The following is a 72089-nucleotide window of genomic DNA, read 5'->3' on the forward strand; positions in this document are numbered from 1 at the left end:
ATTAGCAAAAAAGGTATCAAGTGCAATATCTCAAATTTAAATTATAGAAATTATTCCTTTACAATGATTGTAAGAAAAATCTTAATTTTCCTTTTTGTGGTGCAGATCTTCTGTGAAAAAGCAGGAACGAAAAGAAATTTAAACTTTCAAGTGCTGCATTCCTAGGAGAGTTTTGCTTTCTTCACATTTCTGAACTAGAAATGCTAGACTCCTGTATCTGTCCACACTTCTGAAGGTATTGCAGGAATGCAATATTAATAGAACTGGAAGTCTCCAGATAAAGCAAAAAAAAGTTTCAAGAGCAGAAGTCTTGAAAACTTTATTGTCCTGACTTTGGGAAGAATTACCCTCCAATGAGCACTGCCTGGCTCAAAATGTGCTCTTGCATCTATAACATGGTTTTACCCGTGCAAGTGCACACCATTCTTCTCTCTTCTTTTCTGCAGCCTAATCAGGGTGGCATCCACCTGATCATTAGGAATAACAAGTACCTCACCTAGAAGGGCACATTTCATTTCTCATTCTTTTAAGCATAGTACTTTGTTCCTGTATCAAATAGAATAATGAATTCTGGAACTCATGTAAAAGATCTTGCTATTTCTTGTAAAATGAAAAATCTCATTCTATCTTGCCTGTGTACATAATTATCTTATTGCCTCATCAACCCAGACCCAGTAGCAGGAATTTGACTACAATTCTTAGCATCAGAAAGGACGGGTGAGCCTTGGAAGAACTTGCTGCACTGGTTTGAGGCATGACAATGCCTAAATATTTCATTCAGTATCTTCTCTTTAAGTTACTGCCTTCTAGCCCTCCAGCAAAAATGGCAGGGGGCTGGCCATGATTCATATTCTTCCAGTCATTGTTTAGCATCAGCACTAAGGGTGAGTTTGCACCGTGCCACCAGACTGGGAAACAAAGGGGCCAGGCTGTGAGCATACAAGAGCAAGGTGACCTTGCTCTGCACCAGGAAAAGGCTGCATCACATCACTTTGGTGCTGTGATTTAAAGTTTTATTTAGGAGATATGCAAAAAACACCTGTATGTTATAGATTCTGATTCTGAGCCTAAAGGTATGAGCTTCTGGAGAACAAGAACATTTTTTTTTTTTTTTTTAAGCATGGAGCTACTGGTTTGTGGTATCCTGACTCTAGCTCAGGAGAGAAAATTTGAGGAGGGTGGTGCTTTGGTAGCTATTAACACAATTAATTGGCCATAAATCAGGAAGGTTATTAGAAGCTGGTGGACAGAGAAGGGTCTTGCAGTCTTTTTCTGACAAAAGTTCAAAGAGCTCTCCATATTTCTTTCACTCTTTCCAAAATACTGGCCGCTGTCCGAAAGTAGATAAGGAGCTGGATGGACACTGGCATTAAACAGTTTGACAGCACTGTGGCTGCACTCCTTTGTTATCTTTATCACGCCTGTCCTGGCATCATTAGGCTAATATGAATATGTACAAAAGAGTGTGGGGTTTGGGGCTTTTTTTTCAGCTGAAGTGTTTGCAGTGATCTGTGGCAGTGAAGACATATGATCTTACACCATAGCAAAATATAATTCAGTCATAGCAAAGATCAGAAATGCCTAATAGTACTCTAGAGGCATAAAAACCCTCAGCAGACTCAAACCCTTTGAATCACAGAATGGTTTGGGTTGGAAGGCACCCTAAAGGTCACCTGGTTCAAACCCTCTGCCATGGGCAGGGACACTTTCCACTAGACAAGGTTACTCAGAGCCCCATCCTGCCCTGACCTTGGACACGTCTAGGAATGGGACATTGAAACCTCTCTAGGCAACCTGTTTCTGTCCCTCAGCATCCTCACAGGAAAGAATTCACTCTCTCTTCTCCAAAGCCAGGAAAAAGCATAAGCTTTTCTAGGACCAATGTCATTTTAATTCTGTTCCAGCAATTAGGAAACAGGACAACAAGTTTCCCATGTAACTGTCAGATAAAATTGAAAATAAAGTGCTTATTGGGGCATATCTGGTTTGAAATCTAGTGTTTCTGATGAGTGAAAATATCCTAAAAATCTTTTTTCCATAAAGTATTGTTTCAAGGCAAGCTCTAAATAGAATTGTAAAAGATGAGATTAAAAAAAATCTGTATATGAGCAATGAACATGCTCATTTATTACTCAAGAACTTAAGGTATTTATTTTCTTGAGGTAAATGTGAGCACAAAGTTGATGGTACAAAAGTTCTTTCTCAACATAGGGAAATAAAAGGTTCCAAACCAAACATGGCTGATTTGCCATAGCTTGGTGATTATTCTGCTTTATGCTTACCATAAAAACTGAGCCATTAAATCTCTAAACCTCCTGAATACAGACTGGATAGAGCAGTGCAAAGACCGTGGTTGTGCTGATGGGTTTGTGCTGGCAATCTTCTGTGCCTACACAGAGACCCGGCAACAGAGCTCATGAAGAAAAATTTGCAGAGTAAAATTTTTTCTCTTTCACTAACATACTTTTTTAAAGAATTAAGATTAAAATACAACTTAACCATATAATGAGTGCTCTTTACAAGATCTTTAATTCTTTTGAAAGCCTAAAAAGCCCATGCTGTTGGGGCATCTGTCTAAGGTTGTGCACTTTCAGAAACTTCTTTTAATATAGCTGGCAGTCACAATTTCTTATGCGTTCCCTCTTTTATACATTTATCTAAACCAATGTGGCATCTTGGTATAAAAATACACATAAAAGCATTTAAAGCTGTGTTTGGATGAGGGCAATGCCATATATATTTAGTTAGGAAAAGGCATTTAGAAAAATCATGTTTTCAGTAATGTAAAATGTGCTGTGTTAGTAAATAAATAGATAAAAGTCTTCTTTTGGTATTTTATTGTGGCTACAGTAGATGCTATTATGCAAAACAATGATTCCTCCAGCCATCATTAACATTTTCTTTTTCAAGTGAAAATAATTAAGTTCCTTGTAGTTATTAATATTTCAACATTATAAATGTGTATTAAAACAATCAAAAACTGTGTTGTCTGCTGTTGAAAGAAATGCAGACCAAATTAGTCCTGGGTAAACAGTGTAAAACCATTTCTAAGATTAATTTGCTCTCACAATGCTCATAATCGTGAACCTTTCTGTGTTTGACTTTTACAGCAAACATCCTTTTGGCAGAAATATATAAAGCACTGAACTTTAAGTGACCACTGGAGAATATTTGTGGAAAACAAACTGAATTTATAAACATAAATATTCCATTCCCATCCTCAGTTAATCAGGATATGAAGCTTCCCATCTGATCTGAATACACATTTTAAATCAACCAACACAGCACAAATTTCAGCTTTTGAATGCCCATGATAAACTGCCTCTGCATGGTTTATGGATCAAGAAATACTAATGAAAATTGTTAAGCTACCTAAAGTATATATATTTTGGGTTGTTTTGGCACTGACTGTGTTACCAGTAGTAGAGCACAAAAGAAGAGTCGTTCAGGATGAAACCATGGGTGCTGAGAACCCAATGCCCCTGTCACATTATTAATGAAGTTCAAGGTGGTCCCCTGATGGATGAATGAATGAATGATGAATAATCAATAGTGGATATAGGACGTCAGACAAAATCCTGGATCTCTTCTTTAAGGTTTTTTCCATTAGAAAGGAATCTAATTCCTAACTCTGAGAGCGTTCCAAGGTGCGGAGTAAAGCACAGAACGAAGGAATAGCTGGAATTGCATATGTGATCCGAAACACAACCAGGGCTGCAGGTGTGTCTTGTGTGTCCAGTGCTTGTTGTCAGAATTTATACTGCAAGGTGTGTCCGTGCAACGTGGAAAAAATCACTCAGTGTTTCTATTCAGTATTTATATTTCAGAAGCAGTCCTAAGTATTATTGTAGGAGTCTAAAATGCTTGCACATAGACATAAAATACTACACACACATGGCTGTTTCAAGGAGCACAACCACGTCTATGTATTACTTCGGGTCACAGTCTTCAAACATAACACATACTTTTACGAAATACATTTAAATTACTTTGTGATAAAGATTTTTTTTCCTCCAATCAATCCAGAGCACAGACTAGCTTCCTTTTATAAGAAATGATGTGTTGCTTTAATTTCACAGTACGTACTTTTCTGACATGGAAGAGAGATAATATAATAAACTTTCATCTATGATGATCTTTAAAGTCAATACCTAAATCACCAGGGTTATATATTTGAAACAATGAAAGCCTTGAATTACGTCACACAGTGAGACAGGACTGGCTAAACCTTTAGAGTTAGCAGTATGGTAAATTAGTTTTCTAGCTTTTCACCTCTGCAGAAGCAGCCTCACATTCTGATGACAATTTAGCTCAGAAATAAAATGAGTTTGCAATTTCCCTGCTTATACCCAGTGGTTAGTCCCAAAGAACTGGTGCCTGGCTCTGGATGATTACTAGGTCTAGTTTAATAGAAACTTATCACTGTCATAGCAGGGGGAATGCCATATTAATGACACACCAAATATCAGTGCTCCTCGTCCCTTGGTCTCAAAAACAGTGTGCTGGAGATTAACCTCAGAATGGCCAGTTTCCAATGAGTCGTGCCCAGTCAAGAATTAGCGTGCAGATGAAATTTCCTGCTTCTCCAGCAGAACAAATTTGAATCACCCGCTGGGAAAGCCATAAGAAAATTTGCTGCCTTGGTGTACATAACCTGTAGATAAACAGCAGTTTTAGTGTTTCACAAAGATTAAAAAAAAAAAATAAAAAGTACAAAAAGGTATAAATTTATCTTTGGAAGAAATAAGTAAAAGTCTGTGATTTATGTTTATTTCAATGAAAAAACAGATGAACACAGCTCCATTTTCTGGGTTTAATCCAGACATAATAGATGATAGACACAGATTTCCATGTAAGCCCTTCATGAACAAAAACTTAAGTGTTCATGGAACACTTGTGTGTGTACAAAAGTTGTGGGCTTATGTTACTAAGTATTAACTCAAAAAGCACCCATTTTATAAACTACAGATACATAACCTAAGTTTAGATACTTGCGTGGAAAACAAACCAACACAAAACCCAAAAGAAATACAACTTTTCTTTCTATTTCTTGAGCAAACTGGAGCTCTTATGTAGCAAATAAAAAAATCAAAACTTTTCATGCCTTAAATTTGTTACATTTACTTGTTACTTGTTGCATAGCCTTGTAGAAGTCTTGTAAGTGACACAGGTTGATTGTTTTCTTTAATTCTATTTAAAATAAATTTAATTTGAATCTATATTTTTCTTTATGAAAGTCAACATAATCAAATTATTTTGTCGAGATTTATACATCACTGCTATTTTTATAATGGTCTCATAGCTGCATTCATTAAAGTTATACTGGTATAAAAGCTAAATAAAGCTAGTGAGGAATCAGGGCCCTTTTCTTCTTGTATACAGAGCAGTTTCTGCTGGAAACAAAACCTGTATGTTTTCAACTTTGCATATTTTAAATTATCTGTACCAAAAAAGGGGATGATGTCTATTGCCAAGACCTATACACACTATTCATTATACCCAGAAAGAGAGGACAGGCTTAGTTCATTACAGAGTTGTTAAATTTTTTATTATACCCTGGCTAGTTAATCCATTAAATGGAACAAACTGCTTTTTCTCCAAGTTTAATAGCTTGCTTACATCACGCTGTGAAACACATAAGAATGTGCACAAGAGACAGCTCAAGTTTTGAAAAGTTTTCTCTTTTCACAGAGTTGCTTATCATATGAAACAGATGTAAATATATAGTAGCCTTGTTTAAGACACAGGAGAGTTTTTAATGACTACTTTGCATTATGTTTAGTGTCTCTTATACATCATTTTGATCTATGATTTGTTCTGAGTGCCCTCTACTGAAAAGTAAGATGAAGTGATTAATTATTTAGTACCCAAAGATATAATGCTAACAAAAACCAGTAGAGTTTTACATTCTTAAAAGACATATGTATTGATACATGAAAGGTTTAGTGCAAATTTACTGCTTCAGATATAACTGCATTATGTGAATGTGATTATATGTGTATTAAAATATGGTGTATTTGTGCCTCCTGCTTTCAACTCTCCAAACACCTTTTTTTCATTATTATCTAAGATTATATAACAGCAGAAATACAATGCATTTGTTGAGTAACAGGCATCTCTTGAGAGTTTGCTCCAAAACCCCTGGAACATAACAAGAATCTCCTCATTAGTTCAAGTGGCTCTGGATTGGCCCTGAGTAGATATTGTATAATAATAATCAGTTACACAGACAACTTCAGGACCGTTCTGCTGCTGTAGGACAATAATAAATTAGAGGAAACAAAAGCAGCAGGTGGCTGAAATTTGGACATGAACAAACCAGCTTTTGATGCATTTATATATAGATATAGATACACCTTATGCATATACATGTATATAAATATCCAAATCTCTTTCTCTCTAAACAACTAAAATTAAATGTTCATCTTGAATTCTAATTGAATCCTGACTGTTCAACAAGCTACCCATACACCATGAACTATCATGATTTCACTCAACAGAGATTGGACAAAACTCATACTTTAAAGTGCTGCATTATTATATTTTTTTAGGTTTTTATAGCATATTGGCATATATATTTTTAAAGTCATCTTTGAATTCTCCCAGCCAAAGGACATACAGATTATTTTATTGGTTGAAGTTTAAAAAAAAATAAAAATTTGATAATTTTCTGGTTGATAAAACCAACGAAGTATGATGTTTCCTCAGCATATTGGTTACTAAATGTTGGTAAGGGATTGCTATCTGGTGCTGCCAATCCAAGTGTATCAGCTAGAGATCCCCTGCCAATAGAGCTCTCTCCATCCCACTGTAATAAATATGATGTGTCACCTGCTCCTGAATCACAGCTCAGTGCTTCTGAACTTTATTGGCCACCTTCACCAATTCTCTCTGGACACAATGCACTGTTCACTAATGTTTGGGTGTCAGTCTCACCTCCTGCTCTAGCCTGCTTTTATTTTTCAGTTCCTCTCTTACCTTTTAAGCAAAGTTTTAAGAAGAAAATTGCTTATTTGGGGAGATTTCTTGCTAGTCAGAGCAGGCATAACTTTAAACATTCATTAATTTTTTTATTTCCCTGGTTTATCTACATTTTCTTTGATTTTAGCTTCTCCAGTATATTTCCTTAGTTCCTAACTTCTTATTAATTCTCACTACTCGAGTAGCTGACTACAACTTGTATCAGATCAGCCTATTTTCTATTTTAGACTCTATCTTCCTTAGGTTTGTTCACTAAATATCATATAAATATTGTGCACTGCAATTTTCTCTAAATATTTTAAATGCATCACTTAAATATCAGTCTCCATTGAGTCCTCGTGATCCTTCTTCCACAAAAAATCACTTTCACCATCACTGTCAATCAATATCAAAAATATTGATTTAAAATGGTTAGTTCACTCGCTCCCAATCTTACTGTTCTCTCTAAGGAGCTCAGATTACCTTCAGATTTAGAGATTACAGAATTTTATCTTGATGATGTAGAAAAATTGCTACAAATACAGTTTTATTTAGGTTTGTTCCTGATACAAAGTATGTATAACATATACACAAGTGCATTTGCAAGTGGGCAGACACACACATTTACTTTATTCTTTTATTAAGGATGTTCCAGTCCAGTTTATTTGATTTCATTATTTGAATAGATTTACCACTTTATAGAGGGCACACCTGTATTAATTGTAAGCAATTCCACATACCCACATAGCAATATCAGCTGGATCTGTGGATGTTTTCTGAGCCATATTCTCATGCAGAAGATCACTGGAAGGGTTCTGGCTTCCCTGAAGATGAGCTGAAGGAGAAGGTTCTACAAGGAAACTCCAAACGCATTTTGGACTATGGCTTCCATCACAGATGATGTTCATCATGGAAAAAAAAAGAAAACAAACGAAAAACTCCCATGAGATCAGTCTGTGTGAGAACTGGAAGGCTAGTGAAAGGGGAATCACTTTCCCCAGGACTCTGACTTCCACAGTTTCATGGAATTTTGCAACACCTTGATGCTTTCTGTGGTTGCCATCCATCATCTTAGAAGACTGAAATTCTAAATCTCAGAGTTGGACTTATTCTCCTGCACTGCAAATAACTGTCCTGTTAGAGCTGGCATCCCTCCACAGTCAGTGGAGAATAGGTATGCTAAAAGAAACATCTCATCTTAAGGCAACAAGTAAGAGGGCTCAGATAATTCACAGTGCAATACCCACTTCTGTCCATAAGCTGTGAACAGATGACAGATAACACATTTACACTGTAGGTAGTTAAATGCAGGTAAGACAAATGAATTCTTCTGCACTCTTCTTTTATAGGCTAAAGCCTTCAGAACTTGAGGCCTCTGATTTCTAGCTGATTTTAAACCAATGGACAGGCACAATGGATTCACTATCTATTAGTGTATATATTAAAAAGAACGTTTAGGCTGCTCTGAAATAAAGCAAAATATCACATCTTCTATGAATATAGTACCAGTCTCACAGCTAGACCTACAAGTGGCTTCTTTGCGAGCTTCTTTCCATTAAATCAAATGACAATTTGATATGGAGAAGACTGCAGCCATATACTTACCCTTTTTGGGCAGAAGAAACTGCTGTCTACAGTGCCTGACTCAGAATTTATGCAAAAGCTTTTAAGTTTACAAAAAAAAGATTGCTTTTATTTTTCTTTCCACTTTTGCTTTTAAACCTGCATTTTTAAAATTCATCTCCAAGTTTTCTCTCTAAGTGCATCATTCACAGTTAGGAATGCGAAACACTCCATGTTCACAGTTATTTGGCAGTGATTCTCCCTTAAAACTGCATCTTCATTTCTGAATTTTACAGTAAATGGAAGATGCTGTAATTGCAGTACTCCAGAACTTTGCTCTCACTCAGGTAATATAGGACTGATTCAAAGCTTCATTATATTATTTTATCATTATATTTGCTGCTTTTGACTATATGCATTGAAACCATTTGGGGAAAACACTTTTAATAGAAAAAGTATTTGTGAGAACTAATTATGAAAAACAAATGTAGCAATGCACTTTGCAGGTATAGGTTTTCTTTTTAAATGGTAGAGCATCCTCTACAGTGCTATCATGTTCCTTCTCAGATAGTTATTTCTGGACATTAAAAACACCACAACACCTCCCTGTAAGGACACAGAGACCAGATATCAGAACAAACTTCCCATGAAAGTCAGTGAATCACATGTTTTAGAAACTCAGATGTCCTGCCAAGAATAATTGAAACTGCTCCCGCTCCTTTCACTTTGTGCCTCACCAGAATTTATTTATTTAAATACTGTTTATATGTATACACACCATAATTATATGACAAGTTAGAGATCCATGATATGAAATCTTGATGAAAACATTCATGATTCAGCCACATTTGAGACATGATTTTTACTTGTTTGGGTTGTGGGTATACTTCCCTATATCCTTATCTTTTTCAATACCCACATATGCATCCCAGGACTCTCATCAATGTGGTGGGGCAATCTGACAGCATATTCAAACAAGCTGGAAAATATTTTCTCTCCGTAAACATTTTTTTAGGTGTACTTTAAATAAAATAGCCCTAATACAGCCTTCAGAGTTATTAGTTGCTGTGACCTTTAGGCAGGTTCTGCTGCTGTCAATCTCCCCAGTGTTCACACATCAGATCAGGAAATTTGCAAATATTGTACTTTGTGATATGATCACTAACTCAAGATGAGTCTCCACCAGGAAATCTCACTTCCTCGAGGCTGAGGGCAGAAATTTGCAGCCCACTTTTGCCAGTGTGGCACTCTTGCCTATTTCGTCAGCCTGTGCTGGAAAAAAACCTGATGCCATGGCCCTGTGTGCTCCTTCCCTTCTGGGAAACTTTGCACACTGCCAGCCCCCACCCCTTCCAAAGACTCCAGCCAGGAGCAACCACATTCTGCTGATGGAAAACCCCATAAACAGCTCTCTGCATGCTACTAATATATTGTCTTTGAATATTGTGTCTGACTTATTCCCCTGACTGCAAACAAAAGTGAGAGCAGCAATTCAGGGCTAGGAAGAAATCCCTGAACTGAGCGATTATACAAATCAGAGCTGTGTTAATTAGAATTACCAGGGATTAGTTCCTTTCTCTCACTGAAAAAAAAAATTAAATTACAAATTATTAGAGAATGGAAAACATAGTTTTAAACCTAACAGAATTCATTTACCATGATGCAGGTGGGAAACCAGAAAACGAGATATCACCGTATGACTGGGCGTATTGCTAAAGTTCCATGACCCAGCCAAAATATCATGCAGCAGGAGTTATAAGCGCGAAATGCACAGCAGAGAGAATCTGATTAGTTCTCAATTACCCAAGAGAACTTCTCTGGTTGAGGATGGTCAAGGAGTACTGTGTTCTTGCTGTCGCTATCAGACTTTCCAAGAACACCTCTCACTGTGTAAGTAGCAGACCTGGCTTGCAGGATAAGGCAGACACGACTCAGCAGCTCTGCCTGTCCCCCAGCAGAATGTGGGGCAGGGGACAGGGACGGGAGGAAGGGAGCAGAGTGAGACCCATCCACAGATGTGTGAGTGACTTCTCCTCATTCTAAAAGTTAGTTTTCTGTGTTTATTTTCCAGCACCTGTTGTGAACAAGGAAACTGAACCATGAGCCACTGTTTAAGAGCTGAGAATTAAGCATAGTGCTGACACAAATGAACATAATTTCTATTGTGAGCAAATTACACTGTACCCACTTAAGTCAAAGCTGAATTTGGCCAGTAACATATGCCAAGCTCCAAACTAGTGATGACAGAGCTAATTAAGAAATAATGACAGTGGAATAGAACAATGTCACAGGATAAAGGTCTCCTGCGCTCAACAAATGCTGAAATGAGGGTCATTTATCATGAATGCATGTCGAGGCAGAGCTGCTATTTCTAAAAGCATGGAGCTTTACTCTTTTGACAATGCTGAGTAGTACTTATTTGTTTCCTTTTCTGTGGAACTTAATGATTTATATGGATGTAATAATTTTTTTATCTACATGTACATCTCTACAGTGGCTATTGATAGTGTAGGTATTTCATAATAGTTGATCTATTTTATTCTAATTATCTTACTATATGAATTACATGTATTGCAGCAGAAGTGTTGCTCTTCAAAGCAAAGGTTTTTGCTGTATCTTCACTACCACAAATGATTTCAGTGAGTTCTGTGCTGTTCCATTAGGACCTAATCATACATTCATTAAATAGTGTTGCTGTGAGAGCAGGATACAACCAAATGGGCCACAATATCCTTAATTTACAATATTTTTAATTAAATATTTTTAAGCAGAATAAATTTGGGGCTGTTATAGGAAGCACTCTACCATGGAAATCAACTACAGAGGAACAAAACCAGAACAAAAATTATATTCGCCAAACAAACTCCTTGTGTCTGCATTTAGGTTGATAATAGAGCTTGAAAATCATTAAGGAGCATGCTCACAGCCATCTCACTAGAAGGCACACAGAGACAGAAATTCATTAGGTGCAGAGGAATAGCTCAAATTAATCAGCAAAACCTGACTGCATTGAACAATTCTAGTAGCAAAAAATCCCTTATCTCACCAAAGCCTAGGATTGGCTTCTATTACCAGAGAGTATTTTACAAAAGTTGGCTTTCAGGAAAAACTTCGAAAAGTATGCTAAGATAAGAAAAGTGTTTTTTCCATTATTCTGTTGGTTCTTCAAACCAACCAACTTTGCAAATCATTAAATTATTTCAGTATGATATCTTGTCCTGTAGCTGAAGAAAGCTTGCTAACGACAGTCACAACGTCATTCCTCAGTAAGTGCAACTAAGAGAAAGAAGGGAAGGTAAGAGGAAGAAAAATGGCAACGGAGATTGCTAATATGCTATAATTCAATAGAATATGTCCTTTTAAGGCATCATGTCACACATACATTATTGAACATGTTGCTTCTCTTCTTGCTTTTCTTCTGCTTCAAAAATTTGGTGAAAATGAAAAAAAAAAAAAAAAAAAAAAAAAAAAAAAAAAAAAAACAAAAACCACAAAACAAAAAAAAAACCCTATCAGAGGAGGAAACTGTCCTTAATCTAATTCTGACCAGCTATATCCATTGCCCCCATCAGCTAGGATGAGCTCCAGGAATCTATCTGCTGGCTTCCCAGTTGATTGTTCTGCCATTCCTTCTGCTCAAACAGCCATAAAAACCACCATATCCCATGCTTAGGATTTTGCAGTGAAAAAAAAAAAAAAGGATTTTATGCAATTACCTGCTATTAGCAAAAAAAGGAATCAACAACTCACAGTGGATGCAGGGCTCCAAGACACCAAACATTTTTCAAGACCATGTACCATTTACAAAGCACCATTTGAAATAAAATAGAGTAGTAATCACTTTGTCTTCTGTCCCTAACCAATTATTCTGCAGGACTTATCTTAAGTCTTCATAAATTATTCCATGCCAGACATCTTTTAAAAAATGTTTTCATAAAACTGCCAACATTGTTAGCTGCTGGCTCTCAGAAATGGCTTCATCTCTTTGTGCAGGTCCTAAAGGACTGTCTTTGCTCGAATTTGTCGCCTTAAGTACCAACTGCACCAAATCAAGTGGAAAAAAAATAAAGTAACAGTTGCTCAGCATTTCTGAAAATTGAAGAAGCATCTGTTTGGACAAAATATGGGGAGCTTTCTTTATGATTGTGAGTTTTATTCACAGTGAGTTAGAAGTTGGAAAAAGCAACCCAGAGGAGGACTCTGTAGTGACAGATATTATGAAAGTGTGGAAGTAAGAACAAAAAATTATAGGAATGGTAAAAAAAAAATTTAAAACTTTGAATTTTCATTAGATTACTACTCAAACTAAGTTAGAGTCCTTGTTCATATGTGCTCATGGCAGTCTTTCATTCTAATTCATAGGTTAGGAACATTCAGATTTGACTGGCTCCAGGATTGCTGTATGCTGCTTTTTTTTTTTTTCCTCCACTACTTACTCAGAAGTAGAGGGTTTTGTAGATAGAGTAAACCAACTTTAATCTTTCAGTGTTTGTTTTGCTGTTTACAAGGAATTTACAGAGACGTTATCAGGGAAAAAATTGTATTTTTAACTGTTGCAAAGGCAAACTGCGATTGTAACCTATGGTTTTGATCTTTTCTTCTACTCATAGCTTCTTCTTAAAATCTGAATATCAAAAAGTCTCTTTTCCCTAGCCCCAATCCCCAATGCTTTTTTTTTTTTTTTTTTTAAATCCCTATTTGATTCCAAATCATAAGACCAAGGCAAAAACTTTTATCTGCCTTTATATACAAGCTACCTATATTGCCTAAACTTCAAAACCCCCAACACAGTCCTCATTTAAGGACTCTTCTGACAAAAGCGAACATTTTTGCCAATTTTTGCCTGTCCAGAGCCTTGTATCCTTACCTCTGGTTGGCTACTTCATGGACCACATGAAGATCTGAATACAGTGCAATTAATTTGAGAAAAGAGACATTTTCCCCCTTAGTCACCAGGAAGCTGTCAAGGCAGTATGAAGCTGGTAATGATCAGCAGTCAGTACAGCAAGAGTTGGTGTGGTCTGGTCTGGTGGCACCGACTGGAACTCATGAGGCAAGAGGTTCCTGTGTCCTAAAACACCGTGTGAGACCACTCCCAAAGGGAAAATTAATGGTCTTTGTGGATACCAGGGCACACGATGCAGCTGCCTATTAATTTAAAAATTGCCAGGCTATTGAAAATCAAAGCAAGTGGGAGTTGTAGCCTGAAAACAAGCTGTTATGTCCTTCCACATGCAGAAAAAGTAGTTTTTCTCTGAAAGAACATATTGGAGAAAAATGCTGTGATTGGTAATCTGAATTTACATTTAGGACTAAAATCCTCAATAGAAAAGTGAAGCATCTTCTCCATCAATAACTTGACTCCAACAATAGAAGTTGTTTCTGGAACTGGTTTAGAACTGGTTAGTCAGCATATCTCAACTGAAGAATCATTAATCTCCTAGTGAAACTAATCTCATAGTTCTTAGACTGAGAAGAAAAAGCATTTTATTGATTATTTTAAGTTTATATCCATGCTACTTACTGAAGATCAGGATTTAGATACTTTAGGTGCCTCTGATAAATGTATAGTAATACTAGTTAGTATTTGCTTTATACATAAAGGCATTTTTGTTAAATATTTAGGACATCTAAGAGAGATGACTTGGGTATCCACTTCCAGATACCTACCTGAAAATCTTCAATAGCATGGGCATTTGTTTTGTTTTTTAATTTACTCTAGAATACACCCATTTGTGCATCTATGTATATATCAATAACATCAATAACATGATGGTGGTGTGATTTTCACTGAAATTAAGTTCTTGTGTGCAAAGACAAGCAGTATAGAAATTCACCAAAGACTCACTACATAAATAAACAAGCAGGATAGCAAACTGGTCTATGTGTGGAACTTTACTACAATCAGTGGCAAAGCTGCCATCCACTTCAGAGACAGAAAATTTCATTCATGGTCTGTGTGATACATCCACGGGCACAGTCTATAGAAAAGTTCAGAAGTGGAGGACCTCAGGTCTCAGCCTTTGAATTCAGTCCTTTACTGAAACAAATTTCTGATTAAGACCTTTTCTATGTATATGTACGTCCTGTTAGCTTTTGCAAGAGTTCTGGGTATGTCTCAAAGATAAACAGACTGCTTAATTATTAGTTGGTGATGCATGACAGGATTTTGGGAACAGGACTGTAAATGTCACACAGACAGTAAATATGTTCATATTTTGAAGTTTGCATGTAGGCAGCAGTTGCCTTCACTGTAATGAAAATATCTACACACTTTTTTATTGCTAGCAAGACTATTTTAATGATTATACAAATTTAGGTCCCTATGAGGGTGAAAGGAGTCTTCAAATAGACCTCCACAGTTCTGTGCTCTGACTGGTTACTGTCAAAACATTCTAAGATTTGACAGAACATTTTGCAGCATTAACACAGGGTTTTGACAGTGCTAGTCTCAGGAAGGGTGTTGAATGGAGAACCGTTTCTTTAGTAGTGTCTGATATTTCTGAAATATGTGTTATATCTGTGGGAAAAAAAAGCTCTGCAGAACAGATTTTGTGTTGATGTTACAGTTTGTGTACAACTTGGTCCATCACTTTCCTAAGATTTTGAAAACTGTATATATATGAATTCATCTGTATAAATGCATGCTCCTTCAAAACACCAAAAGGCTGAGGTTTAGAAGTATCTTCTCGTGTTTTTAACAGGTATCTATGCTATACAAAGTACAGAATTTCAGAATTAAAACTGGAATAATAATTCACTTAATTATTCCGTAATTCATCTAAGGAGGGATGGTTATAAAGTTTTCAACTGTTAAACTTGACAGTTTGCTAGAAACATTTATTTACAGGTAACAGATAAAACCTCCTAAATCCAGAGGGAAAAGAAAGCACAGCAGCACAGAAGTTAACTTCTCGTGCCCATGAACCCAAGACACCCAAGCAGCAGACTACAGTCAGTGCTGCTGAGTAAAATGCTAGCAGACGTCCTTCCAGCTCTGCCTAGCTAGAATTAAGCATTGCAAGACGTATGTATGCCATCGAACTACGGGAATTTCCCCTCACAAACATAAAATTGTGTCAGAACATCAGTAAGTAGATGAACAAATTAGCTGATAAAGTCTTGTTCAGCGCCAGAGCCAATAACTGCAACAACTCCTAGTGGTATATGCTGCACTGATTTCCAGAAGTGTATTCAAACACACGCTGTACCTCCAACTTTTTTATCTATAAAATAACCCAACTTTACAGAATTTGTTGAGGAAACAGACCAGACAACCGTGAGTTCCTCTAACTCCTTAAGAAGTTAAAGAAATAGACCAAGCCAGCCGTCCCGCTGCCTCCTCTGCGGAGAAGCGGAGCGGCGATGCTGCTTTGCTCAGTGAAGTTATCGGACGCGGCTCGCTGGCTGTCGCTGAAGATCCCCGTGCCGAGGTCACCTCGGAATGAGTAAGAACGGGAAAACGAGCGGAGCGCTGGCGAACCAGCTCCGCTCCGAGGAGCTGTGCCGGGAGCGCCCCGCTGGCTGCCCCCGGGGCCGGGAGGGGCCGGCGCTCCGCCCCAGCTGCCCGCACCGCACCGCACCGCACCGCACCGCCCGAGCGGGGCCGCGGGGCGGGGGAAGGAAAAGTTTCCCGGGGGATGCGAGGGCCCCCCGCCCCCCGCGCCGGGCTGCCATTGGCCGAGCCGCCTGCCGGAGCACGGAGCCACACAAAAGGCGTTGCTAAGTGGATGTTTATTTTTTTTTCCCCTTCTTTTTATTTTTTTCCTTCCTCCTCCTCCCCCCCCCCTTTTTTTTTTTATTCTTTTTTTTCTTTTTTTTTTTTTTTGCCTCCCCCCGCTCCTTCACTACTTCTTCGGTTCACTCGCGCCGCTCCCGCCGCCGCCGCAGCTCCGCCCCGCTCCGCTCCCCGCGGGAGGCAGCGCGGGTCGGGCGCGGAGCCGTCCCGCGCCGGCCATGGCCTAGCGGCGGCGGCCGGGGCACAAAGATGAGTTTCCCGGCGGAGGACGGCGTGGGCAGCCTCTGCCACAAGGCGCTGCAGATCATCTCGGAACTGTGCCTGGGCGGGCAGGTGGAGCGGGAGAAGTGCGCAGGCATCTTCCCCCTGGAGAGCGCCCGGCAGGGCATCGGCGGCACAGGTACCGACAGCGGCCCCGCCGCCGCCGGGCTCGTCCTGCCGCCGCCGCGGGGCGGACAGCGAGGCGTGGGCGGCCGGAGAGCGCAACTTTTTCCTTCGCTTTCCCTGCGTGCGGAGGGGGCGGAGGGGGGGGCAGGCACGCAGCCCGCTTTAAAATCGCTCCGTCTCTCAGCCCGCCGAGGCTGCCGAGGAGCGCCGAGCGGAGCGCCGGGACCGCCGGAGCGGGGACCAGCGCTGCAGGGCAAACCTAGGGGCAGCAGGCGAGGGTGCGGGCGTGGGGCCGGGGAGCACGGACAGGTACCGAAGGGACAGAAATCGCCGCCGGAGACCAGGCAGCTCGCTGGTTTGCCGGCCGCAGCTCTGCTTCGGCAAGGTTTTCCCCGGGACCGGAGTTTGTCCGTATGGAAAGGCGGCCTCGGGCCGCTGCTGCTGCGTGCGCGGGGCCGTGCGGGCGGGCAGCGGGGCAGAGCGCTGCCTTCGATGCCTTTGTCACGGGCGGGCAGCGGGGCAGAGCGCTGCCTTCCATGCCCTTGTCACGGGCGGGCAGCGGGGCAGAGCGCTGCCTTCGATCCCCTTGTCACGGGCGGGCAGCGGGGCAGAGCGCTGCCTTCCATGCCCTTGTCACGGGCGGGCAGCGGGGCAGAGCGCTGCCTTCCATGTCCTTGTCACGGGCGGGCAGCGGGGCAGAGCGCTGCCTTCGATGCCCTTGTCACGGGCGGGCAGCGGGGCAGAGCGCCGGGCGCGGCACGTGTGGGCTGCACCCTCTCGCCCTCTCCTGTCCCCGGCTGTCCCTCTGCGTTTAGCCCGGGCAACAGGTAGGGAGCTGGGAGCGCGGGCAGCCGGCACGGCTCGGGGCGCAGCCGGGGCTCGGGGCGCGGCTCGGCTCGTCCCGCCTCGCAGTCTCCGCTTTCTGAGCCGGGCTGGAGTGGTTTGCATCCTCTGCGCTCATCGCTGGGGGAGGCAGGAGAGCCGTCTGATAGGCAATGGGAACCTGTGGAGTCAGGGCAGAACTTCGGTCCGGGCCAGGACACTTGCCCAGGAAATTTGGGTAGGGTGGAAGGAGAAAGTCCGGGTTAGTTTAAACATTCCAAATTCACGAAAATTTTTATATTGAAACGAAGATTTTGAGTCCTAATAGTAGTGTCTTTGGCTCCTGATATCTGAATTCTCTGCACCTTTTGGAACTGACCCTTCATTTTTACCTTATCCCGTGTGGTGCTCTCTGGACACCTTGTTTTCCCTGGAACTGATTTTTCGGACAGGGCTTGAAATTTGCTCAAAGTTCTGGGTTTAATTGCTGCTAGACGGGATTGATAACCTCTACTGTCTGTCCACAAATGCAAATGAACAGCTTGCATTATGGCCAGCAAATGCCAAGTGTTACAGTGCAAATTAAATAAATTAACACCGGGTCATGTAAAGCAGCAGGTTCTCAGTGTGTGCCCCAGCTGCGTTGTCACTGCCACCACAGCTGATGGGCTCTTTGTTGTTGTTTTCTTTTCATCGAATACACACAGATTTTTACCATAAATCTCGGGTTATTTGTAGTATCTCAGAACAAAATCACTGTTTCCTGACCAAGCTTTACTCAGCCCAGCCGGACCTAGCTGCCAGGCAGGGCAGCAAGGCAAGGAGGGGTGAGGGGGCTGCAGCCTTTCCCCCAGCACGGATCATGAATATTCTGATCATGCTCTGTGTTAATCTTCATAGTCTGAGAGGTAGAAGGTGGAATGAAAATAGCAGTACCCTATGGAGCCTGGAAATTTTGACCCTGCAAAGTTGGTGTGTAAACAGGTGGGATATGAAGGACACAAAACATTCCACAAGGTAAACCAAGATCTGCTGTTTAGAGAATGTGAATCTTCAACACTTGGTTCTATATCACACTGTGTATAACAAGAGGAGCTTCTTTTTAAACATTTCTTGAAAGTCAGCAATCTTCTTGGGTTTCCATTTGTAAACCCTAACTACCTTGCAACTGTTGGATTAGGGAAAAAATAGTTAACATCTCAGCTGAATTCCTCAATCTCACTTTTTCCCACTTAAGAGGAAACCAGTATTAGATGATGGGTGTCAACTCTATTGAGATGCATAGTATATTGGGCATTATCCCATTAAGAACACTGCTAATGAACATAGTCTGTCTCCAGAGGAGGAACAGATACACAGTCATTGTTGATAATTAACAATATTTTAATATGTAAACGCTTGGATAGACAAGATATAAATATAACTTGTATCAATTTTATATATATATATATAAAGTTATAAATATAACTTTGCATCAAAATTACGAGCAGAAATACTGTAAATACAGTTTCAGCTGAGAGAAGTGATGTCATTGAAAGGTGAGCTGTGCCATATCTCCTCTTCAAATGCACTTAGAGTTCCTTGTCATCTCTATGGATAAAGCTAATGTTGTCCAGAGCATTGAACAACCGTAAGTCCTCTTCATTAAAGTGTTCATTAAAGGGTTAAGTTTATTCAGTTTTCCTCATCTCAAAAAGATACCTAAAAGTGTCACAAAGGTAAAATAGGCAAAAATCACTAATGAGATGTCACTAAAGGAGAGAAGTCTAAAGAGTGTGAAGCCTGACAGAGCTCAAGAAGCATTTGGACAGTGCTTCCAGGCACATGGTGTGATTCTTGGGGATGGTGCTGTGCAGGGCCAGGAGCTGGACTAGGTGATCCTTGTGGGTCCTCTCCAACTCAGAATATTCTGTGATTCTGTAAATCATGAGGAGACACATATTTGGAAAGGAAAGAATAGCAACCTTTCAGAAAGTAAAAGAGTAGATGGTAAAAAAGAAAGCAGACTGTTTCTACTTAATACAAGGATGAAAACAGGATCTGGAAGTTGAAAACTCTGTGAAATGCGACTAGAATTGCATTGATATGGTTATGTTAGTGAGTGTGGTGATAGCTCTCTGTTCAGCTAGACCATGAAAAGCAGCCAAGCTTCTCAGAGGAATCAGCTACTTGAGGCAGAAGATGCATCACCCAATCATAGGCTCAAAGCAAAATGTGAGACAATATTGACCCAATGACCCGAGAAATTTCAGAGGGAAGCAGAGATGCTGGGCAGTGATTTTTTTTTTGATAGTGTGTATGCCTAGATGGGAGAAAAGAAGCATAAAAAAGATAACACAAACAAACAAAGAAGAGGAAGCTGGAGACACAGTCAGAAGAAAAAATGGTGAGTATGGCCCTGGGAAGGCAGAGTAGAAAAGAATGAAACAACAAAGCAGAAAGGGATATTCAGGTTTCCTGCCAATAACGGAACAGACAGGATTACAGTGAAGAAATTACTGATTATTCAACAGCTTTTTTCCTCTCTGTCAGCACTAACACCTCAGGACCCTCAATTACTGCTCACTACTTGGGTCAAGAAGGGGTAATCATATTTAGTGTAATGAACAATCAATCTACAGAACTCATAGCAAATTATCTTCATGAGATAGAAAATTTTGTAAATTTCTAAGAGCATTAGACAAGTGAATATAGACATCTGTTGTTATATTTTCTGCCCCAGTAATTACAAGAACTATTAATTTGCTCATCTTAGGGAAATGCTCAAGTGAAAAGATGAGGAAGCCGTTTAGGTTTATGGTACTTTTATATGAATAGCTTTCCTCTGAAAGCTATAGCATCTTTGGCAAAATGCTCAATTAGATGTGCAGATGTTTTGTTTTTATTTTACACCTCCAATACAGTTGGGCAAAATAATTAAGTCGTCAATTAGAACAGTTAAGGTGGAAAATAAATGGGAGTTTGATATGCAGGATTTCACATAATACAATTTATCTCTAAACTTAGTAAACTATTAATTTTCTATAACTGTCCCAAGCTCATATATGCAGTGTGGTTATACTGGTATCTTGACTCATATTATCTCATTAATAAAGGACTCTAATTAATTTTTCCAGCTGAGCATCCCTCCTCATTTTCAATGGAACCAAGCACATCAAAGGTCCCAGTTGTGAGCATTTCTGAAGATTAAGGCAATTGCATGCAGCATAATGAGAGGAGTTTGGACATTCTGCTCTAGGGACACATGTTTAAAATTCATTTTATGTCCTCTGCAAATGGTGGGTACTTTGTGCTCTTTGCCTTTTTTTAGGCCTGCTGGTCATGCAAAACTTTACTCTCTCATTATTATTTCCCATGGGTGACCAATGTTTATTGCAGAGCTGGCAAACCAGCTCTGTTACAAACATTGAGGGCATATTTTGGCCCACTAGAGTGGGTAGTGAATATCTTGAGAGTGATGTTCGCTCTTGCTCCTTTGCTTGTCAAACAATTGATTTTCGAAAGTTGACCATGCAAAGAGCATCAGCTTCTGGGGGATCATTTGTTATTCATGTAAATATTCTACTGACAGTTATCCAGTTAACATAACAGTCTAATCCACCAAGTTTTTAACCCTACCCCTGACTGACAGTTTGCTAAAAATTACAGAAGAGTGCTGGAGCATCCTGCACACGGCCAGTCTGTTGTGTCCTCCTGCTGTGGCTGGCATGAGCCTCCTGTTGGCTGTCAGAAGCTTCTCTGACAGCTCTCCACCTGCTGGATGGCAGCTGATGGTTTACTTTTAGTCCTGGTTCCTTTGAACATGCTGTGCTCAGGCACACAGCGCACACACATCCACGAAGTTTGCTATGCTTGGATGTATTTAGGGGAGGGGAAAGAACGGATTTACCCCATAGAGTGCTTGCAAATTCTCCTCAACTGTACCAAAGTAAGCATGAAGGCGACGAGACACGGCTTGGACAAATGTGAAGGCTACTGTGATCAGTGTAGGACCGTCATACAAGAAAGGAGCATTTTTCTTTGTGATAAAGTAACTTGTGTGAAACAAGTGAGCGTTCTGTTACAGAGAAATGAAACAGTGTCTCTGCCACAGGGGAATGTGAGAAAATCAAATAATAAACATTTTAGCAGCTAACAGACTGACCAAATTATTTACCATACAGTTCATCACCTGGTTAGATCAATATTATTATCAGAGAAAGGCTTGGTGGGAAAGAAGTGCAGGGTTACTGAAAAACATAACTTACAAGATCAGTGTTAACAAGGTGTGAAAGTCAGAAATCTATCTAATTCAGCAGCATAAAGGCAAAACAGGGGGGTAAAAGTACCACTGAGACCAGATTTATTTACAGCAAACGTGAAGGCAGTCACAACAATGCAGACAGCAGTAAAACACAGTAAAACCAAGAGGTTTACAAGAGAATCTTCCTCTACAACACATTTCATAAAGAAATACGGGGGGGAAATACAGAAAGGTTCATACCATCTGGAGGACAAATCTGCAAAAACGATGAAGAGACATAGTTTTTTCCTGGGTCCTGTCATATGTCTGAGATGTTTGTTATATAATACTGGGTAAGGATAAACATAACCATGACAATTCAAAGATGACACTTGAGCTGCATGAACCTCCCTTTATACTTGTGGTGAACAAGTGAGCAGCCCAGTGAGCTTATATGTTCTAATTTACTTGTCTCATCTGAAAGAGGATAATGAGGGCTTCTTGTTGACACAAAGAGATTCTCAAAAGTGTGGGAACTGCACAGAACCAAGCCTAAGGCTGGGATTTTTTTTCATTTAATGGAAAATTAAATGGGCTGGTGGGGGTCCAGCAGAGAGTCCCTCCTGTTGAGATTGAGAGTCAACAGGAAGAAAACCATGTAGACCAGAAAGAGCCTTGAGAGTGAAGACCAATAACTTACAGACCAAGCCAGGCAAAAGTGAGAACTATCATCTCTAATATAGCTTACATAAATTGATTTTGACAAGAGATTAATAATTCTGCGTGCTGTGATCATGTAATAAATCACGGTGATCCCTGAATTCATTTGTTTCCTCTCCTGTCAGGAAAAAAGCTACCACAGAATTCTGCTAGCATTAAGAAGTGATCTACCATCCAGAAGATGGTAATTCATACAGCCATCACCAGAATGAATTAATAAACACCAGAATGAATTAACAGGGAGGGAACGCATTCACAATAAGGTCAGAGTAAAAATACGAGGAAGATCTTCTAAGGACACTTCTCCATGAGAATGGGAGAGGAGGTCACATCTACTCTTTTAAGTGAAAGGCTTTTTTTGCCATTTGATATCTAAGTTAGGTGTTTTGACAGATTCAGATTGAGAGAAAAAATACAAGACTTTGCACCTGCCACTTTCTGAGGCATGCTATGGCATCATGTCCCCATCAGAAGGGATTTAGATGAGACAGAGGTCATTGTGGAAGATCTGCTAATACCAGCAAGTTTTGATGTGCTTAAAATTTCCCCGAGGAAAACCAAACAGCAGAAATGATGGGTTGGACCAACAAGTTCATCTGTGTGGGGATAGGGGAGATTTACTGGTCCCAGACATTCTACAATTTATAAGGGCCCTGCTTCCTTTCAAATCCTAGAAAATCAGAGACATTAATTTATCTGAGTGATGTGACTCCTGGTATTACATACACAAGAGCTCCTTTATTACAGAAAGGATAAAGTTCCTTATGGCTTGTTGAACAAGAGAACGAATTCAAAGTTAAAGAAAAATATCTTTGAACACACATTACAGACATTGCATTTTAAATATTTAAGAGAACCAAGATCAGATATAGACAAAGAAATGGGCCAGAAGAGACTAGAACCCTGCCTTTCCCCAAGTGTTCCTTTCACCCCTGCTCCTTTTCTGGGATGAATGCATTCTCTGTAGTGTGGTCTACATCAGATGTGTCTGGCCTTCATACACCTGGGCATCTACATAGCACTGTGTGGTGCTTCTGTCTCAAATCAAGATCATGGATTTGTGGAGTATGTTTTTCCAAATTCAGCCTCATGAGGCAGATGTTGCCAAAAATGTAAGTGATCTTAATTTCATTTTGAAATGGAAGTCTGCCAATGTGTATCTTTGCAAACAGATCCATGGGCAGAACTTTTCTGAGGCAAGTTCCAAAAAATTTTTTTTGGAATCCATAGTACTGAACCCAATGCTCGAAACATTACCTAGCACCCAGGAAAAAAAAAAAAAAAAAAAAAAAAAAAAAAAAAAAAAAAAAAAAAAACCACCAGCAACAAATGGGGATGTTTCTGAAGTTCTTGCCTGATATGAAAAACTGGCTATCAAGGAGATTTTTATGGTAGAAATGTATCAGAGGATATTTATAAAAATCCAGAGAATTTTTGAGGGTTCTCGATAGAGGTGCTTTCTTAAATGAGAGATATAAAATTGTCCAGAATTCTGTATCTTGAAAAAAGTAGTTTTAAATACAGAACTATGAGGAAACAGGATGCTTTCAGTTATGAAATTTTATCAAGGCTAGAAATATGACATTTAGCAGTGAAATTAAGTAATTGGAAGATCTCTCACTGACCAGAAGGGGATGGTGTGAGAAAAAAAATCTTGACATTCCTGAGTATACCAACAAGAATGGGAAATGCATAATTCTGTAATATTTTTGAATTTTTAGAGGGATGTCCTGTTCTATACAGATCTAAATCATTGCAGACAAGCTGCAACTACCAGTTCAGAAAAAGTTGTTCAAGTTGGTTTTTGTTTTCTTTTGGACCAGAGACCAGTGAGAACATTATTCACAATGTTAACAATTAATGCTGTCCCAGCAGTGTCTATATCTCCTTCTGCCCTTAAAAGTTAGGCAGTCTTTGAATTCCTTGAATGTCACCAGTTCTTTATACATAAATAATATTTATGTATGTGAAGTGCAACCCTGGTCTGATGACAAATCCATCCTTCATTTTTCTTGCCAACCAGGATTCTTTGGCAGGGATGTGAAGAAGCTCCAAGTCTATGGAACTTTCTCTTAACATTTTATATTCTTCAACAAAACTTCCTATAAAAACTTAATATAAGAGACATATCCAGGCTAACACACAAAGGGTTTGATTGCTCTTCAGATGGTTTCAATCTTCACATAACAACAAATCTTTCATAATTGCTCAGTTGAGTGACTGACAGAAGGACATGAAATAATATTCTTCTTATGTCAATTTTTTATTTTATGGCATAGCAATTGCTTTTTAGTAATTGTGGCAATGAATGTAATTAAGTAGTTTTTCATAATGAATTACTTTTTTGCCGATTTTTTTGGCAATTCAAATATTTCTTGTAATTGTTGCACTCTGAAATGCAATGTGTGAGGTTGTTAAACTCATTTAAAAAATAGCAAAAAAATTGAGGCTACAACTGGTTATAGAATTAGTCCCTTATCTCTGCTCGTGAGACTTTAGATGTTTCATGGGATTATTTTATGTATATAAAAAATATATTTTCTGTAAAGATTTCAGGAGTTCTTTCAACTTTGAAGTAGTTTAATGGAAATAGAAAAAAACAGCTTAGAGAAAGTTGAAGTACAGGAGTAGGTGTTGAAAGGAGACAACAAGTTATTTGAAGGCTTGAAAAATGTCTTGCAGTGAAAAACTTAAATTAGAATTGGCTAGAAATGCTTTGATGCAATGTTTTTCAGCTGATAGTATCTCTTCATCAAATTGAAGCTCCGCTGGAAGGGATCAATTTTCATATTTCTGGTTTTGAAATGTTTCCAGCAGTTTCAAAGTTGTTAAAACATCCTCCTTCAACATTTTCCAAATGGGGAAAAAACCTACAATTTTCAGTTCTAAAATCTTCCTCTCAAAATATAACCTAATTATGCCAACCATCCTTAAACTGAGCTGGAAATATTGCAAATCACCCAAAATTTAATTTATTTTTGCTTTCCTTTTTTTTTTTTTTTTTTTTTTTTTTTCACCTTAATTTTTATTTATTTCTGGTAGACCATCAACATTTTCAAGAGTTTTAACTTTGACAACAAAAAAAAAAAATCTGGCCAGGTTGCCTGACAATTCGTCTGGTTCAGTCTATGAAAGAGGGCTCTTTCAGCCAGGCCTACCTCTGTATGAATATATTAAATTAGTTTTTGACTGTGTATTGGGTTTTCCTGGCCAGATTTTGGTGGCAAGAGGGGTTTCTGTGAGAAGCTGCTGGAAACTTCCCCCATGCCCAGCAGAGCCAAGGCCAGCTGGCTCCAGGATGGCCAAAGCCGAGCCCCCCAGGCACGGGGGTTGCAGGAAAACATTTTTAAGAAAGGGAAAAAAAAAATCTGCTGTGCATCAGCAGCTGGAAGAGGGGAGTCAGAATTTGTGAGGAACAACTCTGCAGACAGCAAGGTCTGTGAAGAAGGAGGGGAAGAGGAGCTCTAGGTGCAAGAGTGAGTTTCCTCCCTCTGCAGGTCTTCACTGCTGCAGTCCATGGAGCACCCAATCCCAAAGCAGATGAATTCCCAAAGGCCATGACCCTGCGAGGAGCCCACCCTGCAGAAGGCTCCTGGCAGGATCTGTGGACCTGTGGAAAGATAGAGGATCCCTCACCGGAGCAGGTTTGCTGGCAAGACTCATGACCCTGGACTGGGCTCATGGTGGAGCAGTCTCCTCCCAGAGTTCTGCCCCCAGCAGAAGGGACACACTGGAGCAGTGCATGAGAAGGACTCACACTGGAGTTTGTGCAGGACTGTCTGCTGTGGCAGGGACCACACACTGGAGGAAAGCAGCAGGGGAAGAGTGTGAGGAGTCCTGAAGAGAAGGGAGCAGCAGAGACACCGTGTGATGGACCAATGCAGCCTCACTGCCAATCCCCCTGTGCTGCTGGAGGAGGCAGGCAGAGAAAGCAGGAGTGAAGTTGAGTTCCAGAAGGAGGGAGGAATGGGCAAAAGTGTTTTATGGTTTGGTGCTGTTAGTCAACATTGGTTTGATTGGTAATAAACTTATTTCCCCAAGTTAAGTCCTTTTTGCCCATGACAGTAATTGCTAAGTGGTCTCTCCCTGACCTTATCTTGACTCACAAGCTTTTTTGTTATATTTTCTCCCGAGACCATCTGAGTAGGGGACAGACAGAGCCGTTTTGATGGGCCCCTGGCATCTGTCCATCAACTCACTACAGACAATTCCCTGGCACTGAGGTCATGCAAGAGCCTCTCTCTTTGCTATTAATGTCTGTCATCTGCTGAAACAGAAGGGCCACATCCAAATCACCCACTAAGAATGATCATTTCCCTATTCTAATTGCTGATCTATGGCTAGGAATTGGCTGGGAGGGTATAATCTCCAGACTACAACATGTTCTATACATTTTTGCTTTTCTCATGAATTTTCATGAGGAGTGGTCTGTAAGTTCAGTGATTACTACTGAGAGATGCATCTGCATATTATATATCAATTAAGAAAGCATTCCCAAATTTTCATCTTCAGCTTTCTGTCTTCATCATTCTGCTCCATCTCTCTCTCTTCAATTCTCATAAGGGCTGGTGAGGTATATAGTGTTTCATGGAGCTAATCCATACCTTTTTACTCACGTGAAAAATCTATAAAAATATGCTCGAACTCTTTTTGCACTTTTCCAATGATTCAGTTTAGTGGCCGGCAGCTTGGAGTTATGGATACAAAGTATTAAACTGTCAAAACTTGTAACAAGGAGCAGCAGCCCTTGCTTGAGGGATATTTAAGCAGGGTTTAGTGAATAATTTTAAGACATATAAAAGGCTCTTTTGAAAAGGAATGGGATTTTCTGGTTATAATGCTAGAGGATACTGGAAAAATCAAATGGAAGCCTGTCACATAGAATAAAACTCATAATTAGGGCTTAACTGGCTGTCCTGGCCATCCACCATCTCCTAAAATACAAGTATGTCCGTGGAATTTTGTTGGTATGAAATCTGTTGTTCTATCAGGCTATTGAATATTCTAAGCAATTTTGGCAGCAAAAGTCAAATACAGGGCAGCAGGAGTAGCTCATGATCTCTGTAATGCTCAGAGCATTTCACTGTGTTCTCTGAAGCCAGCTGCATTTTCACAGCAGAATTTTAGATACTGATACCTCTGTGCTATCTTGGTCTGGCACAGTCTTGGTCCAGAGCTGACAATTTAACTGCAGAAATCTCTTATAATGACAGACTTTATCTTGTACCTATCTATGCCTAAATGTTAGATTTTAAAATGTTTCTGAAGAACACAGAGTCAGAAGTCTGACAAGCTTTGAAGAAATCTGTGCATGTACATGCATGTGTACTGATAGAAAATGTTAACTGTGGCTTAACTTTTTCATCTACATGTTCTTGATGTCCTAAATACACATTCTAAAGAGCTAAGCATCCATATCAGCCTTTCTGACTGAAATTAAAGTTGTTGGTGTTTTCAGGAGCCGTGTCCTCCATCTGAAGCCAGTAAGTAAAGGGATGTGTACATTACCCATAAGGACAAGGCTGTCTTCATAGGTGCTTGTTTTCAAAATTAGAAATCTGGATTTGGGAACAGAATTCTCATGTGTTTGCTTTAAATCTCAGTGAGGATATTTGTTGTTTGATTATAATAACTTTGCTTTAGCAAAGTAGGTCAATACTTCTTTCACCTACTGGTCTCAAAGTACTTAGCCAACAATGGCTGGGAGTTTTGGGGATTGTTTCCTTACTTCCTGAGAAGGAGACTTCCCGAGAAGGATATCTGAGCATGTGATGAGTGGTACACATGCTGGCCCTTGGCCTGAATGATTAAAAGACTGTTTGTGAAGCAGATATTAGAAAATAATAGCATCTAAAAGGTACACGCTTAGATATCAAAAAGAAAAGAAAAAAAAAAAAAGAGAAAACTAGCAATCTTAAATAAGACTTTAAATCTCTACACAAACATAATAATAGAAAATGCTTTTATCTCCTTGCCTGTGTAATTTTTAATTTTTTTTTTCTCTGCATGTTTGTCTGTCACGATTATTTTTGTGTTCTAATTCCTTGCAGACGTCTCAGTCAGTCTCTTAGCAGTCGTTGTCAGCTTCTGTGGGCTCGCCTTGCTGGTGGTCTCGCTTTTTGTCTTTTGGAAGCTGTGCTGGCCCTGCTGGAGGAGCAAACCTCTCGCCTTCAGCACCACTAATGTCCCGCAGAGCAACTCCAGCGCTCCTACAGAGGTTTTGGAGAACAGCGAGAAAAAGGAAGTCAAAGAAAATGGGAAACCCACCACCAAGGTGCTGGAAGCTGCGCTGAAAATCAGCCACACTTCACCTGATATACCAGCAGAGGTGCAGAACGCGCTGAAGGAGCACCTGATCAGACATGCTCGGATGCAGAGGCAGATCACCGAGCCCACCTCCTCGTCAAGGTAAGTCACAGGCACCCACACTACCGGCACCTTTGCCAGCAACAAGTTGAGCAGGAACGCTGCTGAAAATTCCCAGGATCCTGGATTATTCACACGTTTCTTAGCAGTTATGGGTGAAACATCAGTCATGTGAATGTGAAGCCACATTGTTCTTTGAACAGAATATTCCGAAATATTTAGTGTCCCTTCAGTTTGCATAATCATTTTAACATATGAAAGTGAAATCTACATTTTTTTACTACTTTGTAAAGATAGATGCTCCTACTTGAAGCATTTCCCTTTTGGGTTTTTATCACAGGGATAGGTATTTCAGTGTTTTTTTTAAAAGAACTGCAAGTCTAGATTTTCACAGAGATGGTTTTTATAGATATATCAGTTGTTTTCAAGATGAAAGATTCCCTCTCAACAAAATAAATGATAGACTCATTTTTGATGGCACATTTCCTTAAGACTTGGTTTGCTGATTACAAAGGAATTAAAATTCCAGTCTAAAAATACAGATCCTTATATAAAAATACAGATCTCAAAGCTGTTCCATGTAACTCTATAAATAAATAACAAGCACACAGCATTCCTTAGTGGTTTCTTTAGTATTAAAGTGGAGGACACAAACTTTAATGCTGCATTAGGTGCCACTTTATATTGAAAAGCAGTGAAGATGTGCAGGAACCTATAAATTCAAATGGGATTTTCTTCAAACACTCATAGCAAATTTAATGCATGGAAACAAACAATGAACTGCAAAGACCAAATCCTGAAATAAAAAGGGGATTGTTTCATAAGCAAAGATTGGGAAAATTAAGGCTAAAAGAGGAACTTGAAGCATTGTGTAATGCCATAAGTTGCAGTACAGATACTGTCTAGGAAGTAGCTTTTTTCTCAAAATGCCATTTGCTAAAGAAACATGTTACCTATAAAAAAAAATTAAAAAAAAAAATCCCAAAACCAACCAAATTAAAAATCCCACTAAACTCAAAGAAAGAAAACAAAACAAACAAACAAAAAAAGGCTCACATTCACAATAATTAGAGGCAAAAGGAGAAGAAGAAACGTGCTTTACACTGAGTGGGCCCATACTTTTCTGGCCCCCTGGGGCACCTAAAAACAGTGTTTGGCCAGCTCAGTGCACTTGTTGCAGCAGTGAGTGCTCAAGTGCTTTTTCTCAGCTATTCCAGCCTCATGGAACAGCCAACAGGAAGCCACAGGAAGCTCCCAAAATGACAGCACTCCAGCCAGAGGAGGTCTGACTGACTTCAGCAGCTGAAGCATCTCCTGAATTATGAGACTCTCCAGCTGGCTTTAAACCACATTACCTTGGCTGTGCCTGGTTCCTGCTACTGTATTCATCTGCTCAGAACAGGAGCACAGTATGCAAACCACACTGAGAAACATTCCCACAACACTCGGATAATTTTGAACTTGTAACTGTCACACTAAACACAGAGGAACAAAAATTGGTGCAGTTTAGCAAGACAAGCCCATTACCCAGCTCACTGCTACCTAAAAGGATATTAACTGAAAGAATTTTATCCATCAAATCCAAGTATTCAGACTGTCTGACCTCCTAAAGAGACAGAAGAAATAGCTGGCTGGCAAATGAACTTGAATAGTCCCAGTGGTACTCTAGGGGAAGAGAGAAGTTCCAGGGATATGCTCCAGATCTACTTCAGGCAGTGAAAATATTCTTACAAGTCTCTAGAGTGATTTGGATTGGGATCTAAATGAACACAAAATATTTGTGAAGCCAAAGACAGTTTTACAAGAGTAAAACCTCCTATTAATACCAGTCTTTCTGCAACCTGGTAAGGGAGATTTCTTTTTATCTTCTCAAGATCATCAGGATTAAATCTCCTCTGAAAGGGACAGTTCCTGTGCTTTGAGTAACTGATTGTCCCATCACAGTCAATTAGTAGCAGTGTTTGGAAGCATCACCTTCTTTTAGAGTTTGGTGAAAAATTCTGCTTCTTTTTACAAAACATGTTTAGAATGACATGTGCCTTAAAAATTACACAGAAATTGTGATCTTACTGTTTGTAAACGTGTTTTATCTACACCCTGCCTGTCTTTGGGGCAGTCCTAACTTAACAGCCCATATGAATTGCTGCTGCCAAGAACACCACGTATGACACTAAGGCTGGACATTTAGACCAGGTTTCTGAATTATTCCTTGTTGTGTGGTAACCCCACCTGGCAACAAGGTACCAGCAAAATGACTGAAACCTGACTCTGGTGTCCTTGACTGGGAGCCTCTAAATGAAAAGGTGTCACTGGCAGATACAGAGGTAGCACAACTACTCTTCACCATCTTCAATGCAGCACTGCTTGTTGTCCTCAGGAGCCCTGAGGGATTCAGATACACCCTCTCCCAAATGTATTCCATTGTATTTCCATTCCAAAGGATCTGAGAGAAATGTTTGCTATCTGGATTGTCTCCTGTACACTGATCTCACCTGAGCTGGGGCAAATTAAAGGGTTGTAACCAGTCCTATGATGGGTTCAGGCAGCCATCAGCTCTTGATAAAATAAGTGAAATCATATTAAGTCCTTGTAATTGAAGCGTGAGGATTTTAATAGGCCAATCAGAGGAACAATCAAATGTGCCTGACCATGTCTTTTAGACTGTACATTTAACACAGGGACATGTTAGTACGAGAAAATTATACATTTCTGTTTACTTATAACTGCATATTTTTCATAGTCTCTGATAATATGGAAAGACCTGTTAGTAAAAAGTTCTTTAGTCCTTGACACCAATTAAGCAGTACACTACAGCAGAAGAGCTGCAGCAGTGGTGCTCATTTGGAAATAATTTTGCTCTGTGTTACTGAGAATCACCCTTTCCCCTACTTTTTGATATTATTTTGCAATATACTCTATTGCTTCTATGAAAATCTGTTCTTCAACCATTCACCTGTATTTTCCAAGAACATGCTTTTTGCTCTTTAGCATCTGCTAGAGAGGAACATGTTGAGCCAGTCAGTTCCCAAGAGGCACGAAGGCAAAAGTGAGGTGCTTGGGTTTGTTAAGGCTAAAGAAAACCAAACATATCTGTTGATTTTAGTGTTTGCAAGAAGAGAGAGGCTTTTGTTCTGCTTAAATACCACCTTTTTAAAAGGGCAAGTGATCATGCCCTTTTCTGGATTTGGACCAAAAGATTGGTCTAATGCCATCTAGGAAAGCTAGACCCGAGTCACCCCTCATAAATCTCAAGTCATATCATAAATCAGCATCCTATCCCTCCCATTTGTCACAGACGTGGCAGTCTTACTGAGCTAGAAATCAACTTCATAGTGTCATTATGCCCATGAAAATGCAGTTTTATACTAAATTTACATACAGATTTGCTATCACTCAAAATGCACTTGTTCTATTATGGAAGGCAAGTCTACTGTAGGAGTGCTGCACATCGGAGTCAGTAGAGGTTGAAGTACCTGGATTTGCAGATGTTGGTAGCTTTGCCACATTTTAACAACCTGGTTTTCTGACATCCTTGTATTTCATTATCACAGTCATTAATCCCTTTGTTACTGCAGAACAAAGGAAGATAAATATGTTGCCATGACAACAATGAAACATCTTAATAATTAACAGACCAATTAGCTGTCTTGGTGAAATGCTGTGACTCAGAACAGATACTAGGCACTGTGTAATTAGGACTTTGGCTTACTAGAGCAAAAGTGCTGCTGATTCCCACAGGGAACAGTCATACAAATGCATTCTTTTACTTGTGACATCTCACAACAATTCAGTAGAGGATCTGAAGTATATGAAGTCTGAAAGCTTAAAAGAAAGCTGGTACCTTAGAGATCATAGATTTGGGGTCTTGTATATTGCTTTTGCTCGCATTAACCCAGATTGTCAAGAATGCAAGAGAAGCTGAAGAACAGAGAATTTGTCTGGTACCTGTTTATGCTCAGACTGATGCCCTACAATCGGTTTCACTCTTTCCCCTGCAAAGGCAATTCTAGCTGCTGCTTCTGTACAACAGGGTTTGAACACAATACCCCCATGCCAGGGGGATTCAAACTGGATGATTTTTAAGGTCCTCTCCAACTCAAACTATCCTGTAACTCTGTGGTCATCTGGGCATCTCAATAGTACAGCGTGTGAGGAGCACTCAGGAAGGCATCTCTGCTCAGGATTCCTCTGCACTGACACAAGTACCAGTAATACCAGTCTTCCTGGACCTCATTATGAGTCAAAGATACTAAAAAAATAGTCCCTAAACTGCTGCCTGCCCAGGAATTTATTGCACTACATTTTGGGTAGAGTTCAGCTCTTCTCCCATGTTTTGGCACACCCATGAGGTTGCATTTCTTGGATGGCAAAAGCACAAGCACAGCTGTGAAGCTCCTTGAGGACAATATGCTACTTTTCTGACCAGTCAGGGCCTTTTCATTCCTCACTCCACTCCACAAGGTGGACATTAGACACTATGAATTCAGAGAGTATTTAACATTTAAGAGAGAAGAAAATCTTTCAGCTTTATCTGTAAAGAAAGAAAGGCAAAGTGTGTTACAAAAGGGGTCTATTGCTCATCTAAATTTGACATCCAAACACCTGGATTTTGTTTGTGCTACTTCAGGTCTAGGCTATGAAGCTCTCCCTGCCCTGTTCTTGTGTTGAGCTAGGACTGCTCCCTGCACCTAGCAGGACTGAAACAGCTGAAAGGGGAAACGTTCTTGTCTATTATTTAATAGCTGCAAATTACACTCTTGTATCTCTGCTCAGCTCAACTGCGGCAGTTTTGTGCTTCATGCCTTCTGCAACCTCTTCACTTACAGCAAAAATACAAATAATATCTATGAAATGAGTCCTGGTTGCTTTCAAATGGACAATTCGCATTTCTGATTTAAAGAAACACACAGCTGTGACACCTCTTGTTTTCAGAACACAACACCACAGAGAAACCAAGCAACAAGGCAAGGCTGCATGTGGCATTAATAAGCAATTGATTGCAAAAAGCAGAGGAAATTCTGACAATCAGATTGTTCTTTAATGGCAACTAAGTGTGCTCACAGGAGGAGGTGGTAATCTTCTGCAGCACAGATTGTTGGGGTAGGGAAGTAACAAGGAAATGTGAAAATGCCTAAAAAAATAAACTGGATAGCTTAGTCATTATGGCATCTGCTGATGATAAATGCTGTGAAGCTTTTTCAACCAGTGTTTTTATGCTACTCTAAGGTTGTATGACATGCCAGGGGTTTGATTTCACTCTTAGTACAACACCACAACTTTCCATTCGGATGCATGAGCCAAGATAAGCCCATAAATACATATGTTTCTGCAACAATATATTCAGAATTGCCAGGAATTTAACATACTGTTTCTTGCTAGTGGTACAGGAATCAGTTTCTAATACACTGCACAGCAGACCATGAGAACAAAAGGGAAAATAAAACAAAGGCAGAAAATTGTTGACAGAACTCTGAAATTCACTGTAGGCAGAACAAAATATTCCCAGTGCTTTTTGTGAAGGCATCTTGCACCTCAGTGTAGCAGATACCAAGCAGGTGAATATAAAATGTTGTAGGATGGCAAAGCACTATGCTAAAAACCTCCAGACACAGCTCTGCATTTCCCTTTCAGGCACCTTTCACCGTCATCAGTGTGTAGACTGGTAAATATTTAATTGGAAAACCACCGTGGAATACCTCCAAAAACCAGAGAGTACTGATGAAAACTCTGCAAGTGCTTTTTTTTTTTTTTTTTTTTTTTTCTGTTTGACCATGCTTTACTCATGCCCTAGCAAAGTGGGATCATGTGATGTTGGAACTGTCAACTTCTTTTCACAAAGAACATGAATTCAATTTCAGCTGCATAGTCTGAAAGCAAAGTTATAAATGTATTTATTTCTGGGACAGTGGGTGTCCCCTGGGCCAAGAAATTAATTCTGAATGATCATTTCCTCTCAAGGATGCTTTAACACTTGCAAAACAGTGAAGGGGGTGCGGAGAGGATTATTTTTTAATTCTTTTAAAGAGAGGAGCTCTCAATTATTTGTTGTTATATTTTCTATGGAGAGATGGTCTTTTCCCAGAGATAACCATGGCTTGTTCTTTGTGTGTCTGTTTGCCTGTGTGTGTGTGTGTGTGTGCAGGCACAATTCTTTCAGGAGGCACTTGCCAAGGCAGATGCAAGTGTCCAGCGTTGATTTTAACATGGGGACAGACCCGGTTTTGCAAAGGGGAGAGACCACAACCAGCATTGGGAGAATAAAACCAGAACTCTACAAACAGAAGTCTGTGGATTCCGATGGGCAACAAGAAGATGTGAAAACATGTGGAAAACTTAACTTCACTCTCCGGTATGACTATGAGAATGAACTTCTGGCTGTCACAATTGTCAAAGCCTTAGATCTGCCTGCTAAAGACTTCACAGGAACATCCGACCCCTACGTTAAGATTTATCTGCTTCCAGATAGGAAAAAGAAGTTTCAGACACGAGTTCACAGAAAGACATTAAATCCTGTCTTTGATGAAACCTTTCAGTTTCCTGTAGCCTATGATCAACTCAGCAACAGGAAATTGCATTTCAGTGTTTATGATTTTGACAGATTTTCTAGACATGACATGATTGGGGAAGTTATTCTTGATAACCTTTTTGAAGTCTCAGATCTCTCCAGGGAAGCCAATGTATGGAAAGACATCCACTGTGCCACCACAGTAAGTAATGTGTTACAGAAGCATTAACATCATATTTTCATTTCTCTTTTGTAGTTTTTGGCAGTGTACCCTGTTTATCAACAGAGTCCAAAATAAAAAAAAAAAAATATATATATATATATATAAATATATATATATATAAAAACAGGAGCTGTCAATATTTGCCTTTGAACACAGAGAATAATGTTTGGGAAGATATAAAATTTAATTACCAAAAAATCTTCTGGGAGCACACTGTCATCTTTATGGCTCACTGTGTGTATATAAATTGCATTTATTAATTAAATGCTACATCATGGAAGTCATTGCTTAGCCAGAACTAATAACATTTTCCTGTTAGCAAAACACCTTGTCCTGCAAAATGACCATCTATTAAGAAAAAGGGCCCATCTTATCCTGCTCTTGTTAGGAAATTTTCATAGGTTAGAAATCTTGGTAAGGAAAAGAGTCTGTAAGTGCTTGAACTGTAAAATGTTTTTTTTGCTGACTGCACTGTGCTTAGGGTCCCCAGTACTTGTATCTGCATTGCTGCTGGTTGCTAGGAAAACTCAAGAGGCACAAGCAAGAAGAATTAGGAAATAGAAATTAATTTGTTTATTGTTGCAAGCAAGAAAAGGATGTCTGTGCACGGGTGACAGGATGAATGACAGGCTACCAGAGGACAGCAGTCTCCAGATATTGCTTTATTAACCTTGAATTCCAAACTCATAATTTCTGGCTGGGATTTGAAGTGGAGGAAAAAAAAAAAAAAAAACCTGTTGAAACAGTGAGGTGTAGGGTGTCTGTTTTGGATTTGGTTTCAGTTTCTTTTGAACTAGCATGCTATTTATATAGAAGTTTTCCTGTCCCTGGTTCTGTGGGTGTATCCAAACAGTGTGACTCATGCCAGGGCTTCAGCATGGGCTGGGTTTCCACACAGGGAATAAGAGAGGACAGACCAGTTCTAAATACAAGTGACAGAACTTCACACCCTTCTCTGCAGCCAGAGTCCTCCCCTGCCTTTTTCAGCAGACATTTTCATGGTGTTCATACCTGCTAGACAGACAGCTCTAGGGCTGATTAGCTCTAGGTCTGACCTGCTAGCTCTAGCTCTAGGCATGATTAGAAAGACAAGGAGCACTGATAATGGCCTCACCAATTTCAGCATGAGCACTGTGATCCCTGAGAAAGGAGAACTACCAGAGAGTGTAGAATACTGGAGGTAGTTTTCAAATGTGAATTCACACTAGCAGCTATTATTTTGGCTCCTGGGCCAACCAATCTGCTCTGAACAGCATTCAGTACACCTCAGGAAATCTGAATCTGTGCATGCTTAGTTTGATCAAGCTCAGATTTGAGGTAAATGTAAGAATTGTGTTCTCAAGCTTAAAGTGGAATCTGTGTTTAAGGTCTTGGAATAATAGTCCAAGTAACCATTTTTAAAATTGTCTTCAACTTTGACATTGTGTTTAATACTTTAGTAATTACTTAAAAGCCCACTGGTCTCTTGCAGCAGGTATCTGTGGGAGTTTTAACTGATAACTAGAATGGTTTCAGCAAATAAGAATATCTGGACTCTTCATCACTGGTTTTGAGCAGATTGAAATGCCAGGTCAGATTATGCATTTGGGGTTGATACTAACACACACAGGGATGAAAATGGTTGCTCACCTTGGTACTGGATCCTAATTCAAGTTTCTTCCTCACTAAGGGTTAGTGCATGCAGTTTTAGTGCCTGGTGGCACTAACTCTGCTGGTCTTTTCATCTCTGTCAAGTTTAAGAGAAAGCATGAGGTTTTTGGATTTCAGCCTTTCAGTCAGTATAGTTTAAAGTACTGCATGTGTCTGAAAAGGTTGTCTCTACTTAAATCATCAGCACATAAAATTGAGATATCTTCTAGAGTTGGGTAGCCTCATCAGCTTTCACAAGCCTTACCGTATTCTCAGAAAATTATGTAAGAAACCAGCAGTTGATTTTTTCCTGGGAAAATGAAGCTTTCCTAGAAGATGTCCACTAACTGTATGTGCAGTGTGGTGCCTTGTGTTTTACTTGAGCAGTTTTATGAAATAGTAATACAGGTTTTTAGTTCTGGCATTTCAGAAACTGTAAATTGAGAGAGCCAAACCTTCACAGGAATAAACACTGTGTGAGATGTTAATCAGTGAAGAGTTACTGTCTTAAACTCCAGATATAAAGTTTATCAAAGTCACTAACTAGGAGTTAAATTGCTAATTTTGGCCAGAGTCAATTGAACTTTAATAAGCCTGAAAAAGAAAGATCCAGCTGATTCTAAAACTGGTGGAAGATAATTCTAATCCAAGCAAATAAGTTTTGGTGTTCCTAAAGAATCTTTACAAATCAAGCAGGCTGTGTGAGTGGAAAAGGCCATACCCCCCCAGTGGAACCCAGGGACCAAGATGCCATTCAGTAAATATATTTCTCTCATGCTTTTGGCTTCTTCACCTTTGCTCTGTCCCAAAAGTTTTTTGTCTCTGTTCAGACATGATTCCTGCACCCAGTATTCTGCTCGTGCTGTTGCTAAACCATAGATGTGGAAAACAAGAGAAGTCATAGATCAAAGAATTAGTCCAAAACTTGAAAAAACAGTGGAAGCAGCCTCTCCTCAGCTGTGAATCTCTTCCATAGTCAAGAATTTTCTACTCAGAAGTAAAATGAGGGTAAAAACAATTCCTTTTACCAGTGTGAAAAGAATCCATTTGTATGACACCAAACTCTGCAGTCTTAAAAACTACCAATGAGATTTACCAAGAAAATGGATTGTGACATTTTTCCTGTGAAGGAAATTGACACAGGAGATCAGGAGATTCTTTGTTATGCAACAACTCTTTGTCATTATGTAGCTAACATAATTTAAAAAATATTTTCTTGCACAACCATAAAGAGTTTTTATTTGGTGCAGGAAATACAGGCTGGGAAAATCAGACTGGATGGTTATGCTGAATCCTTTTGGCTCTAAACCAAATGACTGTGTCAATCTAAAGTTTTAATACACTTTCTTTTCTCCTAATAATCATTTGAATTTAGTCTATGGAAGTGCAGAATTGGCCCACACACAGAGTCATTTTTATTCTTATTGTTTTCAGAAGCTGATATTTTTTCACGATTTTAGTTTTGATTTTATTTTTTCATTCAGACCTTTTTTTCTGTGTTATATATGGTGTTGATAGCATACCACATTTTATAACCTGTAACTTGTACCTGTTTTAAGAGCTGAAGTATATTAATTTCTTAATGTTAGATTATTTATGTAAATTAGACCAAAATCAGTAGTGTACTAAAAGTACCTTAGATACCTGATATATCCCCAAATTTTGCTTGTACATGGGTGATTGACTTTCTTAATTAATAATCCATCATTTTCCTCTGTTTACTTGATTAATTATAAAAGAAAAAAAAAAGAATAAAAATCAAGAGGAAGCTTTAGACTACCTCTGAAGGTTGTTCAGTATATTGAAATACTGTAATTCTAACGACACTTGAGAAAATTAGTTCATAACATTAGAAGCAAACAAATAATATCAAACAGATCGTTTAATCAACATAAGGCTTCTGTTTTTGTCAAGTGGTTGTTTTGCATACATTTCTGAGGTCTTGTTACTATCAAAATATACAGCATACTTTTAAAAAAGAAAACTCTTTTTTTGGAATTGCAAACAAGCACTTCTAATATTCAGTTTCTTAAATTTTTTTTAGGCAAGAAGTCCACTGCTTGTGCTCCAACAATTTCTGCATTTATTAAGTTCCTTTAATACTTTTCAAAAGTATCACTTGCTTTGGAAATTTCCTCTAATGCTGTAGCCTGAAATTATTGGCAAGTCACTGTCAGAAAGATTTGGGGTTTTTTATGAAGGTATCCTGTGAAGTCTGTTAGAGTAAGCAATTATAAAAAGCTATGCAGAAGAGACTTTGAGCTCAGAATCTAGAGGAAAGCCATTTCCATTTCCAATGGTGGTGGTCTCTTGGGAATCTTAGTCATCAAATTGTCATGTACTTGTAGCCTCTTGAATGATCTCATGTAGACAGATGGAACTTGGTTATTATTTAGTTCCCAAACACCAGGCATTTCAGTGCTGCAGTTTGCTCATTTGTGGAGTGGAATGTAAAAGCAGATTTTGTAAGGACATAGTCTTCATGCGACGTCTGTGGCGCATGATTGCTGTTTCTAAAGCAATTGGGATATAATTAATAGCATCACTGGGGAAGACAGAAGTGATTAAATATATATTTTTTTAAATAAGTAGGACAGTAACATTTGTCTCACTTCATTTATATCAAACACTTGCCAGAGCAGGAAATAACACAGGTAATTCTGCTGGCTGCTGGCTTCTGTTATGGAAATAGATTCTTCTCATTTCCTCATCACACAAGAATGCAGCCCACCTCTGAATTTCACCCAGAAGATAATCTTTGCTTTGTTTAATCTGTGTCTCCTGTTTTGTAAGTGGACAAAGCTTTAGACTTTTCACTGAGTAAGACAATTGTGGTAGAGAGCTGACAGAGGTGTGTTTTGTAGCCCAACCTTGAGGGATTCTAAGGATTGTTCTGTTTCTTAGCATTCAAAGGGCAGCACTATGAGGAAATGTTTAATCACGAGTAATGTAGTGGGCTATGCTCTACATGAATGGTTTGGGAAATGCACCTAAAAGGTTTAACAGAGCCTTAAACGGGTGTGAAAGACTCAGGGCTTGTCAGTGTTGGAACATTTATCATCTCTGTAGTGGGAACAGCCCCTTCTAAACCAAGAACTGCTGTCACTTGTCATTTCTGCTCAGGGCCAGTGGTAAAAGGGATCCATGTGACCAGTGCTGCTGCTGAGCAGGTGAAAGAACACTCTGGATCAGTCTCTAGAGGAAACATTTTGGAGACCTTCATTTATGTTTGGAACTGCTTCAGGTCTGGTTGATAACTAGAAAATACAACGGAGAAGTTACTGAAGGCAGGGAAGGTTTCTATTATTATTATTTAATATTTCTTTTCATTTGAAACTACAAAGTATTTGAATATTTTGATTGTCTAGGAGCAAACTGCTACTTTCACTCCACCCTAAAATTAATAAATATTAGGTGAATGAAGGGCATGGTTTCCTCAAGGGGCTTAAATATCTCTGCATGCAGACAGTGCTGTGGCAGCCACAGGTACATGACTTGTCTGACCTGCTATGCCCTGAGACCTCTCTGAATTTCTCACTGCAAAGTCTCCTTGCAGACATTGCACTGGAGCTTTGGAAAAGCATCTTTCTATGGGAAGCCATATACATTTTGTCTCATTCTCCTGTCACGGTTAGTTCACAGAAGCACCTTGTTCTTGGCTCTTCTGAGGCAGGAATGGGCTTCTTTGCTGCCTGGCAAGATGTGACAGCCCCCCGGGTGCGCAGGGCAGATGGTTCTGAACAGAGGGAACAGCTCAAGGAGCACCCAGGAGGCTTCCATGGCTCTGCTGAAGGCATTCTGCAGCCTCAGAGAGCCCTCCCTCTGCCATCAGGGCTGCGATCAGCAGCAGAGCTCACCCAGAGCAGTCAGGGGGACAGGCTCAGACAAGCATTAGCCTCCACAAGCAGAAGACACAGCCATTATAGAGCCACAGGCTCCACTGCTTCCATACCGTCTTCCACAGAGGCAAGAGCAAACACAAACTTAATTGTCTCATTTCCCAGGGCAACAGCTCAATCAGGAACTGGTGCTGAGAGGAATGAAAGAGCTGGGTTTGATATGCAAAGAATAACAGAAGACAAAAATAAATATTAGCAGTGGGGACAAGGTTTCCAAAGGAAGGTCCCTCGAGAGGTGGTAGAATTAGCTCTCCAGTTTGAGCCTCACAGAATTTAATAATTTTTGTGATAGCAAGGGTACAATTGGATTTTAATTTCATAACGGAGTAAACAGACTGGTAGATTTCTGTTCTATCTTTCTATTCTATTCTTTCCTATCGCTTTTTTAATTCTTGATATATAGCAAAACCAGAATACCTTCATTTGCTTAAATCTTAGGTAATTTGCTCAGGGGACAGGTTTTCTTTCTCTTTCCATCCAACTCCCAACATTCATTGTTATATTTTATCCCTGATTCTTGAAGCTTAATGTCAGTAGCTTTTATTGGAAAGACAAAATAAATATAATAGGTTTCTAAACAGAGAAAGAGAAATCTGTGCTATGGGGGAATTTTCTTCCTGCGATATTCAAGAAATCCAAAGGTCTAGCTCTGTCAATGCATTTTTTCTTTGAATTTGCATACTATATAGAAAACAGCTTTCAGTGTTACTCAAGGAAATAGCCAAAAGTCTATAAAAGCAAATGCCTGAGTACCTTCTTAGGTAGCTAGAAAATTACTATTAACATTTATTACTGCCACTTGCTCAAAATATAGCAGGAAAAGTGAGAATGAAATTGGCAAATAATTTGTTTATAAAGCAAGTACAAATGGAATTCATGATGGCTTCAGTATTTTTGTTATGCTACTCTTACACGCAGTCTTTAAAACATCATTCCAATTTGAATTAATCAGAAAGTAATTCTAGATATTGAAATTGAGATTAAGAACCAAAATTGTTGCTGTGGATTATGGCAATCTGAATGATAAATAAAGTAGCAACAAGTAATTTTTTGAGGGAATCTGATTTCTACTGCACTATTAATTATGCAGACAGTCATTATTTTAATCATGGAAATTAATGACAGACTAGTAACAATAAAAGCATGGGAGTTTTCCTGTTCCAGTAGCATTTACATAGTTCATTGTAAAAATACATAGCAACCTGCTGGTTTGAGATTTTGCTTGAATTTCAAAACTTGAAAAAATAGTGGAAAAGAAGAAGAAAAAAAAATCAGTGAATAAATGGTCTAAAGTTCATTTGTGACTCAGAAATGACACCTTTTTTTCATATATCAGGTTCCTACAAGCTTTTTACCCCTGCTATCATAGGAAATTAGTTAAGATGTTGGCACAGAGGAGGGAGACTATGAAAGTTACCAGACGATCAGTATAGGCAATAAACAGTTTTCCTGCTCAGTTCCAGAGTTATGGGGGTTGATACCTGCGTAGAAACCACCCTGAACATGGAAGGATCTATAGCCACCTTCCCCACTGAACCTGTGGAGGTTCCTAATTAAAAGTTGTCTCTTTTATTGAATTTAGGGGAAACAACTGAGAAAATTAATTGGAGTAAGTGGCAGCAAAGCTTTTTCCAGCAACAGCAGTTCAAAAACCTCAATCAGTTTGATTGATGCTCCTCTGCAAGTTCTCCAAACTTCTCCTCACATCCATTCCCTTTTATCCATATGGTGTGTAGGGAGCACAGCCTCTGTAGAAATGCTGCATCTTTTACAGGCATATGTTTGAAAAAGAGAACACTGGTGTCCATTGGGTATTATTACAAATAGAATAGAATAGAATAAGGAACTTTTTATTTCTGACTCTGCCAACTCCTGGACTAATTTCCCAAGAGGCCACAAAGCAGAGAATGTGGACAGATCCTAATGGAAGTGATGGGAAAATATTATTAGCACATTCATTCACATGGCTACCAATGTGGGATGAGTTTCATGCTATTTTAAAAAATCTGCATTCTCTAGCTCAAAACCCACAAAGTTCATCAGAATAACTGATATATGCATGCGAGACAATTGCTTTCTTTGTGGTGTTTTTTGTTTGGTTTTGTTTGGTTGGTTGGTTGGTTAGTGTTTTTTGGTTTTTTGGTTTTTGTGGGGGGTTTTTGTTTTTTTGTTTTTGGTTTTGTTTTGTTTTGGTTTTTTAATTCTAGACACAGCATACCAGAAAATGGATGGGATAGAGCTAAAATGGTAGCTATGAAAGTGACTGAAGCTGTTAAAGTGCTGGCCACTGTATCTGGTCCATCACACCCTCCAGTGTGATGGCTGGTGGATACATATAGGAAATAAGCAAAGGACTGATATGAGATGCCAACAAATGCTTTCACTGGCATAAGTGCATCTGTGCTCAATGCTGTTTTTTCTGGAATTTTCTGTTATTGGAAGCCAGTGGGAAGCAGTCATTACAAGCATACATAAAGCTAGCTGATAATTGAAACCCAAATTTAGTCCAAGAAGAAAAAGAAAAACTAAAAATAGGCCTATAAAAGAGATGGAGTGTCATAGGAGTTATCTAAATCATGTGCAATTTTTGGAAATTATGCGATACAAGTAAGGCAATCTGAGGATTATTTAAAAATGTGGACAAGTGACAGCCACTGGGTTGTATCTTGGGAGTTGTGCTTTGTTGGAGGCAGGCTGTAATGCAGATGTGATTATTGGGGGCAGTCTGTGCCTTGACTTCTTCAGGTTTGCTTGTATTGAAGGGTTCCTGTCAGATTACTCACATCAACTTAATTATCTAGTGTCTTATAAAGTGGGAAAAACATGAATTTTCCATATCACAGAGATTCTAAATTAAATTTAATCTTATATTTAAAACTCAGCTAAAACTGATAGTATTTAAGGATCTAGGGAATTTAAAAATGTTACTCATGATAATCAACATGATTAACAAAGACTGTCATGAGAACTTTAAAAAAAATCCCAAACGATACAAAGCATTACTATGTTTATAATCTAGGTCTGAATCTGTGTTTTCAGCTCCAAATTTATGAATCTCCAGGGCTCAAATTAACAATAAAAGTGTGTGTGTGAAAATGGAGATATCTCAGACATTTTACGCAATACACAGTTTCTTATACTATAATATATAGATATAATTTTAATCTCAGTTCTTCAAAAGAACATTTAGAACTTCACACATTCACACCCCTGTATGAAGAATTATCACCAGTCTTGGCAGATACTCAGAGCAGAAACTGCTTTTCTCTGCCCCTCAATAATGTACTGAAGAGTAACAACGGAGTGAGTTTGGCAAGAATTTTGAGCAATGCTTCTTTTAAAGTATTTTAGTCATAGTACATAGTCCTGTCTGTATTCTGTTTTATCAGCTGAGCTCGCACAAACCTTTGAGTGTCTACCCAATTCCTCTTCCAAAAGTAATAACAGAACACTCAAGTTCATACTCCCATCTTCAAAATGTTTTTTTCTCTATTCAACTACACAATCCATTTCTCTGAAGAAGAAAAAATTGGATCATTTTATGGGCTACCCATGGTGTTTCATTATTCAACTCATCTTCATCACCTCACTCAGCACAGACTTCTAGGTAAATTTGAAGCACAGAAACTCAGGGAATTCTATTTTCTTTTCAAACAAAAGGGTGAGATCTGTTTGATACATGGATATGAGAAACAGCCATCAGACTCTGAACTAAGAGAATAATGCCAGTAAGAGAAACTGTGTTTAGATAGGTCAGACCTGCAAAATATGACACATCGCTTGCCACTGTAACAAATGAGTGGGAAAAAAATCACCATTCATTTGTTCAAATTTTGTTTATTTTCTGAAATAGAAAATTGAGTTTGGTAATTTAATCTGTGGCACAAAATCCTGCACTCTTTGTGGCAAAGAAAGGGACAGGTCAAATAGCTGTATTTGTCCTGTGTGAACTGAACGAGCGCAATCATTTTGAAATTCTGAGAAATCTGAAATTCTGACAAGCATGAAATCTGCCCACAGTGCATGTTTACGTGCTTATCAAACTAGCAATTGTCAAAACAAAATCCCAGCAAAATGACTGAACATGTGAATTGACCAACCTACACAAAAGTCAATATTTTATTACCACTGCAACAGAGACTTTAAAGCTATTCCAAAACTGTATTCTTCAATCTAGTCTGCAATGCAGGGGAAAAAAACAGTAACAAAACAAAATTTAAAAAACCCACACCCCAAAGCTGTGATTAAGTTCCATCTTTACTCAAGCAAGATGTGAAATACTTGTTTCAATTTAGACAGAGTATTAGCCTGAAGGAAATCAATAAAACTGTTCACATAAGCAACAGAAGAATGTGAACAAGAAGCCCAGTCTTGTCTTATGACTGTAAACAATATTTTTGTCATCTACACAGAGATCATTATTTTAATACATTTCACTTAAAAATATATTATGCTTGCCTTCTGGTGCTAGAACAGCTGTACCATAAATCCAGCAGCTCTCAAGCGAATTTGTACTCTCAGGGTAACTGCAGGTTTAACAGAAAAAATATTGAAGCTGAGATGTTAAAAATAAGCTTTTCAGTATCAGTCAAAAAAAAAAAAAAAAGTCCTTTCAGATCACATGAGCATGCTTGAGAGTGGCTGCCTTACAGAGTGGCTTACTTACCTGCCCCTTGCAAACTCATATCTTAAGTTCTTAATGTTTTTGGGGAGAATTTTTTGAGGAGTGGAGTGGTAGAAAAGGTGTATTTAAAATTCAGAACAGGAAGAATTTAGAACACAACAAACATCTCAAAACCTAACCTTTTCCAGTGTTAGGATAGTTGTATAACCGTGAAAAGGAAAAAATAGGAGCTGATAGAAACTCTCCTCCTTAGGTTACACATCTCAAGTACTGTTGCCTCTAAACTGTATGACAACATCCTATTGCACGGGTACTTAGCACATGGTGTCCATATAGAACCCGTCTCTTTGTGAGGATTATTAACATTCATACGGACCCTTTCCATCCTCCTGAATATATTATCCTCCAAAATGTTGTTGTTGAGCCAGGAAAGCTGTAGGTGCTACTCTTCTCTTTGCTTTTCTTCTGAAAAAGAACAATATCTCAAAGCACATTGAGAGCAGTAAAGAGAGCAACTTTTACAAGCATGCTCTTCTTTTTTAAGCACTTAGACAGGATTAGCTTTTTATACACATACTTGTGCAGAAATTATTCTCCTACATAAATTCCAGTGTCTAAAGGGCATGTAAATGTGCATGATCTAAATATCCCATCAGATTCCTTTCTATTGGGGCTGATGGAGTATGAGTGTTTTCAAGAGCAGAACTTGACATTTTATTTCGGCACCTTTTTGTTCACGTGAATTCAACACAAAAAGACCAGGAATCCAGAAAGTTTTGACTCTGAATTTGTTTTAATTTCTCAGCTTAGTAATTGAAGATTTTTTCACTAAGATATGATTTTGTTGTTACTCCTCCTGTACTTTATGGAAATAATTTTTGAAAATTGCTTGTGACCTCTTCAGAAGTATCTGAGGCTGCAAAAGAAGCCTCTCTCCATGTTAAAAAAAAATATTGTTTTGCAGGATCTGAGCTAAACTTTGGTAGTATGATCAGGTTTGTAATACTTTATCTTCTTTTTCAGGAAAGCATAGATTTGGGTGAGATCATGTTTTCCCTTTGTTATTTGCCTACTGCTGGGAGAATGACTTTGACAGTCATCAAATGTCGGAATCTCAAAGCAATGGATATAACTGGTGCATCAGGTGAACCTATTTTTTTAAACAAGGCAGAGTCTGTTCAGGAAGCGAATGAATGAGATCTTGGGGTTTGTGTGCCTAGCGTGGCTGTGGGATGGAAGTAGCAGGAAAATGGATACTTGTTTAGATGCTTGGCCTACCTTTGGTCTGGCAGCCACAGTGTCTGTTTGGAGTGCCAGCACCTTTCCTTTGCATTTACAACATGATGAAAGTAGTGTTTGCCAGGGTCACTCAAATCTTTGCAACTTTTTACCTTAGCAATATAACATTCCTACCACAAATATTGCTCTTATGCTACACATTTGAATGGCTTTGGGTCCTGATGCATGAACTGACTATTGCTTACTCAGATCCCTATGTCAAAGTGTCACTGATGTGCGAGGGACGGAGACTGAAAAAGAGGAAAACAACCACAAAGAAGAACACACTGAATCCCGTTTATAATGAGGCCATCATCTTTGATATCCCTCCGGAGAATGTGGACCAGGTCAGCCTCTCCATTGCAGTGATGGATTATGACAGGTAAGCACAGTTCACTTTCTGACCATTGAGGCAATTCCTGATCACTGCACGACATACATCCCTGTCCATTTCTGGGGGCTGGATTATGTATAAACTATAGAAATCAGGTATATCTACTAGCTTAAAAAAGTCCCTCATCCCTCTAATTTCTATTTAAATAGTAGGTATTTGAAACTAAAAAAAAAAATTTCAGTGACTAAAAAGGAATTAGATGCTAATTACGACATGGAATTAAGTCATAATTAATTCTTCGGTTGATTCAGTAAAATAACCTTTCAATAGGTAACCTTCAATATGTAACCTTTGGGTTCAGCCCTCACTGATAACATGTCTCGGGCTAATTACCTATGGCTTCACTGAGAATTGACAGGAAGAGACTCCTGCTTAGAGTGGCTCCAGGACTGCAGGTTGATCAAGACCATGACTGACAGAATCCTGCCCAAGCCAAGTCTGCCTCATTCAACTGTTATTAGTAATGAGCTCTTGAGATTGCAGGGCAAACAAACAGTGAAAGTCCAATTTAGTAACATCGCCCTTCAGATTGTTTTCCCTCACCATCAGATTTCTGGTTGTTCTCCAAGTTCTGCCAGGAAGACTTTCTCAGTGAGACGTGAGAGTGGCACCACGGTGCCATTAGCAGGGAAGGAGCACAGCAGCTTGCACACTTTCAGTCCTCCTCAGCTCCTCCTTTCCCAGCACTTGCTAAGGGGAAATTGGAAAGCACAATTCTAAGGTACACAGAGACAAGGTACAGAAAATTACTTTCTGGTGTTCCTCAACCACTTTATGGCACTATGAGGAGAAAGAAGTGTTAAGGTATAGCCCATTACAGCTATGACTGTTAACCTTTCACATTTTTGACTGAATTCCAAAGATGACAACAGCTAGAGCTGGGAGATAGCTTGTGAAATTATGTCTGAAGCATTTGCAGCAGGAAATACATTCCCCACTATTTTCCTTCACCTTCCTCTCCCACAAAAGTCAAGGATGTTTTCCTTCAGATAAATTTGTGTATTATGTTCCTTTTCTATCCTTGTGTCTTTTGGGTTGTAACCTTTTAATGGCAAGGATTATGTTCTCATTGTTATTTTTATGGCTGCTAGAAGCCCTCTGGAAATGGCTGGAGGTTTTTGATGTTACCATTACAGAATTTAATATTACTATACTACCATTAAAACTAATATCTGTAATAAACGATGTGAAAACTTTGCCACACTAAACCAGTAAACAGAATTGTATATCAGACATTATTAAAACTATTTTTTATTAAAAGTAAATTCTTTCTTTCTCTCCAATTCTCAGAGTAGGGCACAATGAGGTCATTGGAATATGCCGGACAGGAATTGATGCCGAAGGCCTTGGAAGGGATCATTGGAATGAAATGCTGGCTTACCCACGTAAACCAATAACTCACTGGCACCCTCTGGTAGAGGTAAGAAGTACAAATTTTTCTCCTTGATATTGAATATTTTTGTCCCTCACATTTATGGGCTTCTGAGAGTCAAGAAAATCAGTGCAGCACCTACAGATCAGGTAGAACATCAGCACAGCCTAAATCTAGTTGCATGGGTTTATCTATCTCTTAAAAGGGCCTTTTTAACAGTTTCCTTGAAGCTCTGATGGCATTGTAAGATTGCATCTAGACATTTAAAATTTCCAGAGATTATGATAAAGAGCTTACAGCTACTTAGAAGAGATCATTTGCAAAATTTTCAAAAGCAATCATTTCCTATTCAAAAATCTTTAACATAAGCTGCTATTGCTAAAACATTAATCTGGAACTGGCCTGCAAATTAGACTAAATTGTGGCAACATACCAGCAGCTCCCTCCTGAGTTATTCAACAGACGCTTACTGGAAGCTTTTTCAAATGCAAGGGTGATTATATCTACAAGTCCCTGGGCTTGGACTCCCTCTGGGATCTGCTGTGGCCACACATTGTTGGTGTTCTGTACATAAAATTCTCACAGCTCTGGACTCAGAAAGATACGTATTGAAGCCTTAAGAAGCAGCAGGGACATTGTTTAGCCCATCACAAAAGCAATCTCTGTAGAAAAATGAGTTGCTGCCTGAGGTCATTTGATTTCCCCACCCTGTAAGTCATGGCTGCTCGAGATGTCCTGTGACAGGTAACAAAAGCATAATACCAAAGCTGCAGTAAAACACCAAGAAGAGTGTTGGGGCAAGGAAACTGAGTCAAGGCAGCAGAGAAGTGCCTGTCAGAGGTTCAGGGCTCTGCCTGGTTTATGTAAGTTAGGAGACAGAGGTGGCACCCCTGTTGGTGATATAAACCCACTCCTGTGAAATGAGTCAGAGGCATTTTTAGAAGGTCACTTCGGAAATTTTTTTTCCATTATTAGTTCTGCTGGAGACTTTGACACCAGAGACTAGAAAGGGTCTAGATGTGATCTGGATTATTTTTTGAGTCTCTCATCCTCTGAAAGAGCATGATGCACAGCCAGATATGATGACATTTGTAAAAATAACACTTTTCTTGCAGCTACCTGGCCGAGCAACCAGTTTTGACAGCCAGGGATCCTGTTCCTCACCCAAGCCACCACTTACGCCCTAGGGAGTGAGAATGGATTCCTCATGGTCAGTGTCCACAGCTCCCTCATAGCTCACATCCACATAAACAGAAGGTTTGGCTTCTGCAGATGAACTGTATCCTTATTTTTTTTTATCAAAACACATCTTTCCTATTCTAAGTCTTATATGACAGTTTATAATAATTTGTTAATGTGTGAATGAAGTTGACTCGAGCCAAATATAACCCTTCCTTGAGCAAATTCATTCACCTGTTTTATCTCTGGCATACATCCAGTGTCATATTCAAGCAGTGTTTTGATGAGGCCTGTATCATTTCATAGGCAAAGAAATCAGGAAAAAAGACTCCCAAAGCAATTCAAAACTACTGCAGCTTTTAACACCTAGTTCTTTTGAGGGAGAGCAAATAGTCATATACAGCTCATGTAGTAAATTCCTTCTAAATTGCACTAACTCCTCTATGACGTTGCAAAATTGCACTTCAAACTGAATGTTGCATAAAAAACCCCCCCTGTTGTCATGTTATGAGTATCTGGAAAATCAGTTCATTCCTTGGTCAGGGAGGATGGGCTGATTTAAAGCCCAGTGGAGCGCATGAGGAGGATCTATTGACTTCAATGGGTTTTAGTCCAGCCCTTATGAAACAGGTATGAGAACTGGATCTATGCAGTTATAATCTTCCAGCACTCATAATGACAGCTGCATCTCTACACAAGTCAAACTGCAGAGGAGAGAATTCTCAGAAGTAAAAGAATTGATTTAATGTGATTTATCTCTTCACAAAATTGACCAAATAATGCGATTACCCACAACATTTTTATGATTCTTGATTTAATGTGACAGACTTAGATTTCTTTGAAGTTATTTTGACTGAGTGCATAGTACACATGGAATTTAGTTTCTGGTTGCTGGCTGGATGCCTCTAGACATATATGCTAAATATGAATTTGAGATGTGTTTTCTGTCAGTCTGTGGAGAGAGAAATTGAAATGTGACTATTTTACAAGCAAGTAAACTCATTTATTAGAATACACAGTGACAGCAAATGCAAAAATCTATTGTCTGTAGTCAGGTATTTTAAAAACTAGAAGAGAACTACATATTATTTTGTGGCTTTCTCTCTAAACACTGCAGTTTACCTCAATCAGATAAATCAAATAGTTACTTCCTTTTTTCCTTTTTTCTTTCTTTCTTTCTGTGAAGAGTGTAGCACAGACGGCATGGGTGGGTCTGAGGTTTTGAAAGCTGGACTGTAATTAGAAAAAAGTTGGGTGGTGGCACTTTTGGTATCTCTGCAATATATATAAAGAAAACTGAGGAGGCAGTGTTTTCCAAAACAACAGTTTTACAGAAGTGTCATGCAGGAGAAAAATGCCAAAGGAAGATTGATTTATGATACTGGAAGAAATTTTGAGAATTAATCTGGATATGAGGTAAAAAGTCATTTTGGCAAACTTCTGAAGAACCATTTTGAGTTGGTTTAGCCTGGGTGACGCAGAATATGTTCCTGAAGACTCAGTCCCTCCATGCCACTGACTAATCTCTAAGACAGACAAAACCACCTTGAAGTGTCTTTACTCCAGAGAAGTTAGCAGAGCTGGTCTTAACATCACAGGTGTGTCTGAGTCAGAAAATGAGGCAGCCTTGCCTCCTTTATACCTTGCCTCCTGTGTGTATGAACACAGCAAGCAAGCAAATAAATATAAAAATTAATCTCTCAGATAGTCTTTACAAATAGGGGAAAAACAAAAGAGAAAGAAAAAAGGGAAAAAGGAAAAGGCTCCAGCCCAAGTTTTTAATGCCTTTTTCAGGTTGCTATTCATAGCCTCTAGGCAGAAATGGATTTTCATATCCTCTAGGCAGAAATGGTTTCTCCCAAAGAGGATTGGTAATGCTGAACACTGATCCTCCCTGCTTAAAACTGTATTTTCATCACCATAAATACAAAGCAGCCTTGCAGAATTTCATTCCTCCATTTGCCCTGGATGAGGTTTTTTTTTTTTTGCTAGGAGAAGAAACTCTCCTCTGTGAGGTTTTTTTCCCTCCCATCATTGTTATCCTAAAAAAATTCTGTGGCCTAGATCGTTTTCAACATGATTCTGCAAGGCTGATACAGAAACAGATATATATATATATATATGGAGATTGAAAAACTATTTTGTGTATACATTTATCTTAATATAAATTATACCAACAGAGGCCTTTGTGGCCTAGAAAATACTTTTCGTAATGTGGTACTGTAACAGTTAATTAAATATTCTTTGCACTTTTTTGCACCTAATATCCAAAAAGCGAACAAATTCACGATCAAATGTAGCATAAGTGTTCAGCAATGAGCAATGTATTTTTACCTATTGTACTGTTCTCTATGAGTATCCTGTATGTTTCATCATAGGTAATAAGGTATTTCAAGATTCATTCTCTTAAATTTTAATTGTTGTCAAATACCAAAGGCTCAGTTTGTGCCTCCTTGTTGTGTTATTTTTTGGTATTGTTAATAACAGTAGTGAATGACTTCTGTGTCTAAACTTGACTGACGGGTGCTCTGCATCCAGGAGAAATCAGGCTGCCAAATCATCTGGACATACAACTTCAAAAATGATCCCCTAGGTTATTATCTTTCTTCCCTTAGCAGTGACTGATAGAATTAGTGAAAAAGATTTTTTGTCCCCCTTGTTTCCTTAGCTATCTTAAAAGACAGGATAGGTACTTAGTGTAACTCACCCATTGGCTTTGGAGCCTGGTTCACAAGTTACTCTCAGTGACATCACAGAAGCACCAAGGAAGAACATAGCACAGTTTAAGTCAAAGAATATGTTGCTCAATGTATATCTTTATTAAGGAATTTTAAATATTTTAATTTGAAAATTTGGAGAAGTTGCAGGTTCCCTGCTTGGCTCACATTTTTTATTTTTTTCTACATATCCATATTTCTCCCACATCTCATGCATGACCCTAACTTGGGAAAAATCAAATGTAGCCAAAGGCTGGTGTAAGATATATTGTAGTACTTTTACAACAGTTAGAAAAGCTGCCTTTCCTAAAGGCCTGAGTTACTTTCTTGAAGCAGTTTACTGGAAGCAGCACCAGTACTTAATAAGAATTATATTTGCATGAGGATAATTTTTATACATTCCCACTGCATAGGTGAGCACAAGCTCATGAAGATTTAAGTAATGTACTGTACTCCATGATCTCAACCTTGGATCACAGCATTTTACAGTCCTGCTGACATGGCCCTTTTTCTTGCCCTCCCAGCAAATAAGCATCTCTTTCCTCACCATATCTTGTCTATGCTGGGTTTAGGAATATGAATATTGATCAGAGATAATGTGGCCAGCAGCCTCCCCTGCAAACTTTCTTCTTTAATAAATGCAATTCTTTGAACTTCTTATGTTTAAGAAACAAAATTATACATTTTTCTTAAAGAATCACCACCAGTTCCAATATTTTTCATGTAAATGTGAGTAACAATAAATGTTTTCATTGGGTTTATTTTTTTCAAGGGAAAAAGCAATTGCTTTCCTAATTTCTTTCTGTGGATGCATTTTTGGGGCAATATTAAGAAAAAGTTTAGCTAAAAGACTCATTTGATCCATCCTTTTCTCCTCTTTCTCAGCTTTTTATTGGATTCAATACAATCCTTTTAAAATTTTTTAACATGATGAGCTACAAGAAATACATGATAATCTAGTTCCAAGATTGTTTTGCTATCTCTTTTTTATAAACTTTTACATGTACTAACTTTTTATTATACGCCAATAATTTAACAGGCTTTATAAATCTGAAATCATTTGACTGTATTTTTTGAGTGAGCAAACATCTAAAAGAAGGGTATTTCAGAACACAGTAATAGAGTTATTCTTCTGCTCTGAAAAATGTAAAGTTTTCCAGAAAATCCATAAATGTGCCTGTCAATTTGAAAATCACCTTATTTGAGCATGCAGAAGCCTAAGTTTGCACATACAAATATTTGCACTTGCTGGATGTACAATCACTATTATTTAGCACTTCTGTGACAACAGAACACCCATACCTAATCAGAAATACATTTCAGTTCATGACAAACACTTGACAAATCTGTATTGAGTGACCCTGAAAAGTTCACATGACATTTTTTCTGCAAATGAACATGCTTGAAAACTCATCAAGTGTTAAAATATGACGTATATGTTAATCAGACACTGAGGTGGGCAAAGCTCATGTAATATATGTTGGACCATCCAAAGATATGGATAAAATATACCATATATATCAGAAATACTAATGCATGTTTTGATGGGACATTTTCTCTCTCTTTCACACCACAGCAGAGACTCAGTTTAACTTGAGATTCACTTTCATTTATCTTCCAAGCCTTGCCAGTCTAAACTGAGCTCTCTGAAAATAGCTAAATTATGGCATAGAGCAGACCAGAGCTAGGAAAGATTAAGAAAAATGTGTCAGTAGACACAAAGCTGTTCCATGCAACTGCAAATGCCCTGAAATGGAGATTTTCCTCCTGAAACTGATAATAATTCCAATAGTTTTACCACTTGTGCTTTCTTTCTCTGCTGTAAAACAGGACAAAAGAAGCATGTTCCTGAAGAAGTGTCAGCATTAAGCATAGGAGTTAATTGAGGTGCTGATCACAGCCATTTGCCTTTTCCAAGGCAAATAATACCTTAACTTTTAAAGTGTCTTTTGTTTACTCATCTAGATGAACAAATACCTCCTGCACATTTTCGCTTTTTCTTAACCCTGGAAAATGGAAGTTTTTTAACAGCACACAGGAAACCAGGAGCTAGAAATGTAAGAGAAAGTGAAGCTGCAGGTGGGACTTGAATTTCACAGGGGAATCTGGCCAGGAAAATGAAAGTAACACCTTCAATCTTGTGCTGAGTGCTAAGGGATGCTTGATGATAGCAGGTTCTCAGGGCTGTGATTTTATGTTTTATCTGATAGCACCTCTACAATGTTGCTGTTGCTGGGAAACCTCTTTACAGGCTCAGAGACGAGAATGCCTCTGCTATTGCCATGTGAATTTTTTTCCACCCAAGAGTAGACTGTGATTCTTTTGTTACATGGGGCTCAGTCCCCTGGAAGGGCAGAAAGTATGTTAAATTTGCAGAACAGGAAAAACCAGTTGCTTACTTTGCCATCATGATGACCATTCCCTTTGTTGGTACTAAGGAGAAGTGTTTGTGCCTTGCTGATCCAAGGGAGGGTATTTCCTACAGCACTCTGTGGCTAAGCTTGTGGTGCTGAGCTATGTCGAAGCTCTTGCAGATCCTCAGCACCAACACTGCCAAAATATAACTAATACATATAAATACAGGTTATATAGGTTGCCAGGACACCAAAGCTCCCTCCTGTGGAAAAGAAATGAAAAATAAATCAAGGCAGTATGTTCTGGAAGTTGGATCTGCAGGAAGTCACAGAGCTGCTGTGATGAAAGTGGAGCTGCTCTGTAATAATTCATGAATACAATATGCTGACCTCACTATTGCTCCTGAACTAGGTGAGTTCAATAAATCTACTTTAGGGAAAAATGGGCAGAAAATGTTTGACAGGGGAGTGTTGCTCAGGAGCAAGTGAGTTGTATAAAATGTTAATGTCCATCTTGGTGGCCTGGGAGAGGCTGCTGATGCTATGGCCAGTCTGAAAAATGCATCTCATCTAAAATGGCAAAATCCCAAGCAGGCATAGGATAAAAGGCACGGGAAAGATCAAGAGATCTGGTTCAGAGCAGACAAGATTTGTGTCTGAGCAGGCTGGGGATGCAAGCTGGTACTGTAGTTTACAGAGAAAATAGGCTTGGTTTCTCTCCCATGAATGGATGGGAAAGCTTGAGGCAGGACAAATATGCATGTAAGATGGTTATTTTCAATTCCATTTATTTGAAATATTTAAGTTTGCATATTTAAGATTAAATATTTAAATACCATTCTTTTTTTAATGAAGTGGAGTATTCACAGACTCCCTAAAAGAAAAGTTGCAAATCCATTCAGACTGCCTGGGTTGGCACAGTTACGGCAGACACAGTGTCCCAAAGCCCAGCAAAAATTAAAGGATTGTGAAATCCTACCTGTCCCCTGGAGAGGTGAAGTCAGGAAGCCTGACACAAAAAAAGAACAGAAGACAGACCAAGGAAAGGGTGAGGGCACAGCTATTTCATCACAGCTATTTCATCACAAAGTGATTGATTAGAAAGGGGCGCCAGAAACATGTTTTCATGGCAGCAACCTACTTTTTACACAATTTTCCTCTTCTTCAAAATACAAGCATATAGGTATTTTTGAGAGATTGCTTTTAAACCGTTTAGGATATTTTCGTACCTTAAAAACTCAAGACCCTGAAGTAAAGTAAATTTATCCATGCATCCGTCCATGAGGAAAATAAAATAAAATTTAAACAACACCGAGGGGTAAAAACTTTCTGAACAATAAATAAAGCTCTAGAACATACTTAAAATTGCTTTCCTGTGTAGAATAATCATATAGATTTAAGACCTAGTATCCTGGAATCTCTTAATTTAAAAAGGAAAGACTGTGTTTCTGAGTATAAAGCAATATTTTCCTGCAGGGGTAGAACTCCTAGATGCCTGGCCACGTGTGATTTCAAATATCAGAAATATTCCAACAAACGTTTGTCAACATGACAGACATGAATTTTAGGCACTTTAAGCAAAAAGGAATCTGTTTTTCTAGGTTAGTTTCCGGAGCAAATGTAGGCCGTTGGATGTTTTTGTGAAACAAATACATTTCCATAAAAGTGGTCTGCAAGAGAAGAGAGAAAAAGGTTTGAATTGCTTTTTTCAATATGCTATGAGTTGAGATTGATAATATGCTCAGAAGTGAAGAGGACTGAACAAGAAGATATTTAAAATAAATCTCTTGTGATATCTGAGCCATAATAGGAGACAAGAGAGGAAGGGGAGTGTATAGAGTATGAAAAGAGCCCTTTAGAAAATAAAATAAAAATTACAAAATAAAATATAATAAATAAAATAACACCAAGAAACAAAAAAAAAAAAACTGTTAAAAGGAAAAGTGGAAAGTATAAAAAGGGGTTGAATAGTCTTTTCAATAGAAAAAAAGTATGTGTAACAAATTCTTACAAGTAGAATAGGCCCTTTTGATGTGATTTCCCCTATCTCATATCTTGTAGGGCCAATGCAAGCTCTCAAGGGTAGTGGGAGCCAATTTTACAACCTGAGTCTCTGTTCTTAAACTGAAAACAACTTTCTGCCTCACAGATCTTGCTCTCAGAGGATTCACTGCAAAGAGCACCAGTAGTTGCTCATGGCACCTCCTATCCCCCGGTCTTTTTTTCTTGTAGCACAATTGAGGCAAAAAAAGGACCTTTCCTGCAGGTACTCAGACACATTCCTCTCCAGATGTTGTAATGGCCTTCTATTTATTTGCACCTGACATAGGCTGGAAGATCTCCAATAGGTGAAAAAAAATTTTTATATAATGTCACCTCTTCACATCATCAAAGCTTCTGGCAAAGAGTGCTTGAATTATCAATAGGAAACACCTCTGGAAATGTTGCTGTGGTACACAAGGTACCGGGTTTGTTCTCAAGTCAATTCTCAACTAACACCACAAAACGGTGGACAAGTCATTGGGCTGCTGCAGGTGCTAATTCTCTGATGACTCAAAAATCTGGAGTCATAATTATGGTGTATTTCTCCCTTAATATCCCACAGGTCTTTGTGTATGAATAGGGTCCTAGAACTGAGGTTTCAGCCAAATCCCGTCTCCTCCTGTTCTTCCTATTCATGGAGGTTCAGCTGAATAATGAATTCGTATTCCTTTGTCCAGATTGTCACATAGTAGTGGGTGTACTGTGAATGTTTCACCCTGGGATTGGCTGCCTCGTATTAAAAATCGGAGTGATCAATAGAGGACCATTACTTCCCTCACCACAGTTTTCTGAGGCTTAATTGTGTAATAATAGCTATGAGGGAAATGACTGCATAGCTGAACAAGACAGAGAATTGCCAGCTGTAATTATTTTTGTCAAATGGGCATGTGTGGATGGTGTATTTTTCTTCCTCTAAATGGAGATTTGGCGAACACAGATAATGAAAAAGGAGATTTTGTGGACTCTCCAAAGAGCACGTCACACTCTTACAGCTACTCCTTTCAGGCTTCATGTATGATAAGTGTTTAATGATCTTAATTATCCTTATAGCACAAGAACCTGATTCATTTATTTAAACCTACAACCTTTTCGGTTCTAAGTCCACATAGGTAACTTTGGGCTAGGGAATCAAAATCACTAATGAGGAAGTATAGCTTTACCTTGGCCAGCAGGGTCAAAATCTGCCCATCTCGTCTTTTTCTGTGTTCCTCAGAAAGGGAACCTGGCACTTATTGCACTTTAGTTACTTGCCAGTAGCAGATGAGCAGTTGTAGGTCACTGCCAGGTTTCAGAGGAGCTGTGGGGATTAACCCCTAAAATCCTGGCTCTAATTCTGCCTACCCTCCAGGCACAGGGCAGTCTCTCAAGTCAAAGAGCAGACCTACCCAAAGAGGGCTTGATGAAGAGCAATCTGTGCTGAGAAAAGAGATTTCATTCAAATTATACCAACATGGCTTTTTAGATTTTTCTTTCTTTTTTCCCATGTTCTGTTGTTAAAAATGGACTATTTCTCAAGACAGAACTTTATAATTTAATCTCAAGCAGGGCAAAAGGTGGTACTAAAATACCAATCTACTCATGCACTGAAAACAATATTGATGCAAAAAAAAAATTTAAACAGGCTTTCAGCAAAAAAATATGTGGCAGCAAAACATAAAGATGATGACAGAATGATATTTTGCTTTTGATGGGACATTTTCTGACTAGAATTAGAATATTCCACCTCTCTTTTTGGGTTATCTCAAGAAAAACGCAAAATGGTAAATGTATCTAATGTAGCTTTAATGTTATTGGAATAATATAACACAATAAAAGTGATTCAATTCAGCCTCTTAAGGTGTAAGTATTAAGCAACGCACATTTATTTATATATTTTGCATTGCTAAAAAACCTATTCATCACCCTATTTCAATTATACAAGAATTCTAGCACACTTTGAAAAGGAGCTTTCTTTTAGGCTAATCACTTTATGTGCCAATTGTTCTTATATTAATTAAAATGAAAATATTTTCTTGATATCATTACAATAGACCATTAAATGTATCCAGCAAAATCACTCTATAGATCTTTTGAACATGTAATTTCCTCTGAAAGCACAGCACTCTGTACTTGGTCAGCCCAATGCTGAAATCCAGCAGGACCTTCTATTGATTTTGGGACACTGCATCAGGTTGCACTTGAGGGTGTGTCACAGGATCTTATGAACTGAGCCCAGTCTCAAGAAAAGCAGAATTTCTCTTATGTCCACCATGGATTTTTGTCACTTTCTGACATCTCAGACTATATCTTGCAGCGCATCTCTATGCGCTATGAACTATTATTGCAAATGCTGATTTTACTAATACTGGTAGGAAAGATGAGCCTCAGCTGCCTGACATGGTAAATAAAATGTCTGGTGTATGTAGTCAGACACGGAGGTGATGTATTTTTACAGATTTTTCCATTTAATGGTGACCTGCAGGTTTCCACAAAATGCCATTTTGTTTTGAAGCTCAGAGGGTGTGTGTATAGACTAAACCTTTCATATGGAATTTTTAGATAGTCCTGTTGCACATCAGATAAAAAAGCACTTGTTTTCAGTCTATATTTCTATGGAAAAAATATTGAACAAAGTTTAATTTTGTTAAATGAATAGAAAAATATTTCTCAATAGAAAGAAAAAGCATAGATATATATTTAGTATTGTTCCTTGTTTCTCTTTCTTCCAAGTGTAGGTCTAAACTCTTTCTATGCTTGTCTACTTCAGTTTCTGTAGGATATGTTGGACTTAAATGTGCATGTCTAAGTATGGGTAGTTTTATATCCTAGAAGCTGGCATCCTGGTTTGGAGAGGCACTTCTGCCTTGCGCTTTTTCCACTTTTGGGGGGAGATCAGGAGGCATGGTTTGTTCAGCAAACCATGTGAAATATTGTGTTAACTACGACCTGTAAATCTCAGCTCCGTCTGTGCCAGTACAGCCCTGCTGGCTGCGGTGGGAGCAGGCAAAGCCAGAGGGCATCTCCTCCTCGTCCTGCTCTGCCCAGGCAGCAGGGCTGCAGCACTGGCTCCTCTGAACCATCCAGGTGCTCCTCCAGACACCACAAGGGGAGTCCCAAAAAGCTTTTCCTTTCTCTCCATGAGCTTGTAGTCCGTGCTGCATTTGAGCCGACTGGCTTCAATGCGCTCCTTTTGAAAACTGGAGCAGGGGGAGGAGAATATAAATTAGCCACATCTCTGCTTCAGCACAGAGCATCATGTTTTCCTAGTATATGCTTGTTTGTGGGGAAGGCGTTCTCCAGAGTGTGTGCTTCAAAAGGTAGGAAGTTAAAATGGAGTTACTGACTGCAGGAAATACTGACAGCTAAGAAAACCCACTTAATATTTAAACACTTACTATCTTGATCTCTTAAAAGAAAGCACCCAGCACAATGGCTGTCAGGATAAGCATATTTGCTGTGACAGCGAGGGTTCTGGGTTAGGCCCTAACTGGCCCGAACTCTAACAGAACTCCCTACCTTTAAAATTATCTTTATGATTAGATCAGAGATGTTGCCAAGTCTATGTAGCTTACAAAGAACTACAGAGTTCTTCTAAGATTTTGTCTCTTCTTGCTATGTGGTGTTGGCTGACCAAGATCTAATATTAAATACCTGACTGTTATAGTACCTTTATTCAGTGTTCATTATGTGACTTTTTAAATGAAGTCTGTGATTTGATACCTAGGCATTGTTCAAGTCAATATCCTTGGCTTCTGCGTTATAGAGACAAGAAAACAAAACCTTTTGGACTTGTGTTACTGGCTTTTTGTATGCGCTAAATGGCCATTTGTGAAACTCGACAGCATAAATTGTACTACTGATAGTAAATGGGTTTTTTTGCACTAGCCTTTGAGAGCTGTAACACATTTCAGTATTTTTACAATGTATTCTCTAGAAAGTGTGAATCTATTTGTCAGTTCTGAAAAGAATATGTAACAATGAAACCTCAAAAGATGTTATGAAGTGTACAGTTTGTGATAATTTTATATTTAAAAAGACAAGAAAAAATAAAAGAATTCATTTGAAATAATTTTATTCTAATTGTTTCATATGTATTTTGAACAAGAAATAAAGTGATTAAAATTATTCATTTTTTCTGTCATTCTTACAAAAGCAAGTTTTTCGAAGGTAAATAAAGATCAGTGGATTACAACGGCCCTGTGTTGAGCATCCCTGTCTATATCCAAGGAGTTTTCTTTTCGTGAAGCTGTCTCTTTAAAATTCTACACCCTGAAGAAGCAAAGGGTATTTTTTGCCACCAGATTTGCAAGGTTCAAGACACAATGCCTTTGAGTGAAAACAATTAAATCAAGCAGCAGCATTATTACTTCATGTAATTCTTTTCACATTATCTTCCATTTCCTGCTATGATATTGTTTACTGTAATCTTTAAAGTCATTAGACCGTGCTTTAAATAATGGATTAACTATTCAATTTAATATTATTAAAGTATTTAAGAATATTGAAGTATTTCACTAAAGAGACACAAGCCTAGTTTCCATCTTCCTTATTTCTAGTTGTATAATCATATAGATCAAACAGACAAGAAGTTTACCACCATTAAATGGAAAAGAATAGACAGATTTGAATAGGATTTATGTTTAAACTGAATTGGTGTCAATAACAACATATTATGAAGCAATGATGATCCAGGGTAGACAGGTTCAAGCATGTCAGATCTTTGCTGGCACTTACATGGACAGTGTAAAGAGGAAAACTAAGTTTTAAATGTTCAGTACCAGCTGAATGTGCTCTACTTCCATTCTACCAGATGTTTAAATTCCATATTACAAACACTGGGGGGAAAAAACAGCATACTAGCAGTTGCCCTTTGGCAGAGTTATGTAGTTCTCCTGAAGAGAAATTAGAGAGAGAAAGACAGAGACAGAGATTAGATAGACAGACAGACAGATAGATAGATAGATAGATAGATAGATAGATAGATAGATAGATAGAAAGATCGATCTGAGGTTCCCATCCTGTTTCTGATCTCTACCAGCTGAACATCAATTTATCCTAAGTTCTTGCTAAGATGTTAAATGCAATTCTGTTCTCTGCTTCAATTCAGGGACTTGGTTCACATCTGTGACTTAAAGATTCTGTTTCTTTTGGAAAGCTGCTTGTCTCTCTAGCAAGGGTAATGTCATTCCAGTTTTCCACTGCCTTTTTAATCTTAGTATTCTCCCTCTCACATGTATAAAATGCTAATTTTCATTAGAGTGATGGGTTCTATGGGTTATGGATATTATAGTTTATTTTGAAAACTTGTCTGTAATTCACATGGAAGAAACAGCATCATCTTTAAGGTTTCACTGCAATCTGTGAAATATAATTTCTGCATGAAGTCATAATTCTTTTGCTTCAATCAGTCCTGAATATATTTTCATTCCTTACAATAATCAAATTTACCAGCCCACAGAGAAGCTGGAGCATGTGCAGCTAAAAATGGTGCAAGAACCAGAAGGGAGCAGATTTGTCAGGAAAAGAGGAGAAGAAAGAAAGGCAAACAAAGCCCAGTAAAAATACAGATAATAAAATTTTGTGAATTATTGAGTATTCTTGCACACGTAGAAAAGCACAATCTTTCGGTCACTGAACAAAATGCACCACACCTTTAAAAGTGGTGCAGAGAAAATCAGGGATCAGAAGTGAATCCAGATCTTCCATCTTCTACACCACAAAACTCCCATTCCTCTACTTGGTTTTGTACTTAGCATGTGAGAGTCTCCCAAAGGAAAAGCTGTGATGCAAAAGGAGGCAGCAAATGATTTAAAAATATATATAGAAACCTCTTATCCTGCTAAAACACATTGGTTCAGATAAGGAGACAGAAATATGATTTTCTCACAATATTGTTTACTATGTCGTTCTGAAAGTTGAATAAAAGCCCTCCTGCTCCTACTGTTGTAGATAACAGAACCTGTTTTTCAGCTCAGACGACAGACACATGTATTTTCAGAACAAAAGGTCCTGAATGAACTCCCTCCTCTGTGCTGCTTGGATGCAGCTCAATTGATCACAATCCTGGTTACAGTAATACGAAACATTATTTTAAAAGCCTTAAGTCTATGGCATAATAAAGACAGAAATCTTCATCCCTTGTCACATTCTGAAAAGTGTCATTTTGGGAGCAGTGCAAGTGCTCCGATTTGCACATGCATCCATTTTGCTTAACATGCCCACAGAGCTTAAATTGATCTATTACTCTCCCCTTTGGAATTTTAAAATGCAGCAATCACAGCCTAAGCTCTTCTGCTGAAGTGATGAGCATACTCACTCACACTCAGGTGCCGTTTTTGCCTTCTCTGGAATATGTTTTATGTCCTCAGCCTTCAAGAAATTTCAATTCTCTTTGTGTCTGTGTTATACACCCCATGGGATGCATTTCCAGTTAAGGTGAACTACGACAGTTTCCCATTTTAATTTCTTTCATAGCTGTTTAGTATAAATTCTCTTTGCTCTAATGCTGTTTCTCACAAAAAATGGTGGACATAATTGCCTTGCTCCAAAGAATGAGACTGACCAGAGTTTGTTGCCCCAACTCTAACATAGCCAGTGCGTTTGAGGATCAAAATTGGAGTGATTGAAGAAGACTTTCCGTGAGTTTTCCTGTTATGACATGCTCGCTGAGATTCAGGAACCAAGTCAATATCTTGTACAATACATACTAAATGCTATATTCAGTGATGTTACATAAAAATAAATTATTTGCAAAGTCTTAACAATAGTGGGACTGTGCAGACATGTTTTATGCAGAATTGATATTTGCAGTCATTGAATATTAATTTTGTTGGTATTACCAAAAGAAATCCAGAAATATTGAAATATAATAATGGTTTTGTACTTGCTATAGATGAAACTAACAGAAAATAATTTACATTTGAGAATTCTTGACTTTTCAGCTCTTTATTTCTGAGCTCTGAGCCCACAAAGTCCACAATACTGCCTAATAATTTCTCTGGCCTTTAGCCTTTTTCTTTAGAATGCGTTTGCTAAGTCCATCTGGTTAAAACCATGTGATAACTATCAGCTTTGGACATCTCTAAAACATACATAATCATTGAGTAATTTTTGTTAAGGAAGCATCCTACTCAAAATCCCTGTTACTCCAAGTCTGAAGCAAGCTGGATGATCATCCTCATCACCCAGCACCTTCCTCATCATTAACAAATTACAGCCAAACAAAGAAGTACCTATGCCCAGGTTCTTAAGGTCAGAGCCCTGACCAGCACAGCAGCCAACTTCACAAACTTGGAAGGCATCCAGAGGTACAGCATCAAGCAATCCTTTGCTTTTCTGTTGTAGTTCGTGCCTCTGACTGAAACGTGCTGAGGTTTAGACAATGCCAGGTGCTCTACCTGCTGGGGTGGGCATGGGAACCCCCTGGCTGGAGAGCATCACCTCCAGGCAGCACACTAGTTCTGGATACTGGTCAGAAATTGAAAGTAGGTGTTCCTGGAAATGTGCATCTATTTTTTATTTATAAAATTTTATTTCTGAACTGCTGATCAGTTATTTATTCCCAAAAGCCGACAAAATCAATCCACTGAGGTTAAAGGCTGGGAACTGAACCTGTCACACAAGCATGGAATAGTGGCAAGCCTCAGAAGAAGCATTTGCTTATCTTCTTCCCAAGCTCCATGAAATCCCTTTTGTATTCAAAACAAGTGTCCACTGAAATAACACAAGGGGTCATTCTCATTGTCTCACAAATGTTTTCGTTGGCAGAAACTGAGTCCTGTGCTCTAGCTCTGGCAAAAAGGCTCTTAATGAGATCAGCATAGCCATAAATTCAACCACTATTTAGGAGGTTTCAGAGAAGCAGCCTTTGAGGTGAGACCAAAGGAAGAAATCCAGGATAGATAAAAAAAGAAAACAAAATATATTGTCAAAGTCCACAATGTTTGCCTGCTTTCAGCTGCCTCCCATTATTCTCTTGGCCTGATTTTAAAGTGATTTTACATAAATATCTTCAGCAGAAAACCAAATGTAATCCAGGACTATCGAACCATTTATCTGAGCAGTAGCAGAGCTTGGTTTCTAATTCTTTCAAAGGAGAGAAGGAAAGCTGGCACTGCCCAGCCATGGTGCCACATAAGCTAGCTAAAGGATTGCAATGATCTGCCTACAGCATGATAATGCAAGCCAATTTTGGTATCCATTTAATTGCATAAAGCACTCACAAGCTCATATAAACTCTGAATGTTTTGCAAGTGCACTGAATTATATGTAATTTTGACTGACATCTAATTAGACTGTCGTCTAATAATATTTATCTGTGTGCTTGTCATCTAGTAAAAACTAAATTTAAATATTTACATTGAATTCTTATTGAATTTGGATATTTAATTTCTATTATGCAGACAAATGCAGGCTGCATACTCGTGTAAAATGATACCAAGCATAGCTTTCAGAAAACTAATTGAACATCTACAAGTAATGTTTGGTAAGTGCATGTTATATGAATATCTTACTCAGCATACTAAGAAATTAAAATCTTTTAGAGTCTAGTTTTTTTCTCCTACCTCAAGAGACATGTAAGTGACTAGGACACTCACCTCCAGATTCTTCCTCATTTGCCAATGAATATAAATTTCTATTTTGTTCCAGCTAGAGACATACCTTAGCAAGGTGTGGGATTGAAAGGAAAAATTGTACTGTTCCCTTGCAGGCATGCCACCTCTGCACCAATCTGCTCCTGTCCTTCACCCTTCATGGGTGATATTCAGGTGACTGGATTGAGCCTCACTTCTCTCCCCAGACAGAACTTGCAAAATCCAGGATCAGCCTGGAACAGTGTAATCTGTGTTTCGTTGTCTTCATGGGGTCTCTTTTTTGCTTCAGAAAAGAAAGCACGTGTGACCCTTCTCAAAACAAGCTATCTCCTCATACCCAGGTCATTTCCAGTTGAAATGATACTTTGAAAAAGCCAGGCTGAGCCCTTTTCCTACTTTCTCTACTTCCCCATCTGTATGAAGAGGAAGAACTTGACATGAAAACCACCCCAGTCTGCTCTGAATGACTACAGACATAACACAGAGCAGTTGTAGAAGATGCTGTGGGATGCTGCTCTGTCTTTCTCCACTGTGTAAGCAAGAGCATGTCCTGTCCTCCAAGCAACTGGCTGCTCCCAGCCCTTCTGTTCCCTGCAAAAACAGAGTCCCACCAGCACAGCTTGTTTCCTACCAATACAATTTTCAGATGCAAGGGTGACTCTCTGCCTTGCCTGTCAGTATCTGCTCTTGTTAAACACCCCTTCCTTCCTAACTAGACTGATGTAAAGTAGACAAAAAAGAGGAAAAGAAAGGAAAAGGGAGGGAAAAGGAACATCCTAAATTCCACTGAAATTCATGTGGTTTTAATTCTCTAAGTGTACCACGGCTGGTGTTGTTTGGTTTTGTTTATACAATTCTGTACTCAACACTGCAGATTGCCAGATATATCTGCATAACTGGCTTGTCCAAAGAAGTTGAATTTTAAAATGGAGCTATCTTTAAACTCATAGTGCAAGGTGAAATGCTAAAAGGTGAGAATATATTGTTTCATCTCTTCAAAAGCTTTCAAAGTTCCAGCTGATTATCTGGTGAGTGATGACACTTGCCAAGGGCTGGTTTCAGCCTTAGACTCATGAGAGATGCGCTAAAAATATTTTTCTATGTTGAATTCAGGCTGCTTGCTCCTGTTGCTATTGAATTTGTCACCAGAATGTGCTATTCTTCTTTCAGTCCACTGGCACAGGGCTTGGTGATGTCAATATTAATCCAAATGCCCTAGGGCCAGATTAGAGGAACACAGACACATTTCCTTCATCTGTTTACTTAGGAAGCAGAAAAACTCAAGGATTTTTATCATTTATCTTCAGAAGCAATGCTTGGTGACAGCAGTCAGACAAATTTCTCTGCGTGTTCAGTGTCACTTTGTATTATTTGGATTTAATACATCAATAAGGCATTTTACTTTGGAATATACATTCAAATTGCAAGCATTTTGATTCAAATAAAACTATGCATTCCAGAGAAACAAATGAGGTATATAGACGTATGCAGCACGTCTCTGCATACAAAGGTGGATTTTTCCCAGGAAGAAGAGTGTCCTTATTTCCTGCATCCAAAGGAGAGTTCCTGAATATGCAGATGGACTCATTGCAGTTCACAATCCTCTTCCTAGAACAATCCCATTGCCCTCTGTGATGATTAAGGCCAAGGTGACATTGTTCAGTTCTTGTTTCTGAGGAGCACTGGCACACTAGCTGCTGTATGCAATCTCTAAAAGGTTTTCAAATTCACAGATATATTTATTGCCTATCAGCATTACTATAGCTTTGGTTTTAATCTTGGATAGGGCTTTTTGTCTTATAAGGCACAAATGAAAACATAGACCTGGTCCTTTGGACCAGGGAGTTGTCAGATATCTCAGGTTTCTTAGGAATCCTACAGTATTTGTTCTGAGGGCTTTGGGGTTTTTTGCTCCCCAGAATTTCAGCCTTTGGCCCCACAAGAAGGTACTAGGTGTTAAATAAAAAAAATTGAAAGATATGCAACTGACTCTAAAACTGAAAATTTGAAAAGTGCAACTGTAGCATACCTGGAAGGCTAAAAATTCAGATATGTGTAAATGTTGACATTAACCACCCATAAGTACCACTTAAGTTTTTAGATAGTCCTGTGAATTCTGGACTATTGGAATTGGGAGCATTGGCATTTAACACTTTTGAAAAGTCTGTTGTTTCATTCACTTTCGAAGTAATTTGGAAACCAAAGCTAAGCATTTCCTGTGTGGATTACTGAAGAGATGATGGGCAACAATTTGCAAGATGGCCTCTTCTTTCTATGAAAGGCAAAATTAAGATCTCTGAACTGTAAAGAGTGTGAACAGATCTCCAGTTTATGTGTTCCTTCCCTGTCCTACCCATTGCATGGACAAATATTTCCTGTTCTTCTCATCCCTGTGGAGACCTAGTACCCTTCAAACCCTCCCAGCCCCCCTCTGCCTCCCTCACCTGCATCAGCTTCATACACCTCAACCTGCTGCACACTTATTTATGTTAAAAATAAAAGTAGTATCTTCTCTTTTGGTCACAGCAAATGGCAGATTTTCCCTTTGTTACCTCTTCCCTGATATTCAAACCTTGGAACACTACAAGCTCTCTCTAGTACATTTCCTCCTGCACTGCATTCCCCTGAACAGGCATATGTAGATGAAGTTAATTTGTGCCACTGATGAATTTCACCTGCTAAGTTGCACCAAAACTATATGTGGAAGTAAAGAAGATTACAAATTATAGGATCATTTTCTTCAGCAGTCCAACCAGAAAAAGGGCAACCTCATAAGAAGCCCTGAACAAACCCAGAAATATTGAAGCAGCACAAATTACATGCATAACATACATTTTGGTAATGTGGAATCTAAACCACAAAAAAGAAAAAAAGAAAGAAGAAAAAAAAAAAAGAGAGAGAGAGAGAGAGAGATTTACCCATTTATTACTTTACAAAGTTGTAAAGTAATTCTAAAGGCAGAAAAAATATGTAAGTATGGAAATCAAAATATTCCTTGAGCCCACCTTACTCTGGCATTGCAGTTCATACAGACATTTATATATGTACCAAATGTCCACTCATCTCTGCAGTATAAAAAGGACTTCTGTTAACTCAGAGAGGCCCTGGAACAAGGCAGTGGGGAAGGCAGGTTGAATATGGACAGACCCCAGTGGCAGCACTCCAATCACTTGTTTCAGGAGACCAGCTCTCATCTTCCAGTCAAGTCATGCTCTTCCAGGAGAGACCTTGGACACAAGCACAATACACAGCTGTGCATGAGCTAATATTCAGATTCAGATTTTGTACGTGTCAGTAATAAACAGTTGGATAGTTCAGTTCACAATAGCTACCTGGGCTAGGAACAGGAGTCTAACTGTATTCCAGATGCAGGATTAATTTTTGAATGAACAATGAGAACATTTGCAGTAGTGAGAATTTGGAAGCATGCAGTATCCCCACTGCCAATTTATAAAAGCATGAACTGCAGCCAAGAGCCAAAAAAGAATCAAAATAAAAGCAGCAGGAGGAAAGAAATTCTTGAGAAATACAAGAGAATGCAATCCTTTCTGTAGAGAATTTTTCCCCTAAAGAGAATTAAATTTCCCCTGCACATATAAACTTCAATTCCACCTGCAAGTCTGAAGTTCTGTGTCTGTGTTTCTCCACAGAAGATGCTAACATTTGTGCCAGTAAGGGCTATACAGAGAGATTCCTAATAGATGAGTGTTCCTCCAAGAACACTATACCTAAAACTACTGAAGTTCAATTCGATTTGGTCAATAAAATGAAAATGAGTCCTCTGACAAACAACTAAACTGATTTGGTGCCTTTTGAGGCATTTAGGAAAAGTAAACATATCCCTCTTGGATGTCTTCTTCAGAGCCCCTTATGTACCCAGAATCTCTTATGTCATCAATAATAGATGCAGGTAATATGCTGCTTTATCTGTTTTCCACATTTCGCCTATGGATACCTGCCTATGGTAATAATACTGATAGTCACAGCTGACATTTCACTGTGAGCCTAAAATCAGGTGTTTTTCTAGATGAAAATAAAATCTCTGCCTTGCCCTGTGTGAGATTGTTTGACAGGTCCTTTCTGTCACTCTCTCCGTGGTGATCATCTAAGATTAGCATCTTGTAAAAGGTGATGAGCAGGTTTTACAGCCACAGGCCAAGGTCAAGGCCTCTGTACCAACAGCCCAGTTTAGCAAAGAGCTTTTGTTAGCATCCCTCAGCATACAGAGATCTGCTATGCAGTTGTGACCTTACTTTTATAAAGACTCATCTAGTGAGTGGTTATGGATAATTTAATTCTGAACTTGCTGTCACATGTGAGCTGACACATACTTACTGTATCAGATCTGCCATTCATTTTGTGTCAGCTGAGCATGTGATATCCTTCAGCATGCAGAGACATACAGACTTTTTGAAGACTTAAATAACAACCTCATTGGAGATGTTATGGAAAAAAACTTGGAAAGAAGACTAAATTTCCTTTCCACAGTTCGGCTTTTGATGTGTTTTGTTTTGTGTCTACCAGAAAAAGAAATAATGTGGCTATCTTTGATCTCAGGACAGAAGCTGACTTATTTCCCATCTGACACTCACAGTTTGGGCCCAAGAACAGTTCCTTGCAACAGTTTCCTTCCTTACCTTGGCATTGGTCCACCCTGTGTCTTGTATTACACCTGCATTTTCATGATTACCTGATTCAGAGGAATTGTTTTTTAACTCACCTGAGGAACATAGAGCTCTACACAAAGAAAATTATATGGTATGTTACTGGATTTGTCCGTATCATTACTGCAAGTCAGGGACTCAGACTGAATAATCCCTACCTCTGCTGCTCTTTGAGCCAATGTGCTAATGCACAGGCTAGAGGATCTCTGATTGCCCACTGTCTCCAGCCCATTTAGTCTTAAAAAATCTACAAGCCAATGCGAGGCAAGCATGTAGAATTTATTTCAATAAATTTAATCCTGTTCTCAAGAGGAAGGCACAAATGTAATTTTGCATTCTAATTTATTTGGATGCGTTTGCGTGCTCTTTCTCATCAAATAAATGGTGTCAAACAAGCATCCATGTAATTTACTTTAGTCACAAACTGCAGCTATTTGCAGTGACTAATATCTTGTTGCCCATCAGCTGGGCTATTACAATGCCAGATATGCTAATTACTTCCTTGAATGTGCAGTACAAAATGTGCTTGGCTTGAAACCATTCTTTAGACAAGTAAAGCACGTTGGTTTTCTTTCCTGGCAGTTTAATTGCACGACTGTCAGCTGCATCAGAGCAAACATCTTTTCTTTCCTCATCTTTCATTCCTTGATCTGTCTTCTTGCAGTGTGCTTGCAATTGCTAAGTAGGTAAAAAAAAAAAAAAAAAAAAAAAAAAAAAAAAAACGCAACTAAACAAACAAACAAAAAATCCACACCCAAGAAAATTGAAAAGAACATTTACAGTTTATAAAGCCACATTTGTAGTCTAAATATGTATAAATACAGTCTTCAGGAAAAATAAAGAAATGAGAAATCATTCTGAATAAGCCAAATTTTTTGCAAGCATTTTTGGTATGTCCATACTATGGAGTTTACAAAGGCCATTGACATAAAAGCAAACACTTACAGATGCAGTGTTTGATCTGCCTACATCAAGTTGCAGCCACCTGTGTGAAGGCCTTCCAGAGAATTTAAGAAATACTTTACAAGTGAGTAGGGAAGTAGATTAACTGAATGGCTGACTGCTCAGGTGTCATCCAGAAACACCCAAAGCTTAGAGCAGCAGTGTGGATCCAATGGAAGGACATGGACAAATGTTGAACAGTGGCTGAGGACATTAATCTCAGAAGTTCCTACTTTTTATAAATACTGCAAAATATAGATTCATGCATCTGAAGCAGACAGAAATAACAAGCTTTTATAATTTTAGATGCTCATAATAAGAGTTTTGCATCCCAATAAATGCACTTGCAGTATTTTAAAAACAGTTGTACTTTGAAAAAATTTTTCCCGTCCTCCCTATCTCCCTTGCTTCTCCAGATAAAAATAGGAAGTTTTCAGAGTTCAACCTGTGAAAAACGAGGTTCACTTCTTATGTAAATTTTACGGAGTAGGTTTAATAGAAAATAAGACAATTAGGAGATAGAAGAAAGCAAAGTGCGGCCGGCCGGGTGACTTAGCATTCAGCCAAGTCCACACCCTGCTAGATCAGAGACTTTCTTTAAATACCCTTTCTATTGTATCAATTTGTTGAATACTCATATTTTTCCATAAATTAGTTTCCATATTCCAGGGACTGTTTTGCATGGCCCCTCCTTGGGTCCGGCTTTTTAGAGCTGCGTGTTTCTTGGCTGTGTCTTCATTATCACCTCCAGATTGGGCCTTGGTCTGTGCTTTCTTCAGATGGGAGATGCTGATAGCTGGTGTATCAATAGCAGTGTTCTTTACATGTTCACTGGATGTTATCCCAGCCAAACAGACAGTTTAAGCACACTATATCACTGCTACCACTATGCCTAATTTTCTTTACTAACAGCAG

General features: G+C 38.8%; 1 protein-coding gene across 1 annotated transcript; it reads left to right on the top strand.

The window, feature by feature from the left end:
- The first annotated feature begins 16510 nt into the window (after window positions 1–16510).
- On the top strand, window positions 16511–51614 carry SYT10 (synaptotagmin 10). Its single transcript, XM_066319726.1, has 7 exons — window positions 16511–16661; window positions 28463–28820; window positions 34921–35485; window positions 46682–46802; window positions 47147–47318; window positions 48621–48750; window positions 49818–51614. Exons 1-7 carry the CDS (start codon window positions 16511–16513, stop codon window positions 49887–49889), a joined length of 1569 nt encoding a protein of 522 aa, XP_066175823.1. The 3' UTR covers window positions 49890–51614.
- The last annotated feature ends 20475 nt before the right edge of the window (window positions 51615–72089 follow it).

Source organism: Sylvia atricapilla, chromosome 5 (genome assembly GCF_009819655.1).
Source record: "Sylvia atricapilla isolate bSylAtr1 chromosome 5, bSylAtr1.pri, whole genome shotgun sequence".
NCBI classification, from domain to species: Eukaryota; Metazoa; Chordata; class Aves; order Passeriformes; family Sylviidae; genus Sylvia; species Sylvia atricapilla.

Bases quoted from the DNA above. Each gene is read 5' to 3' on its own strand.
- SYT10 (XM_066319726.1), top strand. From the start codon at position 16,511: ATGAGTTTCCCGGCGGAGGACGGCGTGGGCAGCCTCTGCCACAAGGCG. The intron at 47,319-48,620 runs GTAAGCACAGTT...TCCAATTCTCAG, and splicing joins GCAGTGATGGATTATGACAG to AGTAGGGCACAATGAGGTCA. The intron at 48,751-49,817 runs GTAAGAAGTACA...CTTTTCTTGCAG, and splicing joins ACTGGCACCCTCTGGTAGAG to CTACCTGGCCGAGCAACCAG.